The 72,089-nt window shown below is 33.7% G+C and overlaps 5 protein-coding genes across 5 annotated transcripts; 3 read left to right on the forward strand and 2 right to left on the reverse strand.

Moving 5' to 3' along the window:
- The first annotated feature begins 5,915 nt into the window (after window positions 1-5,915).
- On the forward strand, window positions 5,916-6,701 carry LOC114756153 (putative elongation of fatty acids protein DDB_G0272012). Its single transcript, XM_028945069.1, has one exon. It carries the CDS (start codon window positions 5,916-5,918, stop codon window positions 6,699-6,701), a length of 786 nt encoding a protein of 261 aa, XP_028800902.1.
- Window positions 6,702-11,719: 5,018 nt separating this feature from the next.
- Window positions 11,720-12,505, forward strand: LOC114756154 (putative elongation of fatty acids protein DDB_G0272012). Its single transcript, XM_028945070.1, has one exon. It carries the CDS (start codon window positions 11,720-11,722, stop codon window positions 12,503-12,505), a length of 786 nt encoding a protein of 261 aa, XP_028800903.1.
- Window positions 12,506-28,251: 15,746 nt separating this feature from the next.
- Window positions 28,252-29,043, forward strand: LOC114756155 (elongation of fatty acids protein A-like). Its single transcript, XM_028945071.1, has one exon. The coding sequence runs from the start codon at window positions 28,252-28,254 to the stop codon at window positions 29,041-29,043; it is 792 nt and encodes a 263-aa protein (XP_028800904.1).
- A 29,509-nt stretch (window positions 29,044-58,552) lies between these two features.
- LOC114756187 (pathogenesis-related protein 5-like) lies at window positions 58,553-60,825 on the reverse strand. Its single transcript, XM_028945103.1, has 3 exons — window positions 60,507-60,825; window positions 59,089-59,752; window positions 58,553-58,867 (listed from the first exon to the last, which is right to left on the reverse strand). The coding sequence occupies exons 1-3, from the start codon at window positions 60,565-60,567 to the stop codon at window positions 58,732-58,734; spliced, it is 861 nt and encodes a 286-aa protein (XP_028800936.1). The 5' UTR covers window positions 60,568-60,825; the 3' UTR covers window positions 58,553-58,731.
- Window positions 60,826-70,543: 9,718 nt separating this feature from the next.
- Window positions 70,544-71,977, reverse strand: LOC114756186 (elongation of fatty acids protein 3-like). Its single transcript, XM_028945102.1, has one exon. It carries the CDS (start codon window positions 71,831-71,833, stop codon window positions 70,964-70,966), a length of 870 nt encoding a protein of 289 aa, XP_028800935.1. The 5' UTR covers window positions 71,834-71,977; the 3' UTR covers window positions 70,544-70,963.
- Between the last annotated feature and the right edge of the window lie 112 nt (window positions 71,978-72,089).

The raw sequence follows: 72,089 nt of genomic DNA on the forward strand, positions 1-72,089 counted from the left end.
AACCAAACTAGAGTGCTGGTGCAAAAGGACATCCGAAGAAAGTGTGAAGCAGGGTTTCATCAGTGTAACAGCCAAAGATACATTATCAGGAAGATTTCTGCTAACTCCTCTTTATTTTGTCATGCATATACATGTCTTCATGGTCTTCCTCTGCAGGCTCTTTCATGCCAAAGAAATTTGATTTCTTCTTGAGCTGTTTACGACCAACCTTGTTTTCGGATATATGCAACTCTGGATTAGCTTCTAGTGAGCTAAGATCATTAAATATCTCAGTTGTAGGACGGAAGGTGTTGAATCCATTTCTCAAAATGCGTGCTATTTTACTTTCAGGTCATCCACAGGTACAATACTGTGAATAATGGAAAATTACTTATGTCGAGCAATTTCTTGGCCTCATGATATTGTTTGTTTTGCTGGCTGTCAAAATCCCGTCATTGATGTACATTCATTTTGACTCTTTTCAGGTGACTACGGAGGTAGCATTGCTATTGTTATCTTCCGCGTCTTTCTTATTTTGTCAGTTCACATTTGCATCATCATACTTTGCCAGTTTCTTACCTTTCCTGTTCAGATGAAAAAAGACGTGGGTTTCAACCTTCATGGGAAAAGTGAAAATATAATCACTTCATTCCGTAAGAGACTTGTCCTTCTTCACGCACGAAAACTGTACTGTTGGTATGTGGTGTATGGTATTTTAATTTGCAAGAAGATAAGTCCACTATCCGCACCATTCATTGATGAGTGCACGTACGTGCCAGTCAATACGGCAGACCAGATTGTTGTTTTTATATTGACAATAATGTGTCTTGTTTCATTAATTTGTTTATGTTTTTGGATTGTTTTGGAAACTTTACTACGCAGCCGTTTATTTAAAAGTAAGAATCTTGGGCAACTTACATATGTGAATATTGTAACTCAAAGTATCATCAAGTTATTTTGAAGCTGAAACTAATTTTAGTCAGGTCTGGGAGTATTAAAGCTAAATAATTTCCAACAAATATACTTTTTGAGATTCGAACTTGTTTTCTCTCTCCTCACAGAAATGAGATCGCTTAACATCTTAATTATGTACCCACAGCTTGTTGGTAATGCAGTTAAGTTTTAGATCGAAGTCAATCTACAATATTTTCTAGACTGCTGAATTTATTTAGACTCTTGGTTCGTATAAGGTCTCAGAGTTTATTTTTTTCATTAGTTTTGAAGTTATAAATTAATATTTTGACATATGTGTCACTACTTTATGTGACATAAAAGATCCAAAAAGAGTACATATGACTTCTTAAATTGGGTGCCGCCATAATGGGTCTCAAAACTCCACTACAAATGAACTGATGTATTTAAATGAACCAAATCATTCATAAGATAGTATTATATATATATATATATTATAGAGAGAGAGAGAGAGAGAGAGAGAGAGAACTCTTGACAAAAAGCGCAGGGTGCTGGTAAAAAAAAAAGACAAAAGGCGCAGGGTAATAGAGTGGTAGTAAATTAATAAAATTGGGCAGATAATCATCAAATGATTAACATTATTTTGATCAAATGGAATTTCTGTTAGGCAGCAAAACACTCTATATATATTAAAAAAAATCTATCGAACCCTAAGATAAATAATAAAAATCGTGCTGGATTGCACATGGACGTGGCTATGCCTGGAATCACGGTAACAACATGCTGTTGAAGTTATGTTTTTTTATTATTTCATGTGGCGGTGGAATCATCCCATCATATGTCTCGTCTGCGTGTGGTGTGCGAGTTGAATAAAAGAAGATTTTTGTAATGCTTTTGATAATCTCAAACTTTATTAAATCTCATTTAAAATTTAATAACTTTTTAGTTTTATCTCTATTTAATATACACGTAAACAAAATTAACATAATAATAAATGAGAAATAAAATTATACATCTATATAAAAAAAATTTCTTTCAGTACTTTATAAATAGGATAAAAAATATCTTTAGGATCAGAGAAATAGGCAATAGTGCCGGGATGATGGAATTGATGTTCTGGAAAGAGACACTTGCATGCTGAAAAGTTAATAATTGTGGCCTATCATTATTATTAGAAAAGGGCGGAACCAATTTATAGATAAAATAAATAACTTCCTTAAAAAAAAAACTTGCTCCTATGTTTAATATAAGAACAAGTCAATTAATTTGAATAAATTAAAAAATTAATTAAGTTGGTTTTTTATTAATTATAACTACTATTTGATGAAACTTTTAATATGTAAACTACTATAAAAATTATCTTAAAAAATAGATAAATATGATAAAGAAAACTGTACTGCCGATAAAAGAAATCCACTAAGTCAATATGGCGGCCCCGCCCGCTTAAGTGCTCAATCATGGTGGATACTGAATTATTGTTTATTGTGTTGACAATAATGTGTCTTGTTTCATTAATTTGTTTATGTTTTTGGATTGTTTTGGAAACTTTACAACAAAGCCATTTATTTAAAAGTAAGAATCTTGAGCAACTTGTGACGTACATGAAGATCGACAAGTAACATCACAAGCACGACCTTTTGAAAAGAAAAAAGAAAAATGGCAGAAGCTCAGGTGGCTTCTTTTTTTATTATTATTATTTTATATTTATACACATGTATACGACTTCGAGTATTATTAAATTATTTTAGATTTAAAACTAATCTTTCTCGAATACTGAGTATTAAGGTTAAAGCCTTTTCAATAAGTGTGTTTTCTAATATTTCTCCTTACAAGAATGAGAATGCTTACTATATTAATTACTAAGAGCTTGTTGGTAACTCAGCTAAGTTTTGGACTGAAGACAATCTACAACAATATTTTCTAGACTGAATTTAGATATAAAAAATGTCGTTTTTTAGACTTCTGGTTCATGCAAGGTCTAAAAGAGTTTGTTTTTTTCCCCACTAGTTTGAAGCTATAAATTAATATTTTCAGACATGTGTGACTTTATGCGACATATAAGATTCAAAAAGAGTATGTCTTCTTAAATTAGGTGCAGTCATAATGGGCCTCAAAATTTCACTAGAGAATGAACTAGCGTATTTAAATGAACCAAAACATTTATGGGATAGTATTATATTTTAATCATGAGATAGTATTATATTATCTTTAGTTCTAAATATAAAAGCTCATTTAACTTTTATTTTGGTTCTAAATAAAAGATCCCAATCCACTTTATTTCTCTTTTTTTTTTTTTAAGATAGTCCTTGTAATAATAGTGGTTCTAACCAATACACTTGATTAGTATAAATATTTTAAAAAAGATAATACCTATTTGTTACAAATAACTCACTTAGTTGGTTTTCTTAATCTACTTAAATTAGTCAACCAGTTCTTATATTAAGAACCAGGGATAATATATATACTAAGACAATAACACTCATATACTCCTCCGGTCCTTAATATAGGACCCAGTTGTTGAGTTAGTTTTAGTCCTAAATATAAGATCCATTTATCATATTTATCAATTTTCTCTCAATTACCCCTATGAATATTCCATCAACCATAATCAAATAGAAGAGGGAGAGGGGTATTAAGAAATATGGTTATGGTATTTTAGGAAAAACGTGTCATATTTCTTATAACTAACTAATTTACCTAACTTCCTTAATCTAATCAAATTAGTCAAATGGATCTTATATTAAGGACCGGAGGAGTACATACATATATATATATATATATATATATATTGTGGGACACGTTTGACAGCCCTTCCTTTTCTTAAGTATATATGGTAATTAATAAATAACCCCGATAACGCCATAAACACTCACCCTTGTCGTAATAATTCACCACTTGTAAATAACTTATGTGAGTAAAAACTACGCTATTGAAAAAATACTACGGTTCCATTGCCCCCTAACAAAAATCGCAGCCCTGCGGCCATGTGACGGCGGAATCATCCAATCTAAGTGGGGTCTGCGAGTTGACAAAAGAAGAGCTAGTTGATTAATTTCAGAAAATTAAAGAAATGAGTTGCGTTAATTATTTTTAATAAATAAGTGTTGTCTTTTCTAAAATATCCTTACCAATCAATTTTATTAGTTAGAACTACTATTATTAGAGGGATTATCTTAAAAAAATACATAAATATGAAAAAAAAATATTAAAATCTTGTAATTAAGATCAAAATAAAAAACAAACCATATCTTATATTAAAAATAGAAGATAATACTGATTAGTGGGGCACAATATCACAAGAGAGTACAGAGACAAAAGCTGAGATTTAATCAGAGAGAGATCTTTCCATGTGCAGGCGGGCATATGCCATATGTTACGTGGCACTCCTTCCAGAAGTCTCTCTGATAATGGAAGGGTGGCAGAGGGACAGCATAGAGATGCCTCACTCCGCAGCGTACAGCCTAAAGATGTGTTTGGCTCAACGGAAGGAAGGGGAAGGGAGGTATTCTAATGGAGGGGAGGGGAGGGGAAGGGATTTTAATGATAACTTATTTGGTTTGGAAGGAGAGGGAAGGGGAGCTAATCAAAATTTGACTATTTTAACCTTATAAAATTAAAATAAAATTTCTCAATTTTTTATTTTGTCAAGATATGTATAATAGGCTTTTTCGATGTTGACTTGTCATAATATAAATTATTTATGACTACTTATTATTTGAACAATAATTAAAAAATAACAAGAATTATAATATTTTTAATTGAACCAACCTTCTTAAAAAAAATAGATTGAACTTGTCTGCCAATTTATATTGCAATCAAAATAAGTATCCACATTTCCAAAATAAAAAGATCCATACAAAAAAAAGATTCACGAGCAAATATATCATCCACATTAAAAAAGAATTCAAATACTGATAACATGATATAAAATTACTTCTAATGAGAATATGAAGAAGATCCAAACACCATATCCATGACCACTGCTTTACGTGCTGGAGGTGGACATTGAACAACTGATCTCAATTTGCCAACATCACTCATAAGATAGTTATAAATCCAGGGCTTTTTGTTAGCATCAAATCCACATTCACTTATCAAATGCCAAACCTCTTCACCGGACATGGGAGGAATCTTGTGGATAAAACTCTCTTTTTATAACATTTGACTCATGTAATAAATCATTTCCCTGGTTCAAAACATCATGAATTAAATCATGACCTCGAGCTAATGCTTCATTGCCTTCTCTAATTGCTGTCATCATGTCAGATACAACGCTCTTCATTGTGTTAAGATCGGTCTCCTTATCTTGAGCATGTTCTTTCCTTCTCCTTTTACCATAATCACTAGTTTCTCCTTATGGCTGTTTAGAAGGTAAGGGATTTTCTTTACTCGTATCACCATCACTTAAAATCTCAACACTATCTAATGTGTACTCCTTTTGTGAGATAAGTTGATCTAGATTATTGATAGTTTCATAATCTGCTTCCATAGGAGATGAATGACGTCGTTTTCGCTTCTCCTTTGCTGTTAGAGACTCATCTCCACCAGCTCTATCAACTCCATATATGTGCCTGACATCACGGTAACAAACTAACATGCTTTTGAAGTCTTGTTTTATACTGCTCCACGTGGCGGTGAATTATCCAATCGTGTATCGTGTGAGTGTAGTAGACCCGGCATGATGAAGTGAATGTTTAAAAGAGAGAAGACAAGGGTAAGCAGACACATTCACGTTGACACTAATTATATTTAGTGTCAGATTAATTATATTCAGTGTCAGATATTTTTTGGGACAACAGATAGGACGAGAAGAAGGTCATCCCGTACAGCCGCTGCTTCCATCCCACCGCGAACTTTCTAGGCTTCCGGCCCACGGACTTCAGGGCCGACCCATTCACAGTTCGCCGAAAATGCCTATAAATCCCCCATTCTGGTGGCACCCTCCGCCCTCACACATCCACCCCCTCCACCTCCAAGCCTGAGCTTTATCCGTTCATCGATCTTCTTGTCTCTGCACAAACACCATGAAGTTTTCATCATCCTTGAGGTACTACCTGGTGAAGCAACCTGCCATTCAGAACTTCACATGGATTTGCAACTTAACCCCAGCTTCATCTTTTCAGTTTATCCTCATCACCGTTGCCTGTTACTTATGTATCATCTTCCTCCTCACTCGTGTCTTTCGCCTCAGGCTTCCTCCGCCCATCCTCAAACCCATCACCGCCCTTTATGACACTGCCATTCTCCTCCTCTCCTTCGTCATGGCCCTCGGTTGCACCCTGTCCACCATGTCTCATGCACCTGACCTCCGCTGGATCATCTGCTGCCCGCCCAACACCCCGCCCTCCGGCCCCGTCTTCTTCTGGGCCTACGTCTTCTACCTCTCCAAGATCCTAGAATTCTTCGACACTCTCCTGATCCTCTTGTCAGATTGCCACCAACGCCTCACGCTCCTCCACGTCTCCCACCACGCCGTCGTGATCCCCATGTGCTACCTTTGGCTCTGGACGTCTCAGTCGCTGTTCCCGGTGGTGCTCGTGACCAACGCCTCCGTGCACGTGCTGATGTACGCCTACTACTTATCGTGCGCGCTTGGGGTCCGTCCCAGGTGGAAGAAGTTGGTGACGGAGTGCCAGATAGCCCAGTTCCGCGCCAGCTTCGGCGCTTTGGCCCTCATGCTGGGGTACTACTTTTTCGGCCCGGGTTGCTCCGGAGTTTGGGGTTGGATCCTCAACGTCCTCTTCTTTGCTTGGCTTCTGTTCCACTTTGTAAACTTCCGTAAGCAGGCATACAAGCCAAAATCCGAGTAGAAAGCCAGCACCCATCTGTGGTGCACTAGTGGCTTCATGTTGTCGGTTTTCTGTATTTTCCTCTTTATTTTCTCTTTTACTCTTACGTTACATATATGGTATGTTTATGTGATGGCTTATATAATAATGTGTTGCATACATAGATACATATATATATTGTGGATTTTATTATATATATGTTTTGATACGTTGATTCCAGCATTTGAATTATATATATATGTCTTTTCAGGAATTGTGCGTATTGTTATTCCATATTTAAATCAGGATATATAGCCGAATTTATATTTTTTTAAGTTTTAGGATCAATTTCATTTAATGCCCCCATAAGCATGATTATATAATATCTAAAAAGCATGCGCCTTTTATGTGGGAACAGAACTGTCTTTTTTTGGGGCGATCTGAAGTGATAATTAAAATAAAACAAATTAAAATGTTTAAATTTTTTTTTTTTGGTTGTATACAACCGACAGGCACATAATAAAACAAATTAAAATGTTTGCTAATTTTATTTGACCTATCACAGCGACCATCATTGTCCCTCCCATAATAATAATATAATATATGATGTTAAGGTTGTAGGTCATGCCCTATCACATCAAGTCATTTTCAGGTCATCACTATCATTTGGAGGCGGGAGGTGCGAATCAAGAGATCGTATATGATAACCTAATGAGTACATGCAATGATCTTTGTTCCAAATTAAAGGCCAAAATTAATCTGCCCTTTTCCATCACAATAATCATCTTCTTGAAGTGCGACGCACATTGGAAATATTGTTGCATATGATTTTCTCACTAGATTAATTAACCAACCAGAGAAGCAAAATTTTTCATGAAAAAATCAATCAAATCAACTACAATGCAAAATAATATAATTTTGGGTTATTGATCATTTTTTAAGAAACAAAATTAAACGGTTCAGACGAGTTTTTCATCGGTTTTTCCCCGGTTTTAATTTTGAACTGGTCAGTCAGTTTAAGATGACACTAGTTTATTTTCTAGCTGAAGAATAAGCAGACACATTGGAGAGCTACTATAGCCTGTACACAGGAAATTAATTAATTAGTAAATTGTCTAGCCAAACACGGAAGCAGAATGCAAGTTGTTGATGTGAACCTAAGCCTTATCTTCAACTTCTATCAGATTTAGGGGCATCTAGACTGGCATTTTAATATGTGTGGTCGGCTCAGTTGTTGGGACCTGAACGTCCAATCTTCAACTGTTGGATTTAGCATTGTATATATATAAGATATAAGATAAAACAAATTAAATATTGGCCCAAAAAAAAGATTAAAAAATTAAATTATATACATATACATATACTGATACATAAGTGAAAAGGAAAGGGAAGATAAAGTATACAACTAGTTTTTGAGAAATATGATTATATCTTGTTTGAAATTATATATCTTAAATATTATGTTGGAAACTTTTTATAAGAAAAAATAATAACAGAAGATCTATTTTAAATATTTTATGGTGGGGAAGAATCGATGACTTGACCATATCCAAATGTGATAATCCACAACGAAGTGAATATTCCCTGGCCCAGCCTCTAATATTCAGCTATAACATCAGTTGTCCACGTGGACGTATCAGAGTACGAAAGATGTATGACTGACATGGTTACCGAGTTCAGATATTAAGAATGTGTTTAATTTTTTTTTTTTTGCCAACGTTGAGAATGTGTTTAATACTTCATATAAAAACTAATTATATTAGTACTTTCAATTCTAATTAAAATACCTCATTTGTAAATTGTAAACAAATCCTAATTATAAAAATTTATTTATAGATTATAAATAAAGTCTTATAATTAAGATCGGAGGTAGTATAAATTAATAGAATATGTTATCACTTATTTGGAGCCCATAATATATAGTATAATTGAGCCTATATATTATGGCCCTCTTATAAGATTATTTGGTATAGGAAAACTAAGGGTATGTTTGGCAAGTACCCCAAACCATGGTTTGGGAAAAATGTTAGCCAAACACCCTTAAAAAAATCAAAACCATGGTTTTGACTCCAAAACCATGGTTTTGAAAAAAGCAGAAATTTTTTATTTTTGGAGAAAAAAGGGAGAGTGTGAGAGTCTATAGGATATATATCTTGTTATTTTTTTTATAAACATATTTTTTATAAACATATTTAATCTTATATCTTATAAATATATACATATTAATTATTTATTAATTATATTATCTTATATATTATTAATATATGTTAATAAAAAATATATTATTAACAATTTTATTCCTTCAAATTAAAATATATCATAAAATATATTTTTTCTATAATTATCATATTAATTTATGCCAATTTGTATATATAAAAAGTACTTCTAATAACAACTATCCAAACACTCACACTTCTCAAAATCACTTTTTCACAAAATATATTCTTCCCAAAATCTATTTTTTTCAGAATCTATTCTCCAGAAGCTATTATCCAAACCATAGTTTGGTTTCATCCAAACACACCCTAAGACTGAGATCCTTATTAAAAAAAAAAAGTATGTGACACGCTTCCACTTGATTGAAAAACAATATGATTCCACCAATATTAAAATCACTAAATTTATTTATGAGAAAACATAATTTAGCTACGTTCCCTAAAAGTAAAATATTAAGCAAGCAAAATACGTATAAACTTCCTGAAGTTGATAATAATGAATATAATTTTAAAAAAATTATTATGTTAATGATAATTTAAGTAAAAATGTTAATTTTTCACTAAAACTATTTTTACAGGTGAAGGATGCTTTCGTTTAAAAGGCTAATTTTTATATTGCCCAATCTAATATATATCAAACATAAAAAGTATGATTTTAACTGATACAATATTTTATATCATGTCCTCAACTAAGCCTCTTTCAATCAAGCTCCAATTTGGACGTATTGATAATCATGAAATTGTGATCTAACAGTGTTGACATGACAGTTACAATTTTCTAAAAGGATAATAAATATATGTTAATATCACTATTGATTGTTAATATATTATCTTTAAATGAGACTTGACTAAGGTGCAGCAGATTCAAATTCAACATCTTTTAATACACACAATTATATATATTATATTTGTTACAATTGTTGCTCCTTTTTTATTTTATCTTTTATTTGTGATATTTTCTTCTCTCAATAATTTTATATCTTCTGCATTAAAAATAATAAAAGATTTGAATAGATTTTATGCAAATTCATCTTGTATCCTATAATTAATAAAAGAGAGGAAAATTTACAAAAGATAGTTAAATATATATAAGATATCCATAAATTTAACCAAATAAATCAAAATATACACCTATTTAATTATAAAATATAGACTTATCACATGTCATATTTCTAATAATTACCTAACTTACTTAACTTCTTTAATCTAATCAAATTAGTTAAATAGGTTTTATATTAATGACCGGAAGAGTATTAGTGTTTTTTTTATCTTTCTTTAATTCTGTCTGTTTTTCTAACACTGATTATGGTTCTTTGGTTTGTTTAGGTTCTGGTACACACATTTGCGAGTGAATTCTGTATCCCTGTATGTTATTGTACTCTGAACTGATGATTTTGGGAGCTGGAATGCTGACGATGAGGGGGCTTAAGGAGCAAGGCCGTCTTGGACGGTCTTTTGGTAAAGTCACGATACGTGATCCCGTAGGCTCTTGATTATTATCCACCACTTTAGGTGATATCAATCTCTCTCTCCCTCTCTAAACACAAACACACACATGAAAGAATTTTGTCTACATGTGATAAGAAAGCAATTTTGTTTTCAAATCAAATTAAATTTCAAACAAAATAAATGATTGGCCCGATTTGAGATTTCTAGGGCCCTAGTAAGCTCATTAAATTATTTGGTGGCGTCACAATGGACGAAAATGTTGAAAGGAGTACAAAGACATAAGCTGAGAATTAATCAGAGAAAGATCTTTCTATTTGCAGGCTGTTCTACCCCATCCTCTAATAACAATACTAAGCGAGCTGTGTGGTCCCGTGGGCTCTTGATTATTATCCACCACTTTAGGTGATGCTACTGATAGACACCCTTCTTCCCCATTATTTTTCTTCAAAATATTTAATTTACATTCATCTTATCCGATTTATTCTCCCTGTACCCAAAAATAAGACTTTTAGGAACAATAAACTCATATTATTATAATAGTTTTTATCTATTATTTCATATATATAATGTATAAAAAAGAATTATAATAAATATACTAAAATTTATCAAAAATAAATCTATATATAATTTGTTGGTGTGTGTGTGAGTTCTCCTCCCACTATCGGAGAGGATTGTCGATCCCTTTTGAGTTTTCATCTCACCGACTTCAGGCTGTTTCCATTCGTGACGATACGAATTGTCCCATTCAAAAAAGGGGAAAAATTTAAAAAAGAAAAGGCAACATGCATGATTTGTCTGCATTAGGACACACAAACCAACTTTTGTATATACCATTATTATTGTGGGAGGAAGAAGACAACACTCACTGTAGCCACATATCATATCATATTGATGATTGATGTACATAAATAAGGAAGAGATTGACATAATCAACATTAAGAACCAATTGCATAATTTGAAAAAAAAATTAAAAAAGTTATTAAATTATTTAATTATAGCATGTGTCACATAATATCTCTTAAATACTTATATGCCTTATTAGATTATATATTAATTTATAAATGAGACAAATTAGTTTAAAAAATAATAAATATAAATATTTTAAAATTCTTTATTACTTTTCTTAATCACTCTAAATTATTCAATTCTTAAGTATATGAGAAAAACGAACTCAGAAAATTTGCAGCTAAGGAATCAGAGATGGGTTGTTGGCTTTTTGCGCAGGTATCGTTCCTTTCAAAGAAGGCGGCCCCACACGGCACTTAGCGATACAAGATTGGCTTTACGGCCTTCATAGCAATTCCCATGGGATAAATGGCCCCTAATACCTCATGCATCCAACCCCCTTCAAGCCTAAGCTGTTTCCGTTCATTAATCTGTTTCTGCACAAACACCATGGAGCTTTCAGCATTCTTAATGTACTACCTAGTGAGCCAACCTGCCATTCGGAACTTCACATGGATTCCCAACTTAACCCCGGCTTCATCTTTTCAGTTTCCCCTCATCACCGTTGCCTGTTACTTATGTATCATCTTCCTCCTCACTCGTGTCTTTCGTCTCAGGCTTCCTCCGTCCATTCTCAAACCCATCACCGCCCTTTATGACACTGTCATTCTCTTCCTCTCCTTCATCATGGCCCTCGGCTGCACCTTGTCCACCATGTCCCATGCACCTGACCTTCACTGGATCATCTGCTTCCCTCCCAACACCCCACCCTCCGGCCCCGTCTTCTTCTGGGCCTACGTCTTCTACCTCTCCAAGATCCTAGAATTCTTCGACACTCTCCTGATCCTCTTGTCAGACTCCATCCACCGCTTCACGCTTCTCCACGTTTCCCACCACGCCATCGTGATCCCCATGTGCTATGTTTGGCTCTGGACTTCTCAGTCTCTGTTCCCGGTGGTGCTCGTGACCAACGCCTCCGTGCACGTGCTGATGTACGCATACTACTTACTGTGCGCACTCGGGGTCCACCCCAAGTGGAAGAGGTTCGTGACGAGCTGCCAGATCGCTCAGTTCCGCGCCAGCTTCGGAGCTTTGGCCCTCATGCTGGGCTACCACGTTTTCGGGCCGGGTTGCTCCGGAGTCTGGGGTTGGATCCTGAACTTGCTCTTCTATGCTTGGCTTCTCTTCCACTTCCTAAGCTTCCGTGAGCAGGCATACAAGTCAAAGTCCGAGTAGAAAGCCGGCACCTCTCCGTGGTGCAGTGGTGCCTTCATGTTGTCTGTTTTCTGTATTTTCCTTTTTATTTTCTCGCACCCCTCTGTGGTGCGGTGGTGGCTTCATGCTGTCTGTTTTCTGTATTTTCCTTTTTATTTTCTCTTTTATGTTGCATATATGGTATGTTTATGTAATGGCTTGTATAAAAAATGTTGTGGATTTTATGATATGTACGTTTTGATACGTTGATTCTAGAATTTGAATTATATATATCTTTTTTCAGGAACTGTGCGTATTGTTATTCCACATTCAAATCAGGATATATAGCTGAATTTATCTTCTTTCAATTGTTAGGACCCATTTCATTTAATGCCCCCATTTCAATCGGTGAAGTCTGTTAAACATATTTTCAGTATATTAGGTGCCTCACTTTGATATCTTACAACTTAAAACCTTTGATTATAAGCACAAATGACTGATATTTCAATTTGAGCTCATATCGTGTGTATTTATTTATTTATGGAGATTAGTGAAAAAAGAGAGAAGGCGCTGGCAGCAATTTTGACGCACTTGACTCAATCGGTGAAGTCTGCTTTTGTTTCCGGGGATTAAGGCCGTTGAGCTCTTTCGCCGGCATATCTTCGGGAGTAAGAAAACTTAATTTAAATTATGCTATATTCTAACTAGATTTAATAAGAATTTATCCGAAAAATTAACAAGAGAATAAACCTGAAAATAAAATACTCCTCCGGTCCTTAATATAAGACTCGTTTAACTAATTTTATTAGATTAAAAAAGTTACATAAGTTAGTTAATTATAAGAAATGTGACATGTTTTTCCTAAAACACTATAATCATCTTTCTTAATACCCTATCTCCATCTTCTACTTGATTATGATTGACAGAGTATTCATAGAGTAGTTTAGATAAAGTTGATAAATATAAAAAGTGATTCTTATATTTATGACTAAAACCAACTTAATAATTAGGTCTTATATTAAGAATCGAGAAGTATATCATAATATAATCTCTATTCGTCAATTTAATTTCTTCCCCCTCAGTGGGCCAATAGAACCAGTGGGTTGCCATGATAATAATTGTCTACAACTATGTACTCGCTTTATTTGCAAATTCTGTTTGACCCAACACATTACAGCTATCGTCACCAGAACACACCAATCGTCATTGTCACCCCCGTAATATCTATATTATATTAACGTTGATGAGCCTCTAATTTGCTTTGCTGATAGGAATCTTCACCTGATTAATCTTCAAGCCGCACTCCGATCATTCATTATGAATAATGACAATTGGAATGTTCAGGAACTACGACATTTCTTCCCACGTTGGATCGTTGGCTATAGCATTTAATTATATATATATATATGGGTGTGTGTGTGTGTATGAATGGGGCTAGTGAACATCGTTTGCCCACGTGGGAATATCTAAGTGGAGATTTTCCAGACTACGAAGAATGTTAGGAATGTCTTTAATATTAATTTTTTTTGCCAACGTTAAGAATGTGTTTAATAAAAAGGTATGTGATTTGCTTCCACTTGATTGTAAAAAAATATGATTACACCAATATTAAAATCACTAAATTTATTTATGAGAAAACATAATTTAGCTACGTTCCCCTAAAAGAAAAATGTTAAGCCACCGAAGTACGTATAAACTTTCTGAAGATGATATTAATGAAAATAATCTTTTAAAAATTATTATATTAACGGTAATATAAGTAAAAATGTTAATTTTTTACTAAAGCGTATTTTTATAGGTGAAGGATACTTACGTTAAAAAAGGTTAATTTTTATATTGCCCAATATTATATCAGACATGAAATACTATGATTTTAAATAGTACAATATTTTACATCATGGCCTCATCAGTTGAGCCTCTTTCAATCAAGCTCCGATTTCTTTTTTTTGGTCAAATCAAGCTCCGATTCTTTTTTTCGGTCAAATCAAGCTCCGATTTCTTCTTTTTTTTGGTCAAATCAAGCTCCGATTCTTTGTTTTGGTCAAATCAAGCTCCGATTTCTTTTTTTTGTCAAATCAAGCTCCGATTTGGATGCATTAATAATCATGAAATTGTGATCTAATAGTGTTGACAGGACGGCTACAACTTTCCAAAAGGAGAATAAATAAAGGTCCGTATTTTACTAACAATATATCATAATCTGATAGCTAATATTATCTTTATTAATTAAGGTACATCTCAGATTCAAATTCAACACCACCGACCCAACTGATGTGTACTGTACCTTTTTGTCGCTTGTTGATATCAACTTGCCTAATTTATCAAAAAGAAAAAACAAGAAATAAATTTGCCCAAATTCTTAAAAAGAAATTAGGGCGACGGACTTAAATAAAATAATATTTACCAGAGATGATTTAAATATTATAATTATTCAGAAGAACTAAGTTTCTAATGATCGCTAGGTTGAAAAATACATAATCTGTATTACAGATTAACACTCAGTGCGCAATAAAAACACTGTAAAGTCATAACCCAACACAATGTTATGCATGGAACTGTCTAGTTATACATGTAGCCATTGGGTTATTACTTCACACTGTTTTTATTGCGTATTGAGTGTTAAGCTGTAATACAGATTATATATCTTTCAACCTATAAACCAATCTTAATCGCAATTCTTTATTTGTAAACTATAAATAAAGTTTTATAATTAAGACTCAAGATAATATTTACACTGTTCTCTCCATCTTCAATATTTAAGTGGCGTTTGAAGATTTTGCTGTGATCTTCCGTTCTACTGTTTCAAATATTTGAAGCTTATGAGCATAAAAAGGTACTACCTCCAATCCTAAATATAAGAGCTAGTTGATTAATTTGAATAGATTAAGAAAATAAAAAAATTAGTATAATAAATAGAATTATAAAAGAGAGAGAATGTGGATGAATAGAGATGATGGTTTGGAAAATGAAATAATAAACATTGAATATTAAAATAACTAATTAATGGGGGCAAAATAGAAAATTTGTTACAAAAAATTTAAAACAACTAGCAAATGTTGCTTATATTTAGATACAAGAAGAGAATGGTAGTTGTTAGTTATAGGGGATAGAGGGACTATTATCTTTAAATGAGACTTAATTAACGTACAGCTCAGATTCAAGTTCAACGCCAACTACCATAAGCAAATTCATTTTTTTCCCCTTCTTGTGATATAAATATAGTTCGGTTCCTTATATCTGACTTAGACCTTATTTTTATCATACTATCCAGTGACCACAATCCAGTGGCGTGACCGTAATTAAATCCATATGCTCCAACTAAAGTTCAGACCCACTAATTCTTCTCTATCTCAGCTCTCAACCTAAAAATGGTTATCAACTAATCAAAAAATGCATATTATCTATCAATAATTTTTATAACCTAATGATGTGAAAGTTGTTTGGGAAGTTGCCTTTGTTTATAGCTTTAAGCTGTTAGTGTTTATTGCTCTAAATTAAAAGCGATGCGTACTTTCTAATGGTGAGTAATAATCAAAATTTTAAATACATAAATGAATAAGTTCAAAAATAGAAGATGTTCAATTAGTGGCCACGAATACCCTGGGAAAGATTCTGTGGATCAGCCCAGTACCAAACTGATGTATACTGCACTTTTTGGAGAAATTATTTTTTTTTGACCAGACACTTTTTGGAGAAATTAGGGCGAAGGACTTAAATAAAATAATATTTACCAGACATGAACTAAATACCAAAGTTTAAATGTAAAAATACTAATGATAGCTAACTAAATCTCATAAATTTTCTTACCAGATCTTGGGGAGAGAGTAACTCATCCAATCATTCACTACCTCTGGTTTTTAATATAAGACTCAGTTGACTAATTTGAAAAGATTAGAAAAATTACTAAATTACTTAATTATAGCATATGTTACCTGATCTATCTAAGACACTTATGTGTATAATTAGATTGTGTATCTTATAAGTAAGAAAAATTAGCTTGGAAAAAAATGATGGATATAAATAGTTTAAAGTAATTTAGTAACTTTCTTAATATCTTCAAATTAGTCAATTAGGTCTCATTAAATAATGAAGGTAGCATTTGGAAAGAATATATATGCTTAATCACATTCATTTTTTTTTTTCAAAAAACTCATTTTTGTTATACTACCTAGCTCCAGTCTTTAATATAAGAACTAGTTCGAAGTTAGATTTGATCCTAAATATAATATCTTAATCCATTTTTTTTATCATCTTTTTCAAAATATTCCTGTTAATTATAAGGACTTCTTCCCAAGGGATAATTCTAATCATCCAATGCATATGATTGAAGATGATAGTTTTGGGAAATCAACTTACATTTGTAACAAATAACTAATTTAACTAATTTTTTTAATATCTTTAAATTAGTTATATAGCTTTTATATTAAACACTGGAGGTAGTATTAATTATTAAATATGATCATTTCTCTAGTAATCAATTTCAATAAATAATTAAATTTACATTTCGATAAAAATTTTAATATCTATATTTGGCATAAAATTTGCCCCATAAGCAGTGCAAGGGAAGCAGCTCCGCTTATCTTATGTCACATAGAATATTATTTTTTGATTTTGAAAGGAACTCGGGTCATGATTTTTCCAGCCCCAAAGAGAGAAGTGCTGTTGAAAAGTATAAGCCGTAGTTTTCACTCAAATAGTAAGTTATCGACAAGTGGGGGGTTATTTATTAATTATTATATTTAAAATAATGTTAATAATTTGACTGATGCGTCATGCCATTTGCATATGGCCAACTTCAATTTAGAGCCGCTATTTTATAATTTTGCTAAAAAAACAAAGAGAAAAATTTACAAAAACATACTTTTAAAATTTCAAATCAGACTACAAAAATGTGTTGTCATTTATTTTTTAAATATTTTCAATTATTATCAAAGTGTTATAGATTTAAAATTTTAAAATTCAAAGATTTTTTTTTTGAGGATTCTCTCAAAAAAAAAATTACGTGATTTTTCTGTGTCCTCCTCTTCCCATTTACCACATTCCTTCCTCTTGTCCACTAACTGGCGTGTACGTGTATATATTGGCAGGACACATGAAACAAAATTCCAGACGCATTATAAACTTCAAACTCTTTTAGTTTTGGTCTAGGGCGTTTTTTCCTTCTTCTTCAAGAAAATTCTAGATCCATTGTAATAATGTTTTGAATTAAGTTCCATTCTGACTGGGACAGGCGCCATCAGTATCGAAATACCTTCTGATCCTGATTCTCAAGATGGTAATAGGACATGATTGTCCTAATCTTGTCCCAGCTCCTAAACATCCCAAATTTCAAGAGAATTTTGTAGTTTGACTTCTTGTGAGGACGCCAGGGTGATTTTCTTTCTTTCTTTCTTATTCTTTTGGTTTTTTTTTTTTTGCTGCTTTTTGTATACTGTCTTCGTGCATGAGAACCCAACACAATGTTATACATGGACCTGCCCAGTGCACTTTTGACCCCCAAAAAATTCCCGGTAAACGTGTGGCCATTGGGTTATGACTTTACATTGTTTTTATTGCATGCATGGTGAGTGTTAAGCTCTAATATGGATTATATATCTTTCAACCTATACAAAATATTATATTCGGTCTTAATTAAAAAATCTTATTTGTGGACTATAAATAAGATCTTATAATTAGAACCGGAGATAGTGTTTACACTCCATCTTCAAGATGTAAAAGGGGTCTGAAAATTTTGCTTTGATCTTTTTGTTCTACTGTTTCAAAGATTTGAAGCTTATGAGCGTAAAAAGGTATACTAAAAGAAATGTCTAGACACATTTTCATGTTAAAACATATTGGGAGATTCAGATTCAACCGTTATTTTCTCATCTAATCAGCTTCATCTATTGAATCCTCCATTCACTTGGGAGAGAAAGGAATAATCAAATTGGGCCTCCCGTGGGCGGAAAACTGGGAAGGTCTCAGCTTCCTTTTCTGCTTCCTCCGCACGTGGGTAGTGCTGCCCGTGGCTCAACAGTGAATGATATTACGCGGCGCAGCACGTGCATGACACGCATTGCACTTGACTTCATGTTAACTTCTCCCAAGAGTAAAGACTAATTGCTGCAGAAGTTATGACGATCTATAATGGATTCCAGCTCTGTAAGAGGTTAAAGCTTACAAAAGTCAAGCTTTTTACAGATTCTATAGAAGCTTTCCAGTTGGTGATGAAGGACTGTGGCGTGCCTCATCATCTGAGTAGGGAGATTATGGAATTTAGATCACTCATTTCTGAAACTGGGGATCTAGACATGCGAATCTTAACAGGACCCTGATTTTTGTCTGAATCAGCTCCAACTGGACTAGGAGAGCGCCATTCGAGAGGTTAATCTCACTAGGTAGATAGATACCGTTTGTACTTTTTATCAAGCCTAGCTTGCCTTTGTTTTTTTTTTTTTTTTTGGACTCAAGCCTAGCTTGCCTTGTTATGCCTAAAAAACAGAAGAAAAAATTAATCTTTTGATCCTTATAGTTTTGACTTGCTTGTAACTTGATTCTTGAAATTTGGCTTACTGCAACTCAATCCCTATAGTTTTATCCATTTTATAATTTAGTCTTTGTGTTTAACAAAAAAGGAATTATAGAGACTAAATTATAAAATGATCGAAAGCATAAAAACCGAGTAGTAATGAGTCAAATTGCAAGGATTGAGGTATAATCGAGTCAAAACTGTAAGGATTGAATTATAATTGAGTCAAAATTATAAGTACTGAGTTACATCAAGTCAAAGTATAAAAACTAAATTATAAACGAATTAAAATTATAAGGACCAAACGATTAACTATCCCAAAAACAAAAAAAGACTACCGTGGTTTTGAGTGGCTCTGAAGACCTGAATGGGCCTTTTGTTTAAGGGAGTCCACACGAATAAGCCCAATAAGGAATGGTCTGCCTTTGGGCTTACATTTTTGTTTGTCAAGAAATGGTCCGTCAAGTGGCCCAATAACATGGAGAGAAGTCTTGGTGCTGCCGGATAACCTTAGGAATACCATGAGTTTAAGAAAATTTTAAAGCGTCAAACTAAGGCGAACTAATAAAATAAGATTGTTTCCAGTAAAATATATATAAATATATATATATATTATGCTCAGGGGGAAAAAAACCACCTGAACATTTGAATGATACTCCATCGACATGAGTTTAAAAGCTTTTTATTAGATCGGGTGGACGGCCGAATGAGATCCTTGCTGGATGAGAATGACATGTTGGAGAAGATTTTCCTTTGCTACAATCTGCAGCAGAAAGGACTTGCCTTGGTGCATTACAAGACCTCGCTTGAACCAAATTATATTAAGAAGAATGATAATTCCTTTCAAAATGTCAGCATGATTTCCTTGATATAAACGCAGCAGAACAGTTTTGAGCCATCGAATGGAATGATTACATTGGCTGTCAAGGGCCTAACACAACCCTCTTTTTTTATCCAGGCTTGGGACCGGCTATACAATATAGGTGGAGTTTTTCATGCCAAAGAAATCAAGTGCAGAAATCTGATTTCTCCTTGAGCTGTTTACGAGCAACCTTGTGTTGGATATGCAACTCCGGATTAGCTTCCAGTGAGCTCAAATCATAAAATATCTCAGCTGTAGGGCGGAAGGTGTTGAATCCAGTCACACTTAAAACAAGCTCAACCAACACTATCTTGCATGATATTAGTGTTTTTTCTTCTTTCTTTAATTCTGTCTGTTTTCCTAACACTGAATATAGTTCTTTTGTTTGTTTAGGCTCTGGTGCACACATTTGTGAATGAATTCTTCATCCCTGTATGTTATTGTACTCTGAGCTGATGATCTTGGGAGCTAGAATGCTGACAATCAGGGGGCTTAAGGAGCAAGGCCGTCTTGGACGGTCTTTTGGTAAAGTCACAATACGTGATCAGCCTCCACCGAATACTACACAAAAGATCATCGCTGTAAAAGATGCCATGCGTGATGTTGAGAGTTATATGCAGCGACTGAATCTACACTTCTCAAAATGCGTGCTAGTTTACCCTCAGGTACAATAATATGGATAATGGGAAATTATTTATGTCGAACAATGTCTTGGCCTCATGATATATTGATATTGTTTGTTTTGGTGGCTGTTAAAATCCCGTCATTGATCTAAATGAATTTTGACCCTTTTCAGGTGACTACGGAGGTAGCATGGCTGCTGTTAGCTTCCGCATCTGTTCTCCTCATTGTCCCATTCAAATACATTCTTTCCTTTCTTATCTTGGATCTCTTTACTCGGGAGCTTGAGTTCAGGAGAGAAATGTTTAAAAGATTCGTTAGTATGGTGAGGGAGCGTTGGCATGCAGTCCCTGCTGCCCCTGTAGTAGTTTTACCATATGCAAAATGATGAGTCCAGATCAGCAAGTCCGCTAAAGGAAACTGAGGACCAAGAAAAACCACAAGGAAATCAGAACGTTGTTAAGTCCAGATAGATAGCTGCACCATGATCATGGTTGTTTATAGATTATATAGATGTAATTTTCTGTCAATTCTTTTGTAGAGCAGAGGACGTTTGCGTACTAGTTTGACTCTCCTTGATGAAATGGTTGATCTGATCAGTCTTTAACTCCAGTTCAGAAGAAGTTAGGTATATTTTTTAAGTGTTACTATCAAAATTTCCAACAAGACATGACATGATACATTCCAGTGGCATACAGATCTGTATTTCATGTTTTTGTTGGAGAAGTTTGTGGCGCACATATGAAGAAACTCTGAAGTTTTGTCTATAAGAAAGCAATTTTGTACGGGCAACATGAGCCTTGCTGGATTTTCTTCTCCATAAGATATGCTAATTCATCCGAGCGGAATCAAAATTGTATGCCAGTGGCCTGGTGCCACAGTGCCATCATTAACCTACCTGAAAAGGGGAGGTCGCTCATTCAACCCATAGGTGGGTTTATTGGTGTGTGTGTGAGTTCTCCTCCCACTATCGGAGAGGATTGTCTGTCCCTTTCAAAAAGGAAAAAAAATTAAAAAAAGCAACCAAAGAAAGAAATAGTCTTAGATATGTTTCTCACTTTCATTCAATGCCTTATGGAAGCCCTCACTAGGAGTGTGAGAAAAGAATAAAAAATGTGTGTACATGAGTTGCGGAAAGGCCGGAGGACATCTTCAATTTATAGTGGTTAGAAAAAGGGGGAAAAAAGAAAAAAGAACTAATGAAGGTGTTCATTGAAATGATCTTCAACATGCATGATTTGCCTGCCATTAATACACACATACCCATTATTGTATGCACCATTATTAGCATATGCACATAGCAGGAGGAAAGGACAACACTCACTTTAACCACATATGATATTATATTGATTATTGATGTACATAAATAAGGAAGAGGTTGGCAAGAAAATGAGGAAGAGGACAACGAAAACTCAAATTGAAGTTGGCCTAGAATCAAAAGAAAAAGAAGGGAGAAAGAGCAAACAGAGAAGATTAAAGAATGGAAAGCTGCAGGATACGGAGATAGAAGATGAGACACCTTCCAGCAGAGTGAAAATACTAGACCAGATAAACCTGAGAGGGGTTTGGTTTCCCCAAAAATGCTTTTTTAAAATATTTTTATGCAAGTCGAGATAAAACTTCTCTCACATACTTATCTCGTATGCAGTAAAATCATTTTTAAAATCATGATTTGGTTTCTATCTAAATATCTTTTAAGTTTAGGTTGCTAATACAAACTTTGGATTGATAAAATTTAAACTAACTTTTCTTCTCGTCATAGCTAATACAAGTTACAGACACACACACATAGCTATTTATAACTATTACGTCCTATTTAATTCCCTTATTTCCATTGTCTTGCTTTTATTTATTTTAAGCTGGGTGTTTAATTTTTGTGACTATATTCCAAACGGGAATGGGGGGTGTTCACATTTACATCATCATCCTTTGACTGTTTCTTACTTTTCCTGTTCAGAGGAAAGAAGACGTGGGTTTCAACTTTCATGGGAGAAGTGAAAATATAGTATGACTTAATTCCGTGAGAGACTTGTCCTTCTTCACGCACGAAAACTGTAATGTTGATATGTGGTGGATGGCGTTTTAATTTGCCAGAAAAGAAATCCACTATCCGCACCATTCATCAGTGTGGTGTGCCTACTTGCCATCCAGTATGGCGGACCGGCTTAGGTGCTCAATCATGGTGGATACTGAATTGTCGTTTATTATAATTGACAATAAAGTGTCTTGTTTCATTAATTTGTTTATGTTTTTGGATTGTTTTGGAAACTTTACTGCAAAGCCATTCATTTAAAAGAATCTCAGGCAACTTGTGACGTACGTGACTACGTGAGGATTGACAAATAACAACACAAGCACGACCTTCTGAAAAGAAAAAAGAAAAAGGGCAGAAGCTCAGCTAGTTTCTTTTTTATTATTATTATTATTATTATATATTAGAGTATGATTAAGTTATTTTGGATTTGAGACTAATCTTTGTCGATTCATGAGCATGAAGGTTAAAGTTCTTCCAATAAGTAGGCTTTTTGGGATTCAAATTTGTGTTTTTCTTTTTCAAAAGAGTGAGACCGCTTACCATATTAATTACTAAGAGCTTGTCAGTAACTCAACTAATTTTTGCACGGAAGCCAATCTACAAACAATATTTTTTAGACTGAATTTAGATCTAAGAAATGTGATTTTTTTAGAATTTTGGTTCATGTATGGTCTAAAAGAGTCTCTTTTTTCCCCATTAGTTTGAAGCTATAAATTAATATTTTCAGATATGTGCGACTACTTTATGTGACATATAAGATGCAAAAAGAGTATGACTTCTTTAGATGCAGCCATAATGGGTCTCAAAACTCCACTAGAGAATGAACTCATGTATTTAAATGAACCCAATCATTCATAAGATAGTATTATATGTATGTGTGTTTTGAGGCAACATTTGACAAAAGGCGCAGCGTAATAGAGTTGTAATAAATTAATAAAAGTGGGTAGATCTTAGTCATTGAATCATCAGTTGATTAGCATTATCTTAATCAAATGGAATTTCTGTTAGGAATCAAAACACTACATAAAAAAAGTAATATTCTATGGCACACTAAAATAAATGATACCACTTCTGTCCTTAATATATGATTTAATTAGAAAGTTTCAACTCAATATCTGTGATGCGAAACATAGGTAATAGTCCTGGGATGATAGAATTCATGTCCTTGAAAGAGACATTTGCTGAAAAGTTAATAATTGTCTAAAAAGGAACACAAAATTTTCAAGACTATCATTATTATTACAAAAAAAGGGGAAACCAACATATAGATAAAATAAATAACTTCCTGAGAAAAATACTTGTTCATATTTTCAATCTAAGAGCTGGTCAATTAATTTGAATAAATTTGGTCTAAAAAAATTAGTTAAGTTAATTATTTATAAGGGAAAACCATATCATAGGTACCTCTACTTTCTCTCAATTTTTAATTTGGTACCTATGTGTTTTTTCCTCTTGATTAAACATTTAATTTTATTTTTTTTAGCAACATTAGCTCTTATAACTTTGTTCTATTGGCATTTTTAGTCTCTATATAAGGATTAATGATGTTAATTGAGCAAAATTAAAGATTTAGTTAAGAACAAAAAACAAATAGGTACCAAATTGAAAATTTACAAAAAAATACAGGTACCTCCAATATGGTTTTCCCTTATTTATAATAAATATTATCTTTCGTTATTCTTGTTAATTATATGTATTCATTTTTTTATAAAAAAACAATTTTATTAAAAACTAAGTAAAATGATACATAGAAAAGACTTGGACCTCGAACTATTTTCTTAGGTGCGCTTAGTGTCCTAAACTATTTTTTTCTTCTTTTATCTTGGATCAAATCTTAATAATTCAAATTTAATATTAAAAAAACACTTCTTTCAGTCTAAAATATAAGATTTAGTTTATAGTTTAATTTGTACTTAAAAGTAAATCTTATATTTAAAACATATACTTTAACAGTTCAGATTTGTTATTTTACTTTTTAAATAAAATTATAAATTTTTTAAAAAAAGTAAATCTAAATTATTAAGATTTGATCCCATGATAATAAGAAAAATTCTTGGGGGAACTTAGAGTGCTACGTAAAATATGGTCAGGCCAATACAAAAATGAGTCCCCCCACTGTTCTCTTCCTTTCGTCCATGCATCCCTCTCTTTCTCCTCCTCAACTCTCGTCTTTCAGCTTTCTTCACTGCTCACATACCCTTCTTCCCCATTCTCTTCCTCTAAAATATTTAATTTACATTCTTCTAGTTCAATTTATTCTCTTTGTACCCAAAAATAAGACTTTTTTGAATAATAAACTCATATTATTATAATAGTTTTTATCTATTATTTCATATAGATAATGTATAAAAAATAATTATAATAAATATACTAAAATTTATCAAAAATAAATCTATATATAATACAACGGCATATGAATGGTACAAATTTTAAAAATTACATATTTAAATATTATTAAATTACATATATATAAATTACATATTTTAGGTAAAAAATATATAAGATATATGATTTTATTCTCTCTCATATAATTTCAAGATTATTATACATAATATATTATTTAACGGTAATTTTATTACTATGTTTTTTTCACATGTGAATTTTATTATTATGAGAAATATGTATTATGTATATAAAAGGAATAATTTTGCATACCCCACACAACGCCGACAATTAAAAAAGATAACTCTCATAGGAAAGCTGAAAAAAGAGAATGTGGTGTCAGAAGGAGAGAGCACTAGGGAGATGTAACTTGTCATTTTTATATTGGTCCGACTATATATTGCGTGGCACTCCTTCATCCAGAATTTCTGTGACAGTGATAGGGGTAGTGGCGGAGCATCGGAGGGAAGGGTGGCAGAGAGAAACCAAACAGCTCAGCGTACAGCCTAAGTTTCCATCTCACCTCCTTCAGGCCAGGCCCATCCGTAACGATATGATGAATCTGTCCGTAAATGCAGCCTCCACGGACGCTAAGACAAACTTTGGATTGATAAAATTAAAACTTTTTCTTCTCTTGCCATAGCTAATACAAGTTACACACACACACAGACACATAACTACTTATAACTACTAGCTACTTCCTATTTAATTCCCTCATTAAGTTAACTTTTCTTCTCTATAAGATATGCTAATTCATCCGATCGAGGGGAATCAAAGTTGTTTGCCAGTGGCCTAGTGCCACAAGGGGAATCAAAATTGTTTGCCAGTGGCCTCGTGCCACAATGGCATACCTGAAAGGGGAGATTGCTCATTCAACCCATAGGTGGGTTTGTTTTGGGGGGGGGGTGTGCGTGAGTTCTCCTCCCACTATCGGAGAGGATTGTCGATCCCTTTCAAAAAGGAAAAAAATTAAAAAAAGCAACCAAAGAAAGAAATAGTCTTAGATATGTTTCTCACTTTCATTCAATGCCTCGTGGAAGCACTCACTAATGAAGGTGTTCGTTGAAAAGATGTTCAACATGAATGATTTGCCTGCCATTAATACACACACCCACTCTTGTATGTTTCTTACTTTTCCTTTTCAGAGGAAAAAGAGATTGTGGTTTCCACTTTGATGGTATTTTAATTTGCTAGAAAAGAAATCCACTATCCGCACCATTTGGTGTCCTTACGTGCCAGTCAATATGGCGGACCCGCTTAAGTGCTCAATCATGGTTGATACTGAATTATTGCTTATTATATTGACAATAATGCGTATTGTTTCATTAATTTGTTTATGTTTTTGGATTGCTTTGGAAACTTTACAACAAAGCCACTTATTTAAAAGTAAGAATCCTGGGCAACTTGTGACGTACGTGAGGATTGACAAGTAATATTAAAAGCACGACCTTTTGGAAAGAAAAAAGAAAAAGGGCAGAAGCTCAGCTAGTTTCTTTTATATATATAAAACTCAGAGTATCATTAAATTATTCTGGACTTGAGATAAATCTCTGCCGCGTTAAGATTAAAACCCTTTCAACAAGTGTACTTTCTGAGATTCAAACCTGTGTTTTCTCTCCTCATAAGGGTGAGACCGCTTATCATATCAATTTCTAACAGCTTGTCGGTAACTCAATTAAGTTTTAGACTAAAGCCAATCTACAACAATATTAGCTAGACTGAATTTAGATCTAAGAAATATAATTTTTTTTAGACTTTTGGTTCATGTAAGCTCATTAAGTTATTTGGTGGGGAACGATATCACAATGGACGAAAAGGTTAAAAAGAGTACAGAGACAAAAAAGTTGTTTGGATGGAACCAAATTATAATTTGGAGAATAGCTTCTGGAGAATTGATTCTTGGAAGAATAAATTTTGTAAAAAAGTGATTCTGAGAAGTGAGAGTGTTTGGATAATTGTTATCAGAAGCACTTTTTATATGTACAAATTACTAAAAAGAGCATAAGTTAATATGATAATTACATAAAAATAAATTTTATGATATATTTTAATTTGAAGGAATAAAATTATTAATAATATATTTTTTACCAACATAATTAATAATACATAAGATAATATAATTAATAAATAATTAATATGTGTATATATTTATAAAATATAAAATTAAATATGTTTATAAAAAAATAACTGAGGGATGTTAGAGTCATATTATTGTTGAGATCTACTCTGACAGATACAATCATACTCTCTAATTTAAGCCAGAAACAGAATAGATTCACTTTTTCTGAAACCATGGTTTTGGCCTGAAACCGCGGTTTGTTAATTTTCCTCCTTGTTTGGCAAATTTGAAACCCAAACCATGGTTTGGTCTCAAAACCATGGTTTTATTGTATTGCCAAACACCCCCAAAAGCTGAGATTTATTCAGAGATCGATCTTTCTATTTGCAGGCTGTCCCACACCATTCAGGTAGATGCGGCCATGCGGGGCGTCTCACCAATATCATTTCCCTCCCCTGTCCCATTTCGGTGAACAGGAATGGGATGGGATTTTCGTCCCGTGTTTAATTTCATCCCATCCTAGGGGACCAGTTTCAATTTTTTTTTGTACAAACCAATATAATTTTTTATTAGGTTTCTGAAGATAAAAACAGTACAAAAAATATTATGTAAAAAGCCCAATTATATAATATAAAAAAAGTGTAAAAATAATATTATAAAAAAAGAACTACCATAAAAGAAATACTATATAATGCCTTTATGAATTATTTTATTGAGAAAAAAAATTTTATTGAGATAATATTACAACTTAAGAGCTAAAAATAACTGTAAAAATAATTATTCTTAAAAAAAAGAATTTAATAATTTAATAAAAATCATTAATAAATAATTTTTTAAACCATCCTGGTCACTATTTTGTCTTGTCATGTAGTCGTACTGTTCTGAATTTTTTTTTTGTCCCATCTTGTCTCCTCTAGAATTGACGAGACGACTAGGATGAGACAAGTTGAGCACTCTTATTATAAATTAGATCTTATATTCAACACCTATATTTTAAAAGTTCAGATTTATTTGTGTATATTTTAAATAAAATTATAATTTTTTTTAAGACATTAAATCTAGACGGTAGCAAGGAAGGGAGTACGGGGGGAGCGGTAGCAAAGAGAAGCCAAACTCCTCGGCGTGCAGCCTAAGCTTCCACCCCACTATGAACTTTCTGGCCTTCGGGCTCACCATCTCCAGGCCCGGCCCATTCATAACAGTTCACTGAATCTGCCCATAAATATGACCTCCACTGGCATCCTCCGCCCTCACTCCCCCTCCAAGCCTGAGCTTTTTCCGTTCATCGATCTTCTTGTTTCTGCGTTTTCCCACAAACACCATGAAGCTTTCAGCATTCTTAATGTACTGCCTAGTCAACCAACCTGCCATTCAGAACTTCACATGGATTCGCAACGTAACGCCAGCTTCATCTTTTCAATTTCCCCTCATCACCGAAGCCTGTTACTTATGTATCATCTTCTTCCTCAGTCGTGTCTTTCGCCTTAGGGTTCCTCCGGCCGTCCTCAAACCCATCGCCGCCCTCTATAACACTGTCATTCTCTTCCTCTCCTTCATCATGGCCCTCGGTTGCACCTTATCCACCATCTCCCATGCACCTGACGTCCACTGGATGATCTGCTTGCCCCCCAACACCCCACCCTCCGGCCCCGTCTTCTTCTGGGCCTACATCTTCTACCTCTCCAAGATCCTAGAATTCGTCGACACTCTCTTGATCCTCTTGTCGGGCTCCATCCAACGGCTCACGCTCCTCCACGTGTCGCACCACGTCGTCGTGATCAACATGTGCTACGTTTGGCTCTGGACGTCTCAGTCGCTGTTCCCGGTGGTGCTCGTGACCAACGCCTCCGTGCACGTGCTAATGTACGCCTACTATTTATTGTGCGCACTCGGGGTCCGCCCCAAGTGGAAGAGGTTGGTGACGACCTGCCAGATCGCTCAGTTCCGCGCCAGCTTCGGCGCTTTGGCCCTCATGCTGGGCTACCATGTTTCCGGGCCGGGTTGCTCCGGAGTCTGGGGTTGGATCCTCAATTTCCTCTTCTATGCTTGGCTTCTGTTTCACTTTCTAAGCTTCCGTGAGCAGGCATACAAGTCAAAGTTCGAGCAGAAATAAAAGCACGTGGTTTCAGTATTTCCCTTTTTATTTTCTCTTTTATGTAGCATATATGGTGTGTTTATGTAATGGCTTGTATAAATGATGTGATACATATATACTTTGTGGATTTTATTATATGTATGTTTTGATACGTTGATTCTAACATTTGAATTATATACATCTTTTTTCAGGGAGTGTGCGTATTTTTATTCCATACTTGAAACAGGATATGTAGCTGAATTTATATTATTTCAAATGTTAGGACCCATTTCAGTTAATGCCCCCAGTGCTTGTTTTATATATATAATAAGTTGCTCATGATGATATCTGTGATTGTACAAAGTCAGACCAGAATCATCAAAGCATGATTTAAAGCGTGATTACTGATCATATAATCCGTCTTTCCTCGGGTTAGGATGGATAGTAATGAAAGAAGTTAATCCCTGTCTGTTATAGTCTTGAACTTTTTTTTTCTTCTCTCTCTTCCTGAGTTAGAATGGTATTCAGTTTCCACTAAAAATAAAAAGGGTTGTTTGTGGATTAAAATAAAAGCATGATTTTATAATATGTAAAAAGGTATGATTTCTGCAAGTTGGATGCACCCATAATCATCACTATATAGACCTTTTTCGTGTCTCTCTCTTCAGAACAATCTCCTCCATCGATTTAATTAGCGTACTTGTCGACATGTATCTTCGCATGGAAGCAAACTTACTTTAAATTCTGGTATTTCAATTTGAACTCATATTGTGTGTGTGTGTGTGTTTATTTATTTATGGGGATTGGTGAAAAAAGAGAGAAGGTGCAGGCAGCAATATAATGATGGAGAACTTACGAAGGGAAGTATCGGCTTTTGCTTCCAGAGATACAAGGCCACTGAGCAAATTTGCCTACATATCTTCGCGAGTAAGAGAACTTAATTTAAATTATGCTATATTCTAACTAGATTTAATTAGAATTTATCCCAAAAATTTAGAAGAGAATAAACCTGAAAATAAAATACGATATAACCTCTGTTCGTCAATTTAATTTTTTTTTAAACCTTAGTGAGCCTTTTATGTGGGAATATAACTGTCTTTTAATTTTTGGCGTGATCAACATGGGAATAATCAACTTTTGGGGGGAATCGGGCTCCAAAAACTTGATTGGCTTACAGTTAAGCAATAGCAGCAATAATATAATACCAATTGTGGCATAGTCAATCTGAAGTTATGGCCAGAGACACGGTAAGCATATATACAACCCACACGTACATAATAAAACAAATTAAAAGTGAATAAAGAAACAGGGCCGCAATACAAGCAAAATATCGATAGTGTGAGTTGCCAAAATAATAATTATTCATAACTAGAGTACTCCTTTATTTGCAAATTTTATTTGATCAAAGAGACCTAATGTCATTGCCCCTCCCATAATATAATATACATATATAATATTAACGTTGTTGTCCCCTCTCACGTCCACGCAATCATGTTCAGATGTTCGCTCACACATATATTTAGTGGCACCACAATCATTTTGAGGTGGGTGGGTGGGAATCAAGAGATCATATATGGTAACCTAATTAGTGCATGCAATGCAAGGATCTTTGGTCCCATCCGGTACGAAATATTAAAAATGAGGAGTAGAAATTAAAATTAGAATGGAGAAAATCTATTAAAAGAATGATAAACATGAAAAATTACTTGTTATGTGGAATTAAACAAATTCATGTATATAGGATTGGGAAATACCATAGGAGGAAGTGATATTTCTCAATCCCATTTTTATGAATTTGTCTAATTCCATGTGACAAACAATTACTCATGTTAAATACTTTTTAATAATTTTTTTCAATTACAATTTTAGTCTTTATTCCTTATTTTTTAATGCTTCGTACCAAACATGACCTTTGTTCCCAAAGACCTGTCAGTCCGTTTCAAACGACACTTGTTTATTTCTAATTGAAGAAATTAAAAAGTAACACAATCGAAATCTGGCATATAGTCTGCACATTGGAAATTAATTAATAATATGTGGTTGGCTAAGTTGTTTGAGCCTAAATTTCATTTCCTGTTTTTCCTATCGTCATAAATGGGAAATACTAGCCATAAATAGTTATGTGTGTGTATAGATATATAAGATATAGGATAAAACAAATTAAATTGCGTATACATATACATATATAAGTGAAAAGGAAAGGGAGGATAAAGTGTAAAACTAGTCATTTGAGAAATATGATTATGTCTTAGAACATTTCAAATTGTCTTAAATATTATTTTGGAAACTGTTTTATCAAAAAATAATAATGAAAGAAGATCTATTTCAAATCTTGGAATATTTCATAATTTATTCCTCGGAGAGAGACGAGAAAAAGAGCCCAATGAAGGCGTGGGGAAACGATCGATGATTTGACCACGGCCCCATGCATATAATATTATTGCCATATCCGAATACGACATAAGAAGTGAATATTCCCCGAACCAGGCTATAATATTTAATTCTTTGTACTACCTCCGTCTTTTATTATTTATTTTATAATTAATACCAGAAGTAATACGCTGTGTGTGTGCATGGGGAGCAAGGGAACATCATTTGCCCACATTAAGGGTGTTTAAGACCGGCCTGTCTCGGTCAGCCTATTCTAATCCTGATTTTATGGGAATAAGACGGGCTCATCCTGAAATTTTTTAGAACAGAATGGGACAAAAAAAGGATTGGGACGAGACAGGATAGTCCCATCCTGGTCCTTTTTATTTTTTATCATATTTATATAATATTATTTTTTTATTTTTTAATATTTGAGACTATTATATGAAATTATGGATCTATTTATTTAGAGCTTTTATATTTGTTGATGATTTAAGACTATTGATGGTTAGAATTTCCAACAAGCTTCTATTATATTCAAAGTTTTTATTTAGAGTTTTTAATGACTATTATATGTAATACTTTAGGCTTTTGTTTAAAGGTGCCCAAAGAAATAAAAAAGAAAACAAAAAGATGTTTTTACAAAGGCTAAGCCTAAAAAACTATAATTAGAAAAAAAAAATCAGATATTATTACAACAGACCTAACAACTTAAAAAATAAAAAAAAAATTATATCAGAACGTCCTGGTCTCGTCCTGTCCCAACCGGGACCTTGACAATATCAGGACGGGACAGGACATGGGACAATTTTATTGCCCTGTTACTGCTTATTGGGACGAAATCAGGACGGACCTGTTCCAGTCCCGATCCGTCCTGTGAACAGCCCTAGCCCACATGGGAGTTTTTAAGTGGAGGCTTTTGAGACTACGAAGAATATAATACTGACTTGGTTACAAAGTTCAGATATTAAGAATGTTTTTTTTTTTTGACCAGAAAGATATTAAGAATGTTTTAATATATATTTTTGCCAACGTTAAGAATGTGTTTAATACTTCATATAAAAACTAATTATAAGTTAATAGAATATGCTATGGAATTATCACTTATTTGGAGCCCATATTATACACTATAATTGAGCCTATACATTATGGCCCTATTATAAGATTGTTTGGTATAGGAAAACTAAGAAAGAGCTCCTTATGAAAAAGTGTGGGATTTGCTTCCCCCTGATTGAAAAACGATGTGATTTGCTTCTCTAATGATGTGAAAGTTTTGTAGGGAGTTGCCTATTCTATCTTCTCTATAAATAAATAAGTTAAAAAATAGAAAATGTTTAATTAGTGGCCACAATATCTTGTGAAAGATTCCGCCCAGTGCCAAATAAGTTATTTAGTGAATATTTATGACGTTACCAATTACGTGAATTTCCATTGTCCTCTTTCTCATTTATAAACATCACTATTCAACATAATATCAGATGCGGAGTGGTTGGAGGAGTTTTGGTGCCCCTAAAATCAATTAATTAAACAAAAATAGCTTTTAGTTTTACGAGAATCAAAGCAACACCTTTCTTTACACTTATAATAGGATTACTTTTAAAAAGTTAATTCTTTTTCTTTCCTCACGGATTCTCTCCTTTACCCTTCTCTATTATCCCTTCCGTACCCTCATTTTTTTATCATAACCATTAGATCTTTTAGTCCAATAGTTCAAAACTTCAAATTTAGATGGTGTTTAGAAATCCTAATAATCACTTTTTAAAAAGTGTTTTTACCCAAATCGAGATAAAACTTCTCTCACATATTTATTCTGTATACCGCAAAATTATTTTTAAAATTATGGTTTCATTTCCACTCAAACCCCCTTAATATCTTATAAAAATCAGTATTATTGCAATTTTATTTAAAAAATACATGTATAAATTTAAAACTGTTAAAATTGAACACCATGCGAGTTTGACAGATTCTCAACTACTTCTATATATGAATTCAGTTATAGAATAACAATATTTTTAATATGTAAGTTAATTGACTGATAGCATATATACTGGTCAAAATCTGAATTCTGAATATGCTGAGAAAGTTCGACTTTTTAGAATACTCATTTAATATTAGAAGTTATACATTACAGGAAGACACCGTTTTTCTTTCTTTCCTTCCCCCCCCCGGGGGAAAAAGGGAATTTTCTTCTTTGACTCTCAATTCTTTTCTGGTCGGATGATTAAATTTTCATTCATATATATATATATATATATATATCTGTGTGTATCAAAGCTCTAAGTAGACATAATAATTATATATATTTTCAAATATCTTAAAATAAAACTAATTAAAACTTTTGGGTAACATAATTAGATGCTGAAAGACAGGCTTGGAAGAGAAATTCCAAAATTTGTTGGGCTTTACAGTTTATGTTCATGCTCCCATCTGTTTGTTATTCTCTATAAATCCAGCTTCAATATTGAGAATAAACCAAGGGTTAACTTTTTGAAGGCCCTAGCACTCAACTACAAGTTTCTGATACGTGACTGCCTACGATTCTAAATATAAAAATTAGTTAACTAATTTGAGTGGTTTAAAAAAATAAATTTAGTTAGTTATTTATATTAAATAGTTGTCTTTCTTAAAATATTTTTACTAATAAAGTGTATTGACTAGAACTATCATTATTAGAAGGATTATTTAAAAAAAAAAGAATAAAAATTAAGCGAGACTTTATATTAAGAACTGGGGTAGTATGTTATACCTAGAATTACATCAATTTCCTGAAAAACAAAACCAAAATTATAATAATATTTATTTTTATAAGAGAGTACCTCCGGTCCTAAATATAAAAGCTAATTGACTAATTTGAATAAATTAAGAAAGTAAGTTAAGTTATTTATTTGTAATAAATAGGCATTATCTTTCCTAAAATATCTTTCCTAATGAAGTTTATTAGCTAAAACTACCATTATGAGAAAAACTATTTTGAAAAAAATAGATAAATATAAAAAATAAAGTAGATTAGGATCTTATATTTAAGACTAAAATAAAAATCAAATAAACTCTTATATTAAAGACCGGAGGTAGTATTAAATCTGAAATGATAATGAATGAAGAAAGGGTAAAAGAGGCCTATAAAAAAAAAGAAAAAGAAAGGGTAAAAGAGGGGTAGAGGAGATTCTCTTCCGTGCATACGCGACATCTTTTTCACATTCCTTTCCACTTTGTCCACTAACTAACGCGTGTGCAATGAATGGCAGGACACATGGAACAAAATTGAAAATTCCAGACGCATTACCAACTCCTTCAGTTTTGTCTCGGGCGTTTTTTTTTCTTTTCCCCTCCAACAGATCGCAAAAACAAGACCATAAAAATTGTGAAATAGGTATTTTGTTGAAATGTGTTGTTATTTGCCATCCAATTGTTATCAACGCCTATAAAAGTGTTGTAACAGATCCAATTTGCGATTTGCATTTTTCTCTTTTTTTTCTTCTTCTTCTTCTTCAAAAAAAATCTAGGTCCATTGTAATGCTATCTATCAGTTGTTACTTTGTTTATATTCTTTACAAGTTTGTTTTATATGAATTATATGAATTTTTTGTTATACATTTTAAGTTTATTTTTTTCAGTCTTTCAGGGCTACAGAAACTTTTTTCTCTTTGCCAATTTTCAGTTGCTGACAATTGCTTTGGCCAATTTTATATATTTTCTTATAAAATTTTATCATAAGTTCTTATGCTCTTTATGCAATTGGTTGGACAACCCTATCTCATTCTAATACTATTCCGATTGGGAGGGAATGCCATCAGGATGGAAAGGCCTCGTTTGGATTATTGAGACGGTAGCATGATAGGATTATCCCAATCCTGTCCTGTCTCATAAACACCTCTTAATTTCAAGGGAATTTGGTTGTTTGATTTAATGTGGGGAAGCTGAGGGTAATTTTGTTTCTGCTTACAATTCAAGCACGCCACGCTGTCTTCATATATGAGAACCCAGAACAATGTTGTACATGAAACTGCTCAATGTAATTTTGACCCAAAAAATTGAAAATGCCCAGTATACATAGAGCCATTCTCTTCAATGGGCCCCCATTTTCTCAGAAAACATCCTGGCTTATGACCTTACACTGTTTTTATTGCGTATTGAGTGTTAAGCTGTGATACAGACTATGTATCTTTCAACTGGTGAACAATATTTACACTATTCTCTCCACCTTCAAGATGCAATGGGGCTCTGAAAATTTTGCTTTGATCTTTTGTTCTACTGTTTCAAAGATTTGAAGCTTATGAGCGTAAAAAGGAATGCTAGAAGAAATGTCTAGACACATTTTCATGTTCAAACGTATTAGGAGATTCAGATTCAACCATTATTTTCTCATATCTAATCAGCATCATCTGTTGAATCCTCCATTAAGCTGGGATAGAAAAGGAATGATCAAATTGGGCCTCCCATGGCCGCAAAACTGGGGAGGTCTCAGCTTCCTTTGCGTCTTCATCCGCAAGTGGGTCGCAGCACGTGCATGACCCGCATTGCACGTGACTCTTTGTTAGCTTCTCCTCCAAACGTATCCTTGATTTATTTTTGTTAGGTTTGAGAAGCTGTGAAGACCTAAATGGGCCTTGTGTTTAAGGGAGCCCACACGAATAAGCCCAATAAGGAATGGTCTGCCTTTGGGCTTGCATTGTTGTTTGTCAAGGGAATGGTCCGGCAAGTGCCCCAATGACATGGATGGAAGAATCGGTGCTGCCGGATAACCTTAGGAATAGCATGAGTTTCAGAAAATTTTAAAGTGTCAAACTAAGTAGAACTAATAAATAAGATTGTCTCAAATAAAAGAATATTATGCCTAGGGAAAAAAAAAAAACCACCTGCACATTTAAATGATACTCCATTGACATGAATTTATTTTTTGGTCAAACCATTGACATGAATTTAAAAGCTCTTTATTGGATCGGGTGGACGGCTGAATGAGATCCTGTGGAGAAGATTTTCCTTTGCTGCAATCTGCGGCGGAAAGGACTTGCCTTGGTGCATTACAAGATCTCGCTTGAACCAAATTGTATTACGAAGAATGATAATTCCTTTCAAAATGTCAGCATGATTTCCATGATATAAAAGCAACAGAACAGTTTTGAGCCAGCGAATGGAATGGTCTTCATTAAAATGAGGTGGTCGAAGATCAAAACAACCAAACCAGAGTGCTGGTGCAAAAGGACATCCGAAGAAAGTGTGAAGCAGGTTTTCATCAGTGTCAGAGCCAAAGAGACATTATGAGGAACAATTTTTGCTGACTCCTCTTTATTTTGTCATGCATAGATATGTCTTCATGGTCTTCCTCTGCCAGCTCTTTCATGCCAAAGAAATCAAGTGCAGATATCTGATTTCTTCTTGAGCTGTTTACGAGCAACCTTGCTTTGGATATGCAACTCTGCATTAGCTTCTAGTGAGCTCAGATCATTAAACATCTCAGTTTTAGGACGGAAGGTGTTGAATCCAGTCACGCTTGAAACAAGCTCAACCAACACTATCTTGCATGATATTAGTGTTCCTTTTATCTTTCTTTAATTCTGTCTGTTCTTCTAACACTGATTATAGTTCTTTTGTTTGTCTAGGCTCTGGTACACACATTTGTGAATGAATTCTTTATCCTTGTTCGTTATTGTACTCTGAACTGACGATTTTGGGAGCTGGAATAATCACAATGGGGGGGGGCTTAAGGAGCAAGGCCGTCTTGGACGGTCTTTTGGTAAAGTCACAATACGTGATCAGCCTCCATCAAATACCATACAAAAGAGAATTGCTGTAAAAGATGCCATGCGTGATGTTGAGAATTATATGCAGCAAGTGAATGTTTCACTTCTCAAAATGCGTGCTATTTTACTCTCAGGTCATCCGCAGGTACAATAATATGGATAATGGAAAACTATTTATATCAAACAATATCTTGGCCTCATGATATTTTTTGTTTTGGCGGGTTTTAAAATGCCGTCATTGATTGATGCACATTCATTTTGACCCTTTTCAGGTGACTACGGAGGTAGCATTGCTACTGTTATCGTCCGCATCTGTTCTCCTCATTGTCCCATTCAAGCACATTCTTTCCTTTCTTATCTTGGATCTCTTTACACGAGAGCTTGAGTTCCGGAGAGAGATGGTAAAGTAAGTTCATTAGTATGCTGAGGGAGCGTTGGCCTGCAGTCCCTGCTGCCCTGTAGTAGTTTTACCACATGAAAATGATGAATCCAGATCAGCAAGTCCGCTAAAGGAAACTGAGGACCAAGAAAAACCACAAGGAAATCAGAGTGTTGTTAAGTCCAGATAGATAGCTGCACTATGATCATGGTTGTTTATAGAATATATGGACGTAATTTTCTGTCAATTCTTCTGTAAAGCAGAGGACATTTGGTCTGGTTTGACTCTCTTTGATGAAATGCTTGATCTGATCAGTCTTAACTCCAGTTCTGAGAGAGTTCGGTATAGTTTTTAAGTGTTGCTATCAAAATTTCCAGCAAGACATGAGATGATACATCCCAATAGCACACAGCTCCGTATTTTATGCTTTTGTTGGAGAAGTTTATGGCACACATATAAAGAAACTTTAAAGTTTGTCTACATGTGATAAGAAAGCAATTTTGTATGGGCAACATCAGCCTTGTTGGATTTTCTTCTCTATACGATGTTATGTTAATTCATCCAAGGGGAATCAAAATTCTATGAAATGAATTATGCTGTGAGAGTGGAAATTGCTTTTCAAGGAGATAAAGGATTTCTGGAGCTAACAGATGAGGTATTTCTCTACTCACTTTATTGTTCCACCCCATTTCTTTTCCCAGCACAATCTCATGGATGAAAGTCCCAGCCTGCAGAAATTGTTCCATTTGATTCAGTGTGTTACATTTTCTTTTAATGCTGCTTTTAGGGGATAGGCATCTTCTACATGTTTAACTAAATGATACTCCCTCCTATCCTAAATATAAGACCTATTTTATAATATAAATTACACTATAAAATAAGTTTTATATTTAGGATCGGAGAAGTAATATTTTATGCAAATAGCTTCCCAGATGATGGGTGTAGAATGTTGGTGCCTAGTCTCCACTGGGCAAGCTATTATGACTACTAATTGTTAGATTGCTTCGTCTTCAAATATGTCCGCCATATTTTCCACTGCTACTTGCCATAGATAACAAGCTGAAATCAAAAATTTGAAAGTACCTCTGCAGTTGATTGAAATAATATTAGATTGCCAGTGGCCTAGTGCCACAATGGCATCATTAACCTACCTGAAAAGGGTTTGTTGCTTGCGTATGTACCATTATTAGCATCTACACATAGGAGGAGGAAAGGACAACACCAACTATAACCACATATGGTATTAAATTGATTATTGATGTACATAAATAAGGAAGAGGTTGTCATAAAAAAAGAAAAAAGAGGAAAAGGACAAAGAAAACTCAAATTGAAATTGGCCTAGAATCAAATGAAAAGGACGAAGGGAGAAAGAGAAAACAGAGAAGATTAAAGAAGGGACAGCTGCAGAATAATAAAGATAGAAGATAAGGTCATCTGGCAGCAAAGTAAAAATACTGGACCAGTTAGAAGTTCAAGACCAGGTTTAGATTGCTAATACAAACTTTGGATTGATAAAATTTAAACTAACTTTTTTCCTCTTATCATAGCGAATGCAAGTTACACACACACACGCAGCTATTTATAACTACTACTTCCTATTTAATTCCCTTATTTCCTATGTCTTACTTTTAGTTATTTTAAGCTGAGTGTTTAATTTTTGTCACTATATTCCAGACGGGAATGGGGCGTGTTGACATTTGCATCATCAGTTTTAGACTGTTTCTTACTTTTCCTGTTCAGATGAAAAAAGACATGGGTTTCAACTGTCATGGGAAAAGTGAAAATATAGTGACTTCATTCCGTAAGAAACAGTCAAAAACTGTACTGTTGGTATGTGGTAAATGGTATTTTAATTTGCGAGAAGATAAATCCACTATCCGCACCATTCATGGACGTGGTGCACGTACGTTCCAGTCAGCATGGCAGACCAGATTATTGTTTTTTATATTGACAATAATTTGTCTTGTTTCATTAATTTGTTTGTTTTTGGATTGTTTTGGAAACTTTACAATACAGCCGTTTATTTAAAAGTAAGAATCTTGGGCAACTTACACACGTGTTCATCAAATTATTTTGAAATTGAAACTAATTTTTATCAAGTCTATAAGTATTAAGGTTAAATCGCTTCAAATAAGTAGGTTTTTTGAGATTCGAGCTTGCTTTCTCTCTTCTCACAAAAATGAGATCACTTAACATCTCAATTATATATCCACAACTTGTTGGTAATTCAGATAAGTTTTAGACCGAAGCCAATCTATAACAATATTTTCTAGACTAAATTTATTTAGACTCTTGGTTCATATAAGGTCTAAAAGAGTTTATTTTTTTCATTAGTTTGAAGTTATAAATTAATATATTTAAGAGAATTACAATGAGGTCCCAAGTAAGGAAAGTAATTGAAAAACAAGTCCCAGAGGTTATCATTTCCACGATAAAACTTGTCATTATAAACTGCTCAAATTGTTATTAGGATCTTTTAGTAATTATTTCTCTTCTATGGAACTTGATTATAATTCTCCCTTAATATTTTGATATATGTGGCACTACTTTATGTGACATATAAGATCCAAGAAGAGTATATACGACTTCTTAAATTCGGTGCCGCCATAATGGGTCTCAAAACTCCACTATAAATGAACTGATGTATTTAAATGAACCAAATCATTCATAAGATAGTATATTATATATATATATATATATATATATATAGACAACTCTTGACAAAAAGCGCAGGGTGCTGGTCAAAAAAAAAAAAAAGGACAAAAGGCGCAGGGTAACAGAGTGGTAGTAAATTAATAAAATTGGGCAGATAATCATCAAATTATTAACATTATTTTGATCAAATGGAATTTCTGTTAGGCAGCAAAACACTCTATATATATATATATATATATATATAAAATCTATCGCACACTAAGATAAATAATAAAAATCGTGCTGGATCAGTGGATTGCACACGGATGTGGATGTGGATGTGACTGTGCTTGGAATTAGGGGTGTTCATGGGACGGGACGGGACGGGACGGGACCGGGACAGGGACGGGACAGGGATTTTGTCCCGTGTCCCGTCCCGTCTCGGTCTTGTCCCGGTCCCGTCGGTACCGGGACGGAACCGGGACGGGACCGGGACGTCCCGCTTCTCCCTTTTTTTTAAAAAAAAAAAATACCATAATTTTTTATATGAATTTTTTTATGTTATAATACTTATTTTTTATTGGGCTTTTAAAGATAAAAACATTATAAAAAAATATTATATAGAAAGCTTAATTATATAGCATAAAAAAGGTGTAAAAATAATAGTGTAAAAAAAATACCGTAAAAAAAACACTATATAATGACTTTATGAATTATTTTATTGAGAAAGGAGATTTGTTGAGATAATACTATAACTTAAGAGCTACAAATCACCATAAAGATAAGAGTTATTATTAATAAGTAAATTGAATAATCTAATAATAATTATTAATAAATAATTTTTAAAAGAAAAAAAATTCCAAGTCCTAATCCCGCGTCCCGTCCCGTCCCGTCCTGAAATTTTTTTTGTCCCGTCCCGTCCCGAACTCACTGAGATCGGGACGGGACAAATTAAATACCCCTACCAGGAATCACGGTAACAACATGCTTTTGAAGTTATGGTTTTTTATTATTTCATGTGGCGGTGGGATCATCCAATCATACGTCTCGTCTGCGTGTGGTGTGCGAGTTGAATAAAAGAAGACTTTTTTTTTTGGGTAGAAAACGAGGGCCCACACCCATTAAAACAACATCTCACTATCCACCATCAGCACTTCCCTCTGCAACACTTTCATCAAGCCGAACTCTTCCACCTCGCAACCTGTCCGTCTCCCAAGTTTCAAAGGCTTGCAGAGGAACTTCTCTCCAGATCTGCACTTCCTCATTGATTCCAAAGCTTAACTTAGCCAAGACATCTGCACAAGTGTTCGCAGATCGCCTTATCCAGTAAACTTTAACTTCCCATCTTCTGTTCATCAACTCATAAATTTGAGCCCATAACTGGTTTATAAAGATTCCTTCTTTCATCTTTCCTTTCAGTTTTCTTACCACTTCATACGCATCTGTTTCGATCTGGATCTTTCTCAACCCGAGATTCCAAGCCAACTCCAGACCTCTTCGAATTCTCCAACTTTTCGCCTCTTCTGCCGTACAACTTCCAATTCGAGCAGAGAAACCAGCAATACACCTTCCTTCGGAGTCTCTCAACACTCCTCCACAACCAGCAATTCCTTGCTCCCCTCTACATGCTCCATCAGTGTTTAGCTTGGTCCAGCCTTCATCTGGTACCTCCCATCTTTGCTCCTCACCACTATCATCTTCCTCTTCCACCTCAATGTTCGTCCCCAACCCCTTGGCAGAGGCAATTTGCCCACAAAAATTCAGGATTAACCACACCTGCCTGTCAGCAAGATCACGAATTCCTTGGGGATTGAAGATCTTCATGTTTCTCATCTTCCATAAGGACCAACACGTTACTCCAAAGAGTATATTCCAAGGTAAACCTTTGATCTCTTTGCTTTTATTTAAATTCTCTAGTAACCATACTTTGATGTTCTGGCTGTTTCTTTGCATTTGATTATCTCCAACTTCCTTCCAAATCTTCTTAGCTACTTGGCAGTCCCTCAGTACATGTAGAGAACTCTCCCATTGCCCACAAAACTGACAATTCCCTTCTGCTCCCCATCGGCGATTTCTTAGAGCATTGGTCGGCAACTTATCATTTCCCGCAAGCCATAGAAAATTTCTAATGCGTTCAGGGCCCTTCCACTTCCAAACCAACTCCCAAATTCTCTCCTTTTCTCCCCAATTTCCCTCACACAGCCACTTATATGCACTCTTTACTGTAAATTCACCATTCTTGCTTCCTTTCCATAATTCTATATCATTTTCACCATCTCTGTATGGTGGAACCTTGGCTCTAATACGTAACAGAGCACTGTTATTTAGAAACCTTCCCAACACATCCCACTTCCAACCTCCATCCTATTGCACTAAGTCTGATACTTTCCAATCCTCTCCCTCTCTATTATCGTTTCTTCGAAAATTATCAAGAATGCATCCATCATCAACCCAAGCATCCTTCCAAAAGCTAGTATCTCTGCCATTTCTCACTCCTTTCCAAACATTCCGCTTCATCAATTCCCATACCTTTCCCAGATCCTTCCATAATGGGGAGGCTGTTTGCTGTACCTTTAGGATTGAAGGGAGTTCTCTACCAGCATTATACTTATGAATCAACACGTTCCTCCATAGACTTTTTTTCTGTGAATTTAGCCTCCACACTAGCTTCATTAGGCAAGCTTTATTCATAGCTTGCAAGTTTAGTATTCCCAAACCTCCAAACTTTTTGGGCCTTTGTAGTTGCTGCCAATTAACTAAGTGAGTTTTCCTTTCCCCTGTATCATGCCCCCATATAAAGCTTCTTTGTATCCGTTCTATGTCATCTGTCATTGTCTTTGGTAGCTCTGTGACCATCATTGGGTATATAGGGATTGACCCAATAACAGATTTTGCAAGAGTGACCCTTCCTGCCATACTAAGGCACCTCGTCTTCCACCCAGAAAGTCTGCGCTTGACTTTGTCAAGAATAAAGTTGAATTTCCTATACTTCGATTTACCATAAGCTAAAGGAATTCCCAAGTACATTCCCAAATCCTCAACTACTTTCAAGCCTGCTCTTTCTGCCATCCTTTTCCCATCCTCCTCTTTCACGTTTCTTGAAAACATAATTGCAGATTTAGAGAAATTTACTTTCTACCCAGAAATCAGGCAAAACCGGCCTAAGCAATCTAAGACACAATTCATCTGCTCATTAGATGCTTCTCCAAAAATAACCAAGTCATCTGCAAACATTAAATGAGTAACCTCCGGTCCTCCTCTTCCTACTTTGAAAGCCTTCCACCGTCCTTCTCTCTTAGCATCCTGAATAATGTGAGAGAGTTTTTCCATTCCTAGCACAAAAATATAGGGGGACAAAGGGTCCCCTTGTCTTACTCCCCTTTCCGACTTGAATTTATCTGACTTCTCCCCGTTCCACAACACTCGCATCGTCACATAGTCAATACATCTCACAATAAGGTTTTTAAATTCCTCATCCAATCCCAGCTCCTCTAGCACCATTTTCACAAAAGGCCAACTCAATCTGTCATAAGCCTTTTCAAGGTCTATTTTAATAGCAAAATAGCTTTTTTGTCCTCGCAAATTTTTCATAGAGTGCACAACCTCTTGAGCCACTACTACGTTGTCCTGGATATGCCTTCCCGGTACAAAACTCACCTGGTTAGGTGCTATCACTTTACCAAGAACATTCTTCATTCTATTCACTATCATCTTTGGAATACATTTGTAAATAATGTTACATAAGGAGATCGGCCTCATTTGCTTTAAAGTTTCAGGCCTGTCCACTTTTGGTATAAGGACCAAAAGAGTTTCATTGACCTCCTTCATATCTCTTTTCCCTTTCCACAGCTCCTCAACACACCTCCACACTTCCTGTCCTACTATACTCCAATTCTTCTGAAAGAATACAGCTGGAAAACCATCTATACCTGGAGCTTTAAAAGCTCCAATGCTAAAAATTGCCTCCTTGACTTCTTCTAAAGAAACTGGAGTTCGCATATTCCTTATATCTTCTTCTTCTAGGGCTGGGAAAGTACTTACAGTATGGTAGCCATCAATTTGAAAAGTAGTACCGTCCACCCCTGATTCAAACATTTTTCTATAAAAGTCAACTGCCATATTTTTCAACATGTTTTGATCTTCAATCCAGTCTCTATTCTCCCCCATCAACATCACCACCTTATTTCTCCTTCTTCGGTTGATGGTTCTTAGATGGTAGAATCTTGTATTTCTATCTCCATCATTTATCCATTCTCCACGAGACTTTTGGTACCAAAGAACCTCTTCTTGCTTCAAAACATCATCTAACTCTCTCTGTAAATCTTTTTCAACTTTAGAAAGATACAACTGCTCTCTCATGGTGAGAAAAACTTTTCTTTGAATTCCATCCAGCCTCAATAATAGTCTTTTTTTCTTTTTCAGAATATTTAAAAAAGTGTTTCTATTCCATTCTGTCAGCTTCCCTTTTAATTCCACCAAGTTACTTACAGCTTCCCCTCCTTTCCTCCAATTCTCTCTAAGCATCGGAGTAAAATTGTTGTGCATCATCCAAGCTGCTTCAAATCTGAAAGGCCTTTCTCCCCTAGTCCTCCTTTCTTCCTTCAGGTATAACAACAACGGATTGTGATCTGAACACCCTAGCCGTGGTAAGACCTTAATACCTGCCTCCTGAAATAATTGCCTCCATTCAATACTACAAAGGCCTCTATCTAGTTTCTCAAAAATTCGATCAAACCCTGGAATCAACGGTCCCTTCCACGTGAAATTGTTTCCATAAGACTGTATTTCCATCAATCCACACTTATCAATTCTTTCCACAAACTTACTACATTTAGCTTGGTTAATCGGCGCACCTCCTCTTTTCTCATCTTCTCCCTTTATATCATTTAAATCACCAATAATCATCCAAGGTCCACTGTCCTCAGCAGCAACTTTCTCTATCTCCTCCCAAAAATCATGTTTATCTTTTTCCCTTGGGCACACATATGCAAAGACAATCCTCCAGGCCTCCTTATTATCAAACTTAATCTGAAACATTCCAAACTGTTTATTCAGTCTCTGTTCAGTAAGAGTGACACACCAATCATGCCAAGCTATCCAAATCCCTCCTGAAAATCCTTCTCCTGGAATAGCAATGACATCTGGAACCCCACCCTACGAAAAATCTCCTTTGCCCTTTGACTACCAACTCTAGTCTCAAGAAGTGCAATGACATCAGGACGTTTATCTTCAATCAACATTCTCAGACCCCTCTCCAACTCCTTTCCTCCTGCTCCCCTACAATTCCATACTAATATTTTTTGATTCATAATCAACAATATAGAAATAGATGATTCCCAAGAAACATTAGTCTAGAGCCATAATAGCTCCATCCTCACCCTGTAAAGACTCCTGTTGCTCCACCACTTCCTCTTCCTCATCAATTCTGTCCGGTGGTCGGCTACTAGTTCCTCCTCTTAATAAGAAGGTTTGCTCACCACCCATGTCTCCATACATAATATTAGGGTCTAAATCTTCAATGCATTCTCTTCCCTTCACCACCCAGACATCCTCCTTTGGCTCCCCCCTATTAGTCTCATCTTCAGCCTCCTTCCCTTCCCTATCCCTCTTCCATGAAATCCTCCTCCTCTCCTGTTTAAGAACTAATTCTTTGCTTATTTGGCTCCCATTCCCCTGCATATTATCCAAACCCATCTCCCCACTTTCCTCCTTTCTAGTCTTTTTCTTGAACCTTTTCATAACCACCATCTCTCCACTTTGTATCTTCTATTCAAAAATTGGAATTATTTTCTTGCCATCTTTATCAGGATTATTTTCAGAAGATAATGCACTAAACCTTGAGCCTGAATATTTTCTATCCTCCCCATTACCCCATGCTCCTCCTCTGCGAGCTCTCCTGTCTTTGCGCACTGTCATCCATGCTCCGTATAACCTCCCTTTCTGCTCAGGCTGCTTCAATTCCTCAGTATTTATCCTTTCTTCTTCCCTCATAGCCTCTTGCTCTTCCATTCTTTCAGCACACATCCTTTCTAAATGCCCATACTTCCCACATCTATAGCACAAGAGGTGTAAGCCTTCATATTCAACTATGTATTCCTTCCCTTCATAAATTATCCTTGGTAGAAGGGCCTCTTTCAGATTAACCTGTACTGCAAGTCTTGCATAACTACCCCTTGCAAGCAAAGAAGTTGATAAATCCACTTTTGCTGTTTTCCCAATTCGATTACCAATAGCAGATAAAATCACCTCGTCATAGGCCTCCAAAGGAAAATCTGTCAATCTTACCCAAACTATCACTTCCTCAATAGGTTCTGCAATCGGATCAAAGTTTCTTTTCCATTTTCTCACTGTTAGGTAATGGTCTTGGATCATCCAAGGGCCACCAGTAAGGACCCGATCATAATCAGCCTTATTCGAGAAAGTCACAACAAAGAAATCATTTCTAAGGTCAACTACAGAAACCACCCCTTCCTTGGCCCACATTCTCTGTAATCTCTCCTCCATCTTCCCTAATCCCAGCGACCAACCCAGCAACTTCACTATTAGACTTAGAGCAAAGAGTTTGCAAATGTGCTCTACTACTTTCGATGACAAAATAAACTCAGGTACCGTAATTTTACCTCTTGGGTGCTCAATAATCGATATTCCTCCCTTCAATTCCTCCATCACAGTTTCTGGATCAATTCCTTCCTCCATCATCAAATCCACCCCCTTCAATGTATCTTTGAAAGAGCGTACTGTATCCTCTACTCCAGCTTCCTTTTCTCTATCTTCAGTACCCCTAACTTTCTTTTTATTTCTGTGCAGAAGATCTGCCTCCTCTGCCGTCTTCCGACTGCGATCATGCAACCTTGGGAATTCTGCAAGGGAGAGCAAAGGGCGACTCATTTTTCACCCCAATTAAGATAGCCCCAGTTTTGAATAAAAGAAGACTTTTGTAATGCTTTTGATGGTCAACTCGGTGCCTCATGCGACACATACTCCTATAGTCCTATTTATAAGGTATTTTCAGCTTGTTTTATACAAACAAACAAAATCTTAAACTTCATTAAATCTTATTTCAAATTTAATAACTTTTTAATTCCATCCCTATTTAATATACAATATATCTTATGTAAATAAAATCAATATTGTACATCCATATAAAATTTTTTTTCAGTACCTTATAAATAAGATCAAAAAATATCTTCTTTCTGACCTATAAATTGGACCAGAGAAATAGGTCATGGGCCCGGGATGATGGAATTGATATTCTCGAAAGAGACACTTGCATGCTGAAAAGTTAATAACTGTCTAAAAAGGAACACAATTTTCACGTCTATCATTATTATTAGAAAAGGGGGAACCAATTTATAGATAAAATAAATAACTTCCTTAAAAAAAATACTTGTTAAGTTGGTTTTTTTATGTAAACTACTATAAAAATCATCTTAAAAAATAGATAAATATAATAGATAAAATAAATTAAAATCTTATATTTATAATGAAATTGAATATCAAGCTAACTTTTATATTAACACAAAAAGTAGTATAAAAATAATTGATACAACAACTAGCCCTCCCTCCATTCTTTTCTTATAAGAGCTTGGTAATTAAATTAGATGATTTAAAAAATCAATTAAAAGTAATAAATACGTGGAGATGAATTTTTTTTCTCAAGTACACCCTTATTTATGGGGATAAGTAAGAGAGGGAAATAATGTAATGATAAGAAAAAATATAAAAAAATAAGATAATATGTTAAGCTGCCAAACTTTTAATTAATGCAATGCATAAAATTAATTAGAAATCAAATAATAAAAATAAATTAAATATTTAGAGGACTCTAAATAAGCTCTTATAAAAAAATCAAGATAATTTAAATTTCATACAAGAAAAGCCACATCACCTGCTTATTAGACATGCTAGGTCAGATTATTTTGATCAAACTTGTGCTGACTCATCAATTTTACAGTCAAAGTAACAGATCTGTTAGCATAGGATACCGGTGCACCATTTTAATTACTTTGAGGGCAAAATTGCACCATAAATTACTTTAGACTACTGAGTGCACCTGGAAAAATACTTGGGGGTGCTGAATGCACTTTAACCCCGAAAAAATTCCACATCACCTGCTTATTAGACATGCCACGTCAAATTATTTTGGTCAAACTTGTGCTGACTCATCAATTTAACGGTCAAAGTAACAGATCTGTTAGCATGGGATACCGGTGCACCATTTTAATTACTTTGAGGGCAAAATTGCACCATAAATTACTTTAGGCCACTGGGTGCACCTGACAAAATACTTGAGGGTACTAGATACACCTTAACCCTTTATTTAAAAGTGAGAATCTTGGGCAACTCGTGACGTACGTAAAGATTGATAAATAACATCACAAGTACGACCCTTTGAAAAGAAAAAAAAAAAAAAGGCAGAAGCTTAGCTAATTTCTTTCTTTTTTTAATAACTTAAAATATTTTAAAGTCATTTTTTATTTAAAATTAATCTCTATCAAGGCAAGAGCGTTAAAATTAAGGTCTTACCAATAAGTATGCCTTTTGATATTTGAATTTGTGTTTTTCCTCCTCATAGAAATGAGACCGCTTACCATTTCAATTACTAACAATTTGTTGGTATCTCAAGCTAAGTTTCACACCGAATCCAATTTAGAACAATATTTTCTAGACTGAATTTAGGCCCGAGAAATGTGATTTTTTAGACTTCTGTTCATATAAGGTCTAAAAAAGTTTTTTTCTCATTAGTTTGAAGCTATAAATTAATATTTTCATGTATGTGTGACCCCTTTATATAGCATACAGATCCAAAAAGAGGACGACTTCACAGATTAGGTGCAGCCATAATGGGTCTCAAAACTCCACTGGAGAATAAACTGATGTATTTAAATGAACCCAATCGTTCATAAGATAGTATTTTATATTTATACACACACACACCACATATATACTACTCCGGTTCTGATTATAAGAGATAGTTCACTAATTTGAAGAGATTAAAAAAATAAGTTAAGTTGGTTATTTGTAATAAATAGATGTTGTCTTTTCTAAAATATCCCTGCTAATCAAGTTTATTGGCCAGAACTACCATTATTAGAGGGACTACCTTGGAAAAAAAATGAATAAATATGAAAGACAAAGTGGATTGGGGTCTTATAGTTAGAACCAAAATAAAAATTAAATGAGATCTTATATTAAGGATCAGAGATAGTATATTGATACAACACTTGAACAAAGGCGCGGCGTAAAAGAGTTGTAATAAATTAATAAAATCGGGTAGATCTTGGTCATTGAATTATCAATCGATTAACATTATTTTAATCAAATGGAATTTCTGTTAGGAAGCGAAACACTCTATATTTAAATAATACTACTTCGGTTCTTAACATATAACCTAAATAGAAAGTTGATGTCAGTCATATTTATAAGACCTATTTGATATGTTTTTTTTTTTAAATCAACACCATTAATATTCTAAATAATAATTAAGTAGGAGAGGAAGGGAAGAAATTACAAAAGATGTTTAGAGTATTTTTTTTAAAGAAAAAGTCAAATTAATTAATTTAACTCACACTTTTAACCTACACAAATTAATTAATTAGATTTTGTATTAATAACAAGCAAACTAAAAATCATGTTGTATTGCACGTGGCTGGTGCTGTGCCTGGAATCAGGCCAACAATATGCTTCTGAATTGATGTCTTATGGTATTTCACGTGACGGTGGGGTCCCACCCAATCATGTGTTGTCTGAGTGCTCTCTGCCAGTTGAATAAAATAAAACTTTAATTAAAGTATATATCTGGTAATTTAATTTGGGGAAATCACAAATAAAGACCCTTGAATTAGCAAAATCACTCTATGGTCACCTGAATATGCTAAATTACTATGAGGGACCCGGTCTCAAATTGTAATTATGAAATTATTGCCAAATTACCAAAATACCCCTCTTTCATTTTTTTTTTTTAAAAGAAAGTCACTGCCTCACCGGAATCCGGCCACCGGCGCCGGAGCTCCGGCGGCGCTTCCGGCCACTGTCGGCGGCCGGACGCTGGGGTCCGGCCGCCGGAGCTCCGGCGCCGGCGGCCGCTTCCGGCGGTCTTCCTTTGTTTTTTTTTTTGAAACTTTTTTTTTTTAAATTGGGGGGAAGTGAGGTTGGGGGGATTTGATCCCCCAACCTAATGCTTCCCAAAATAAGGAATGACCATTGAGCCAACAAATTTTTGTTAACATTATGATGCAAAAAAAAAATAAGTTAACTCATTTACTCTTGTTCCAGGTGATAACAACAATACATTTGGAAATAACAAGTTCTGATTGTAAAATAACACGTCTGGAATAAAAATTTAACAATATGTTTTTTTTATAACAATAAATTTTGTTGCAGGCAATAACAACAATACATTTAAAAATAACAAGTTCTGATTATAAAATAACAAGTTTGGGATTAAAATTTAACAACACGTTTTTTTTATAACAACACACTTTATTTCAAGTGATAACAATAATACATTTAAAAATAACAAGTTCTGATTATAAGATAATAAGTTTGGGATTAAAATTTAACAACATGTTTTTTTTATAACAACACACTTTGTTTCAAGTGATAACAACAATACATTTGGAAATAACAAGTTCTGATTATAAAATAACAAGTCTGGAATTAAAATTCAACAGCACCTTTTTTTTATAACAATTAATTAGTTTATACTTTTGGAAAATAAATTATTTATAACTTATAAAAGTACTTGTAATCTATTTAATTTGCTAAAAAAATAATTTTTATCTCCAATTTATAATCAGAACTTGAAGTATAATTTTTTATAGATTAAAAATACTTTTTTATTGTTCAAATTTATAAATAAAATTTAGGGAAAATGGCAACACACTTTTTTATTTTTTTTTTAAAAATTTTTAATCTATATATCTATACAACTTATTATAAATCAAACTACTTCTTATAAATTATAAATAGTACAATTTATTATGGATTAAAAGTACTTTTTGACTGCTTAAATTTATAAATGAAATTTATCTCTAATTTATAATTAAAAATACTATTTTATTCTTTAAATATAAAAACTATTTTTAATATTTAAAGAATGAAATAATATAAAATTTATACTATGATTAATAAATCAAAAATGCCTTATTATAAATACTTTATAATTTATAAGAAGTAGTTTGATTTATAATGAGTTGTATAGATATACAGATTAAAAAGTATTTTTTAAGAGAAATAAATATATTAAAAATATTTTTTATAAGTTATAAATAATTTATTTTTTAAAAGTATAAAATAATTAATTGTTATAAAAAAACGTGTTGTTAAATTTTAATCCTAGACTTATTATCTTATAATCAGAACTTGTTATTTTTAAATGTATTGTTGTTATCACTTGAAACAAAGTGTATTGTTATAAAAAAAACGTGTTATTAAATTTTAATCCCAAACTTGTTATTTTATAATCAGAACTTGTTATTTTTAAATGTATTATTGTTATTACCTGTAACAAAATTTATTGTTATAAAAAAAACATATTGTTAAATTTTTATTCCAGACGTGTTATTTTACAATCAGAACTTGTTATTTCCAAATGTATTGTTGTTATCACCTGGAACAAGAGTAAATGAGTTAACTTATTTTTTTTTTTGCATCATAATGTTAACAAAAATTTGTTGGCTCAATGGTCATTCCTTATTTTGGGAAGTATTAGATTGGGGGATCAAATCCCCCCAACCTCACTTTCCCCAATTTAAAAAAAAAAATAGTTTCAAAAAAAAAAAACAAAGGAAGACCGCCGGAAGCGGCCGCCGGTGCCGGAGCTCCGGCGGCCGAACCTCGGCGTCCGGCCGCCGACAGTGGTCGGAAGCGGCCGCCGGAGCTCCGGCGCCGGTGGCCGGATTCCGATGAGGCAGTGGCTTTCTTTTAAAAAAAAAAAATGAAAGAGGGGTATTTTGGTAATTTGGCTATGATTTCATAATTACAATTTGAGACCGGGTCCCTCATAGTAATTTAGCATATTCAAGTGACCATAGAGTGATTTTGCTAATTCAAGGGTCTTTATTTGTGATTTCCCCATTTAATTTTATGTAAGGTTTTAATCACTTAATTTTAAAAAGTATATTTTTAATTTTTAAATTTTTAAATTATTAGTCTTAAATGATAATTTTTTATAATAATCATAACTGTTTTGAATATTAAACTTAATATGTTAGTATTTAGTAATATTTTATCAGCATTCAAGAATTCAATATCATTATTTTTTGTTAACACTTTTAGTATTAGAGGACTAAAAATTTATTTTTTTAAATTAAAAAATCAAAATAAAATTTTATACTATAAATTAAAGTGTTTTGATGGTCAGCTCAGCGTCTGTTATGCGAGTACAGACACAAAATGGGTGAGAACTAATCAGAGAAGGGTCTTTCCATCTGCAGGGTGTCCTGCGCCATCCAGGCACAGCCTCCGCGTAGGGGCACGCTTTTTCGCCTCTACCGTCCCCCCCCCCCCCCCTCCCTTCCTTTATTCCTTTCATCCCGAATCTTAATAGTTTAATTTCATGTTGAAAAAAAAACACTAACTCTAATTTTAAATATAAAATCTAGTTTGGAGTTTAATTTGTATTAAAAACTAGATTTTATGTTTAAAACCTATACTTTAACAGTTCAGATGTATTAAAGAGAGAAGGTGCAGGCGGCAATGTAATGATGGACAACTTACGAAGGTAAGTCGGCTTTTACTTCTGGAGATACAAGTCCACTCAGCAAATTTGCCTACATATCTTGGCGAGTAAGAGAACTTAATTTAAATTATGCTATATTCTAACTAGATTTAATTAGAATTTATCCAAAAAATTAAGAAGAGAATAAAGCTGAAAATATAATATAATATAATCTCTGTTCGTCAATTTAATTTTTTTTTAAACCTTAGTGAGCCTTTTAGGTGGGAATAGAACTGTTGGGAATGGAACTGTCTTTTTTTGGGTAGATCAACACAGGAGTAATCAACTTTTGCGGTGAATATAGCAGTAATATAATACCACTTGTAGCATGGTCAATCTGAAGTGATAGCCAGAGACAAGGCAAGCATATACAACTCACACGCCCATAATAAAACAAATTAAAAGTGAATATAAAAACAGTGTCACAATTGAAACAAATAATTATTTATAACTAAAGTAAGCCTTTGTTTGCTAATTTTATTTCACCCAACACACCGACCATCATTGTCCCTCCCATAATATAATATACATATACTCCTCCGGTCCTAAATATAAGACCCTTTTGTAGTGTAAATTACACTGCAAAAAGAATATTATATTTAGAACCAGAGGAGTATGGTATTAACGTTGTTGTGCCCTGTCACATACACATCATGTTTAGATGTCCACCCATACATATGTATATTTAGTGGCAACACAATCATTTTGAGGTGGGTGGTTGGGAATCAAGAGATCATATATGGTAACCTGATGAGTGCATGCAAAATAATGCAATGATCTTTGTTCCAAAGGCCAAAATTAATCTGCCCTTTTCCACCACAATAATCATCTTCTTGGAGTGCGACGCATATAGGGAGTATTGTTGCATATGATTTTCTCACTAGATTAATTAACCAACCAGAGAGGCAAAAGTTTCCATGAAAAAATCAATCAAACCAACGCAACGACAATGCAAAATAATATAATTTTGGGTTATTGATCATTTTTTAAGAAACAAAATTAAACGGTTCAGACTAGTTTTTCATCGGTTTTCCCCGGTTTTAATTTTGAACTGGTCAGTCAGTTTAGGATGACACTGGTTTATTTTCTAACTGAAGAAAAAGTAGACACATTGGAGAGCTGGTATAGCCTGTACTCTGGAAATTAATTACTCCCTCCGTTTCTTTTTATAAGATACAATTAACTAAATCACATTATTCAAAAAATTAGTTAAAATTAGTTAGGTGCAATAGATATGTAAAGAGTGTAACATTTTTGCCAACAATACCCTCATTTATGTGAAAGAGAGATAATGGGTGGGAGAGAACGAATGGGAATTAAATACAATTATATGAGTAATATGAGTAATTAAATAGGGATAAAATAGGAAATCAACACACAAAATTTGAGACAACCTATAAATGTCTCTTATAATAAGAACATGATATACTTTGCAATTGTCTCTTATAATAAGGAATAGAGGGAGTAATTAATAAGGTGATATAAATATAGTTCGGTTCCTTATATCTAACTTAGACCTTATTTTATCATACTATCCAGTCACCATAATCCAGTGGCATGAACAATCCTTTTATAAGTGAGAGATTGCAGGTTAATTTGTAACATCAAGAAGTTAGTATCTGTCTGCTTTTTAAATAAAAATAATATTGTTTTAGTATCATCAATATAGTCCTTGATATCTCAATAAGGCTTTTATTGAGAGCAGGGGATGCATGTATCTGAAATTTTGAATTCTTAAAGACAAAGTGCATTATGGAGGCATTGGACTATTTGACATGACATGTTCCTTTTTTTTTCTACTGGTCTTAAACATAAGGCGACACATTAGTAGGCCACAGTACCCTGTGAAGGATTCTGTGGATAGCCCGCTACCTAACTGACGTCAAAATACGCTGGACAGCACTCTTTGGAGGAATTAGGGCGAAGGACTTAAATAAAATAATATTTACCAGACATGAACTAAATACCAAAGTTTAAATGTCAAAACACTAATGATTTGGTCTTGGGGGGTTTTTTTCTTCTTCTCATCCCGATTGTCAAAACGGTAATAGGAGATAATTGTCCTAATCTTTTCCCATTCCCTAAACATCTCTAATTTCAAGAGAATTTTGTAGTTTGACTTCTTGTGAGGGCGCGAGGCCGCGAGGGTGATTTTCTTTCATTTTTTTTGTTTGGGAAACTGTCTTCGCATACGAGAACCCAACACAATGTTATACATGGAAATGGCCAGTGTGCTTTTGATCCCAAAAAAAAAAACCCAGCATACATATAGCCATTGGGTTATGACTTTACGCTGTTTTTATTGCGCAGTGAGTGTTAAGCTGTAATACAGATTATACACCTTTCAACTTATAAACAATATTTACACTGTTCTCTCCACCTTCAAGATGTAATAGGGGTCTGAGAATTTTGCTTTGATATTTTGTTCTACTGTTTCAAAGATTTGAAGTTTATGAGCGTAAAAAGGCATGCTAGAAGAAATGTCTAGATGTTCAAACATATTAGGAGATTCAGATTCAAACATTATTTTCTCATGCAATGAGCATCATCTGTTGAATCCTCAATTAAGTTGGGTTAGAAAGGAATAATCAAATTGGGCCTAACATGGCCGGAAAACTGGGGAGTGGGGACGTCTCAGCTTCCTCCGCACGTGGGTTAGTGCTTGCCGTATCTCAACAGTAAATAATATTACGCGGCGCAGCACGTGCATGACTCGCATTGCACGTGACTCTCTGTCAGCTTTCTCCTCCAAAGGTAACTATTGGAAGCAATCCTATTCGAGACACTATCAGGTACTAAATGTAGGTACCTCTCTCAACAGGGATTTGAACTTTGGTTCATCACATTATGAGGGACTAGTCCTTTCTATTAGACCCAACCCCCGTTGGTACCTTTGATTTATTTTTATTAGGTTTGAGCAGCTCTGAAGACCTAAATGGGCCTCGAGTTTAAGGGAGTCCACATGAACAACCCCAATAAGGAATGGTCTGCCTTTGGGCTTACCTTTTGTTTGTCAAGAGAATGGTCCGTCAAGTGACCCAATAACGTGGATAGAAGAATTGGTGCTGCCGGATAGCCTTAGGAATAGCATGAGTTTAAGAAAATTCTAAAGTGTCAAACTAAGGAGAACTAATAAAATAAGATTGTCTCCAATTAAAAAAATATCATGCTTGGGGGGGGGGGGGAACACCTGAACATTTAAATGATACTCCATTGACATGAGTTTAAAAGCTCCTCATTAGATGGGTTGGACTGCCGAATGAGATCCTTGCTGGATGAGAATGCCGCGTTGGAGAAGATTAAGGATCCCGGTCTGCGGCAGAAAGGACTTGCCTTGGTGCATTACAAGATCTCGCTTGAACCAAATTGTAATAAGAGGAATGATAATTCCTTTTTTCAACCAAAAAAAACAAAAGAATGATAATTCCTTTCAAAATGTCAGCATGATTTCCTTGATATAAACGCAGCAGAACCGTTTTGAGCAAGCGAATGGAATGGTCTTCATTAATATGAGGTGATCGAAGATCAAAACAACCAAACCAGAGTGCTGGTGCAAAAGGACATCTGAAGAAAGTGTGAAACTGGGTTTCATCAGTGTCACAGCCAAAGAGACATTATCAGGAAGATTTCTGCTAACTCCTCTTTATTTTGTCATGCACACACACACATGTCTCCATGGTCTTCCTCTGCAGGCTCTTTCATGCCAAAGAAATCGAGTGCAGAAATCTGATTTCTTCTCGAGCTGTTTACGAACAACCTCGTTTTGGATATGCAACTCTGGCTTAGCTTCTAGTGAGCTCAGATCATGAAATATCTCAGTTGTAGGGCGGAAGGTGTTGAATCCAGTCACACTAATAACAAGCTCAACCAACACTATCTTGCATGATATTAGTGTTTTTTAATCTTTCTTTAATTCTGTCTGTTCTTCTAACACTGGTTATAGTTCTTTTGCTTGTTTAGGCTCTGGTACACACATTTGTGAATGAATTCTTTATCCTTGTATGTTATTGTACTCTGAACTGATGATTTTGGGAGCCGTAATGCGGACAATCAGGGGGCTCAAGGAGCAAGGCCGTCTTGGACGGTCTTTTGGTAAAGTCACAATACGTGATCAGCCTCCATCGAATACCATACGAAAGATTATTGCTGTAAAAGATGCCATGCGTGATGTTGGAGTTACATGCAGCAAGTGAATGGTGCACTTCTCAAAATGCGTGCTATTTTACTTTCAGGTCATCCACAGGTACCATAACAGGGATAATGGAAAACTATTTATATCAAACAATATCTTGGCGTCATGATATTGTTCGTTTTGGTGGCTTTTAAAATCCCATCGCCGATGCACATTAATTTTGACCCTTTTCAGGTGACTACGGAGGTAGCATTGCTATTGTTATCTTCCGCGACTTTTCTTCTCATTGTCCCATTCAAGTACATTCTTTCCTTTCTTATCTTGGGCATCTTTACACGAGAGCTTGAGTTCAGGAGAGAAATACTAAAGAGGTTCATTAGTATGGTGAGGGAGCGTTGGCATGCCGTCCCTGCTGCCCCTGTAGTAGTTTTACCGTATGAAAATGATGAGTCCAGATCAGTAAGTCCGCTAAAGGAAACTGAGGACCAAGAAAATCCACAAGGAAATCAGAAAGTTGTTTAAGTCCAGATAGATAGCTGCACCATGATCATGGTTGTTTATAGAATATATGGATGTAATTTTCTGTCAATTCTTTTGTAAAGAAGAGGACGTTTGTGTACTAGTTTGACTCTCTTTGATGAAATGCTTGATCTGATCAGTTTTAGCAAGAAGTTAGGTATAATTTGAAGTTTTACTATCAAAAAGTCCAACAAAGCAAGGCATGATACGTCCCAGTAGCATACAGCTCTGTATATTATGTTTTTATTGGAGAAGTTTATGGCGCACATATAAAAAATTTTACAGTTTTGTCTGCCTGTGGTAAGAAAGCAATTTTGTAGGGGCAACATGAGCCTTGTTGGATTTTCTTCTCTATATGATATGTTATGTTAATTCATCCAAGGGGAATCAAAATTCTTTGAAGATGAATTATGCTGAGAGAGGAAATTGTTTTCCCAGGAGATAAAGGATTTCCGGAGCTAACAGATGAGGTATTTCTCTACTCGCTTTATTGCTCCACCCCATTTCTTTTCCCAGCACAATCTCATGGATGAAAGTCTCAGCCTGCAGAAATTGTTCCATTTGATTCAGTATGTTGCATTTTCTTTTAATGTTGCTTTTAGGGTACACGTATTCTTCTATATGTTCAACTGACTGATAATTGTTTATGCAAATAGCTTGCCATATGAGGTGTGTAGAATGTTGGGACCGAGTCTCCATCTGGCAAGTTATTATGGTTACCAATTGTTAGATTGCTTCTTTTTCAAATATGTCCACCATCTTTTCCACAGCTTGAAATAATCTTAGACTTCCAGTGGCCTAGTGCCACAATGGCATCGTTCACCTACTTGAAAAGGGGAGGTTACTGATTCAACTCATAGGTGGGTTTGTGGGTGTGTGTGAGTCCCCACCCCCCCCCCCAAAAAAAAAAAAAAAAGGAGAGGGTTGTAATGGGCGGGTCGGTGTAATTGTACCTTTCAAAAAAGGGTAAAAGGAAAAAAGGAAAAAACAAAGAAAGAAATAATCTTAATATATTTCTCGTTTCCATTCAATGCCTTATCGGAGCCCGCACAAGGAGAGAAAGAAAAGAAGTGATTATAACTTAGGAAAATGTATGTACATGACATGTGAAAAGGCTGGAGGACATCTTCAATTTAGTTTGTGGGAAAATCAAGGGAGGCAACAAGGAAATTCCAAGTGAAATGAACTAGTGAAGGTGTTCATTGAAAAGGTCTTCAACATGCGTGATTTGCTAAGATGCGATCCATGAATTGAACATGAAAGCCAATGGCAGCATCAGGACCCACAAACTCTGAGGTATGGCTTTATGAGCATTTGATGCATTACATGGATGCTGATTGTCATGGGAAGTTGGCAACGTTTGATTCCTGCATTTAACGAGAACGTCAGGAATTATGATAGATGTGCCAGTAAATAATAAGAATTTGTTTGTACAAATCTATATTGAACTCCATCATCAATGTGTTCCTAGTGCTTGGAACATGTTATTTCATGAAAACTATTAGAGATATTAATAATGAAAACTTTTTTGAAACATTGATATGGTATTATTGTCTCGGTGATGGAGGGGTTAGAGTATGATATTCACCTGGATCCACAGAATGTCACGACAAAATCTGCTCCAGAACATGTTAAAACACTTGTTGGATCGTCATATGCATAACTATATGCTACAGGACACACGGATTTGAAACTCTTCGAGTAGTTGGAAGGCAGGCATGTTCCTGGATTTCCATGCTGCCCTCTGCAACAATACTCATCAGTTTTGAAGACATCACAGGCGCTCCGGCAAGCAATAACTTTGCCATCTTCCTTCATGGCTAGCTGTGACGGGCAGTTCTGCCTCAGATCTCCATCACATCCTGCACTGCTGCAGTTCCCTGTGCCATTAACAGTCTGCACGGCTATGGGCAAGTTGAACCCATCCACAAGACTAACATCATAGTAATCAAGTTCACCAAGAGCAAATTCAGCTAGTGTTGATGGTGGGCTTCCGGGGGCGCTACAATTCATCTCAGTTCCACAACCTCCTGTTCGGCACTTGCCAGCGCCATTTTTGTCGAAGTTGCAGCCTGTTCTGGCCCATATCCGGCCATTCCATCCAGCAGGAGCAGTGAATGCTTGGGATTGGCATGGTTTCAATGTGAAGCTGCCACTAGTGAAGTTGTCATTGTGAGTTATCCCAGGCCATATTGTTTCCTTGCAGTAATTTACAAAAGTGAAAGTTTGCTTGCTTCCACAGAGTTCTGGACCTGCCATCCAATAACTAAATTCATCAAGCAATAAACAAAATGCCAACTAAACAAGTTCCAAGGCTTTTGGTCCCTTGGCATGTCAATCCCGAGCTGTGTGTTATTATGACTTAAGATGTTATGTTACCCTGTCATAGTGTGAAATAGTGGCGATGCCAATGTCAATTTTTAAGAATTTGATGTCAAGGTTCCGTTTTTACCTCTACCAGTTATCTCCTACCAATAGCTCTGGGAAAATGTATGCATACGACCCCAGACTTTAAAAATTTTACCTTTAAGGCTATGACAGTAATTTTTCTCAAGATTTAATATAAAATTTCCAAAACTGATAATATTACAGTCAAAACTGATTATATCTTCAAGATATTTTAGCTTAAAATAACTACCTCAGGTAATATTTCCACTGTCTTTTATGGGATATATTCCCGGATAGAATCTCATATACAACTTTGTATATGCAGAACAAGTACTAGAACATGTCATTAGTCAGATGTTAAGTAGGAACAGTTCAAGATTTTTTGAGGCTACGTACATGAATTTTGAGAACCAAAACGAAAGCAACTGAATTTGGTTCAGATCTCTCAAGAACAATACCTTAATCCAATTTAATGACCAATGATCCCCAAATGGTATATGGATATTTAAAGTATGAGATATGTCACATCCGACTAAACGAAATCAGCATGACACTATCAGACTTCTATCAACAAAGCAAGACGTAAGAGAAAAAGATGTTGTGGAATGAGAAAGGTACCTGAGACAGTGACAATGAAGATGAAAGTGAGTTTAAGAAATGCAGAGTAAGGATGAGCCATAATAGTCTACTCAGCTTCTAATTATGGGACAAGTCGAATGTTAATGGTGAAGTTATTTATGGCATTGGCTGAGACAGAAAGTATTGAAGAATGCGTGAAGAAGAGAGTGAATCTTTATGGATTCCAGATTCCACAGACAACCCCAAAAAGGCTTCCTTGCTTTGCCTAACATCAAAGATGATACCTTACCCTCCAATCCCATTCTCATTTCTTTATTGTGTCCCCTGTATGCTTTGCACTGATGCTTCATTCTTGTTAAATTTGCAGCAAATGTACCTTAACAAATTAGGCAGACTAATCAATTTTTGACGGCACTAGTAAAGTGAGGTGAAACAATATATAGTTCTGATTGGCTAGGGGGACTAAGTGTGTTGGTCTGTTTATTTCTATAAAACATTAATTGAAAAATAAAAATAAGAAGTAAAACCACATCATCAGTCAATAGTCAATATTTCAACATTTGATATTTCAATATCTTGAATAATTCAATGTTTTTTCACAGGCTTAATATCAAACAAAAATAGAGGTAGGCAAAATTAAGACATAACTATTTACCTTTGGGGAGAATGATAGTTGGATCCTGAAAAATGGATATAATGATAGCTAAGTCTCCAGCAATTTTTCTGAAAAATAAATTACAAATATCGATTCAGACAATTACAATTTTTTTGGTTTTAATTGTAAACAAGACATCTATATTTTAAATGTAGCTTTTCATTTGCAACTGAAATTTCCCGTCGCAATTGTCTGAATTAATATCCGTAATTCATTTTTCAATAACTGGGGATCTGAATTGGCTTCTCTTGGGACTTAAATGGCTTTCTCCCCGAGTGCTATTTTAATAATACATAATTATTTAATTAATTTGGACATATGAAGAAAACTAAATAAATCATTTAATTCTAAAAAATATGACATGATTTTCTTAAAATATCTATATATAACGTTAGATTATATACTCCATCAACTATAATTAAGTAGTAGAAGGAGGGAGGCTAGGAGGATATTAAATACTCTTCTGGTCCTTAACATAAGACCTATTTAACTAATTTGATTAGATTAAGAAAGTTAGGTAAGTTAGTTAATTATAAAAAATGTGAAACGCTTTTTCTAAAACACCATAATCATCTTTCTTAATACTCCATCTTCCTCTTCTACTTCTGGTAAAAAAAAAAAAAATCTTCCTCTTCTACTTGATTATGGTTGAGGGAATATCCATGGGAGTAATTTAGAGAAAATTGATAAATATGAGAAATAGGTCTTATATTTAGGACCAAAACCAACTCAACAATTGGGTCTTATATTAAGGACCAGAGGAGTAACATGAATGTGGTGTTTTAGAAAAAAACATATCATATTTCTTATAATTAACTATTAACTAATTTATTTAATTTTCTTAATATAATCAAATTAGTTAAATAGATTTTATATTAAGGACCAAAGGTCAATTTATAAGTTAGATAAATTAATTTGAAAAAAAATGATAACCATGAAAGATAACATGAGTTTAGGTCTTATATTTAGGATCAAAATTAACTCTAGCTCTTGTATTTAGATTTGGAGGAATATTATTTTTTATCATGTCATTATGAACGAGTATGATACACACATGCGATAATTGAAAATGAATTATGATTGAGCGAAATGAAAATTTTTTTTTATGAAAATTTTTCTTTAATAGAAGTTTTTTTTTTGTCCATAGATGAAATTGATTTGTTTTATTTTAAAATTTTTTTTGTTGAATTTCTTTTTCTGCTACTCGAGCACGAGCTCCAAAATGTATGGCAAGATGTTTATTGGGTTGAGGTCCAACCCAACCCATGAAGGCATGAACAACTCTTCCGAGTAGAGAAAACCGATGGTTTTTAAACAGTTAGAGTGGTTGGGGCGATAATGCTCTTTTTTTTTTCCAAAAAAAAAGGCTAAAAATATACTTTTATTTTTAAATACTCTTTTCCGTCTTTGATATAAGATCTTATTTGATTTTTATTTTGATTCTAAATATAAAACCTCAATATATTTTGTCTATCATATTTATCTATTTTTTTCTCAAAATAGTCCTTCTAATAACAATAGTCATAACTAATAAATTTGATTAGCAAAGATATTTTAGGAGAAACAACATCTATTTATTATAACTAACTAAATTTATTTTCTTAATCTACTCAAATTAATCAACTAACTTTTATATTTAGAATCAGAAGTAGTATGTCTTTAGAGAAAAAAAATATAAACAAGTGCATGAGGAAACATAATAAGAGAAAGATAATTAAGAGTAATATAAAAAAATGTATTCATATTTAGACAAATTCAAATCGAAGTTTATAAAATGGACCACACCACTTCTTAAATTTGAAGTTTATAAATACGATGAGAAGAGTATTTGACGACAAAATTGAAACAATAAGAAAACCTTCAAATACAATAGCTCTTTTGTGAATAATTAAAAAATTTAAAATTCTAACAAATCGCTTTCTTACATTATAATTAAGTCATCATTATTCAAACCTAGTGCAATACAAATGATCCCCATATTAACTGTGGATAAGGTTGTGACTTCATATACTCCTCCGGTCCTTAATATAGGACCCAATTCTTGAATTGGTTTTGGTCCTAAATATAAGACCCATTTCTTATATTTATCAATTTTCTCTAAATTACCCCTATAGATACTCTCTCAACTATAATTAAGTAGAAGTATTAAGAAAGATGATTATGGTGTTTTAGGAAAAATGTCACTTTTGTTATAATTAACCAACTTACCTAACTTCCTTAATCTAATCAAATTTGTTAAATGGGTCTATATTAAGGAGTATATATTAATCAACGAAGGAAACATCTTCGTCAAGAGCTTTTAATGAGCTACACCTATAATTTTCCTAAGCAATGGATATTATTAAAGAGTCGTTCACCTAAAAAGAATATACAGGTATTCATGTTAGGACTATTCTTGGCCTAAAAAAGTATTTAGAATATTCATGAGTCAGGCGTAATTAATCCTATGGCCCAACCTTAAAGTCAGCCAATGCTTTTTATGTGGCCAGGTTGGATAAGTACCAAGCTAGTTTGTTTGGCTTGTAATTAAAAAAAAAAAACTATTTCGTAGTTAACGATAATAATAAAAAATAATTTCATCTATGAATAAAAGAATTAGTTATTCTCATGTAAAATATATTTCCTTGAAAAAATAATGTTAGAATAAAAACTAGCTTCATTTAGATATAATATTTATACATAATATATTAAGTGAAGAGATTTATTTAAAACTTCAAATAAAATTAAAATATTGGAATAAAAAGTTTTCAAAATAAGCATAAAAAAGGATTTTCTAAATTTTTTAACATGTTGACTCATCTACTAAAATCATCCAATGCTATTGTACTCTATTAATAATTAAATTTTTAAATAGATTGTTAATCAAAAGGTTTTAGTCAATAATTTTATTGAGTATTTTTCTCAATTTTCTTTTTTTTCCTCCGGAGAACTCCATACTAATTGACTTATACTTCACGTCGGTGCATTCAATGGTTTTCTTCGACTGTGTCAGAATCACCTCAAACAATTTTTTATCAATTTTTATTTAATAGATGCCACGTCAATTTTGTCATAAATATGTTCATTGTGAATCTTATATTTTTTTTTGGATAACTAATTTTCTGAATTCTATCCATTTACTAAAAAATAAAAGACACACACATATATATCGATATATCTTAACCTAATTACTCCTCCGGTCCTTAATATAGGACACAATTGTTGAGTTGGTTTTGGTCTTAAATATAAGACCCATTTTTTATATTTATCAGTTTTTTCTAAATTACCCCTATGGATACTCCCTCAATTATAATCAAGTAGAAGAGAGAGATGAGGTATTAAGAAAAATGATTATCTTGTTTTAGGAAAAATGTGTCACATTTTTTATAATTAACTAACTTACCTAACTTTCTTAATTTAATCAAATTAGTTAGATGGGTCTTATCTTAAGTACCAGAGGAGTATTTATTATCTTGATCTAACTCAAACCATCCGAACATGATCAAGTTTATAAAGCTAGCCAACCTAGCACATATACATTTAAATAAGGTGACTCCTAATTATTTTTGAAACTCCATACAAAACACGACATCTTTACACATTGCATGTTATTTGTCTCTATCTTTAATTAATTTGCCATCTCACAAAACATATGAAATAAAGACTAAGACAAATAGACAACGCCCAAATGGGACATACTGAGGCAATGTTTGGTGAATGATATAAATTTCATAGCATACAAATGGATCAATCATGTTAAGTCTCAATCAAAGTAAAACTATATGACATACATATATATAACTACTATTTTAACTGAATAAAATTTGCCGACAGTGTTTTTATTAGCTTATAATATTATATGCACAAGTTATTTATTATATGATCTGCAAATTTAATTTATTCTGCAATGTTACAATCCTTTGTACTCTGAGTTTCTAATTTCTATTATGTTCCAACGATCGAATTACAATCTAGTAATAGATTGTCAATTAATTGTCGGAAGACAGAAAATTATAGATAAGGCTCCATATAATCACAAACAAATTCCCAAAATAATTTCTGTAGTTTCATATGGGGTTAAAAAATAATATCAGTCCAACCGCATTTATTTATAATAACAATGATAATAAGTTTTATCCCATTAGATGGGAAAAACTCTATCAACAATCAAATCTTTATAAATTATTATCCAAACAGTCTCGATCAACAATTTCATTGAGCATTCTCCATCATGTTCCTATACTTGTTTTTCCACAGTACTCCATACTACTTGATCTTTCCTTCTTACCAATAATGCATTCAATGACTTTCTTTGAACGCATATGAATCATTTCAAACGACTTTCTATCATTTTTTCTTCCGCACGAAGATGTTATGCAAACTCTTCTAGGAATATATATGTTTATTAGGAATTCTTTTTTTTATATGACCAGACATCTATCTCAACATTATCATCTCGATTATTCCTACTTTATGCTCATATTATTCCTTTAAAACCCAATATTCTATCATAAAAAATTTTCTGTCTTATGGCAATGCATTAAAATTTTTCTTTTATTTTATTAGATATTTTTTTAATCACAAATAACTCTGTTAATTTTTTTCTATTTAAATGACCCACCTCGAATTTTATGATTGACTTCTTCATTAACATTACCATTTGTGGTATAATTGATCCCAAATATATGAACTATTTAAGAAAAAACTATTTTAGTGGTATCTATACTTTTTTTTAATTTTTAATTTTGGTACCTATGTGTTTTTTTCTCTTTATTGAATCTTTAATTTTGCTCTATTAATATTGTTAACCTTTATATAAAGACTACCAATGTTAATAGAACAAAGTCACAAGAGTTAATATTGCTAAAATAGTAAAATTAAATAATTTAATTAAGAGAAAAAATATACAAGTATCAAGTTAAAAAAAAAAAAGTATAGGTACATCTAATATGGTTTTCTCACCATTTAACTTGGCCTATATTTTATGGCTAGTCCCAAATCCAGATGAAAGAGAAGAGTTATGTTAGGCCCAACTATATAAATCTTAATGACATTTATCTTTAATCGCGGGAACTTAATTAATATTAATTTTTTTAGACTTATTTGTCATTTTTTATAGCCTTACATGAAACTTTACTTTCTGGCAGTAACTTTGCAGCCGTCAAATTGACGATATTTTAATAAAAGAATAATATCGCATCACCATTAACTCTTTGAGTAATAAATGCATCATTTAACCTTCCCGCAAAAAAAAAAAAAAGCATCATTTGACCACAGTAATTGATGCTAGCAGAGAAAATTATGTGCAGCGTATGAAAAAGAAAAAGTCTAATTAATTTTTTTACATTTTTTTTGCCATTCATTAATTTTTTTTACCACCAACATCTAATTAATGAAAAACGATAAAAATTCAAATGAGGGGAAAAAATCGGAAGAGAATAAACCTTAAAAAAATCTAATATAATCTTTGTTTGTTAATTTTTGTTAATAAATGTTAAAGGAAGCAAAGGCTGTGGGCTGTCTATAATTACAAAGAGATACATTTCAATTATAACCAAAGAGGACGATCATCAAATAAGCCGTACTTCCGAGGAAGAACCTCCCGGAATCTTTCTGCATAGTTGCAGCTCCTTTTGCTGTTTTCTTTGCCCATTCACTGCAAAATCAGTCAAATAGGAACATAGTGGAAGTGAAAATGGAATCATTCAAAAGAAAAGTGCATCTTTCTAAAATATTATATTTCATTTTTTTTTGGGGCCAAAGTATAATATTATATTCCAAGGTTACTTTTTTTTTAACAATAAAAGTTCTTTTGAAGCGTAATTATCAGTAATTAAGTAAGCAGTACCATTTTGGTTTTTAATATAAGTGACATCTAACACATTCTCGCATGCAATAATTTTACTCTATTTAAATTCTTCTTTCTCTACATTCTATAAATCAGTATCATCTCCTTTCTTTTTCTCTCTTTTCAATAAAAATTAAATATAGGTAAAATTAAAAAAAAGCATTAAACATAGGGTTAAATTGTAAATTTATCTTAAAAGTTTTCAATCAAGAATACTTGCAAGCTTGTTTGGGTGGAAATTTGCCTTGAAAATTTAAAATTATAACAATATCACTCCTTACCATTAAAAACTATGGTTGATTGTTAAAATATAATGATGTTAATAATAAACATTTTTCACGGTGGGACAATAAAGCAATTATTGTTATGATTTTAAACTTTCAGAAAAAATTTACAACAAAAAAAAGCTTCAGAGTGTTCAGTGTTTGTGTATGAAAACTTTTTAGATAAATTTATTCTTTAACTCTTAAATATACTGCAAATTTACATTTAAGACTAAATTTTTCTTGACGAGTGATTTACATTCAGGATGGAATGGGAGTGGTATTATTCTACAACGTAGTTGTCATTGGTAGCCAATAATGCAAAAGTGAATGGTGCATTAATGAAGTGAACGGTGGGTAGTTATGAGTCTGATGAAGCTATTAATGAAAATTCAAGAGCAACCCGTCTTTGCCACTCTCTTTATTACACTTCCTATGGGGACACTACGCAGGGACGCAAATTCTCCAGATTTTTGTTTTGATATTTCAATGCCCATGCATGAACATAGTTCTTTTTTGGAGCTTTTTTCAAATTACATATTTATACTCCCTGTAGTCCTTATTTCTGAAAGAATGGTTTGATTCGAAATATAAGTCACATGAAGATTTAATGTGCTAACTATCATTTTCTATCCCGATGAATTAATTAAAATCACATATGTGGATTAGGGTATATTATTCATATGAGATATTAATTAAATTAATTTTATATATACACATGCTTTTTTTTAATATTACCGTTCGATATCCGACATTTTAACTCAAACTTGAGATTAAAAAAGATTAGTAGGACTTTATTCTGTTAGACCAACTCTATATTGGTGTGTATATATACACTCAACATATATGTGTGTGTGTGTGTGTAACGTTTATTACACGATTTAGAAATAAAAACGCAACGTACTGTTCATATCAAAGTGTCTCTCTAAAGTCTAAACGAAATATAAAATAAAATACCTCAACAACTTCAAAGAATATTATGCCCTACATAATTAATAGCCGTACCTTGAACCTAAGCTTACGGCTGGTTTCATATTTGTAACTACATGTCTTTTTGCATTGCTTTGACTCCTTCCCATTTGCTCCTTCCAATTGAATGCATAAGCTTGATTTTTAGAGACAGTCTGATTCAAAATATAAACTTTATTTTTAAGTTCATTTGAGTATTTATTACTTTTTTTTATTTTACTTTTAGTTGATTGTATTTAGTACTCTCTCTCATATTAATATTATTCTCATATATTTTCTTTTATCATTTTTTTCATTTATTGCCTCTCATTTTCTCTCTTAACAAATAAAGAAAATTTTTTAAAAAAATATTTTTGGCCTATTTATTATTTTTAACAATTTTTAACTACTAGTTCATTAAACATAATTCGATTATTTAAAACTTATATATGGGACTAGAGGGCCTAGTACTCATCTCATTTGATTCATGAGGACCTTGAAGATATGAAAAATCTTAAACCTTGTTAATTTCATATCAAAAAGTAATGACTCTTAAAATTTATTTATGTTTAATATATTATTTTCTGAGAAAATAATAGTTTATAAAATAATAAATTAGGAGTAAAATTGTATATTCATATAATAAATTTAATATGATATTATGACATATTAATGACAAAAAAAATCTCTCTACTTTTCAAATAGGACTAGCGAAGAAATACTCCTATGATCTTATTGATAAGACAGAGAAAAATGTTTCATTCGTCCTATTTATAAGTTATATTATTAAATTTTTTTCATATAAATGTGTAATTTTACCATTTATTTATTATGGTATAAACTTTGTTTCATGAGGTAAAGTGTGTATTAATAGAGGTGAAATGACAAAGTTATTAAATTTTACTCCCTGTTCCTTATTATAAGAGACAAATAACCGATTTACGTTGATAAAAAAACAGTTAAAATTAGTTAAGAACAATCAATGTGTAAAAAATATAATTTTTTTTCCAAAACTGCCCTCATTAATAAGGAGAGAGAGCATGAGAGAGAACAATTAAATTATTAAAAGAAAGAGAAGTGGGAGGAAGAGAGAGTGTGAATTGGAGACAATAAATATGGGTAAAATAGGAAATCAACACAAAAAATTAGAGACAATTTTTAAGTGTCTCTTATATATAGGAACATGACATAAGCATCAAATGTCTCTTATAATAAGGAACGGAGGGAGTAAGATATAGCTAATAACTTTTTAAATTTCAATAAAACATGCTGAAAGCGATTTATAATAGAGAATAAACTCATAGCTTTGGTAAAAGGTTAACATTTACACGGACTCTGTGTGAAGGTTGTTTATGACATCACGAAACTATGACACAAGCCACCTTGTTTTTAATACTGTGTTTGAAGTATGATGCGAGATTGGGAAATTTTTGTCAAATTTGCTCACAATATATAGCATCGAAACAATATAGTCTAAAGCGTTTTTCCCAAAATTATTGTACAAGCTTAATTACTTGTGTTGGTCTTTCTCACAGCTAACGCCTTTCCCTCCACAAAGAAATGGGGTACACATTTTAGTTATTAATTAAGTATACTATATATCAAATTTTAATTAATAGCACTTTAGTATTAAAAATGCATTAATTAAAGCAGATGTTAGCTGAGGTGGTACTAAAACGTCTCTTCTAGTAAACTCTTGTTCAACTATTTAAAATTTTTAATTACCAATGTATATAATAATATTCCTAATCTGGTCAAAAAATAATAATAATATTCCTAAGATCTATTTCTTGGATGGTATAGGATCAATATAAAACAATCATCTTTATTAATTAATATTAATAACCATGTAAATCCCATCAATTATTGCCGTTAATCTACAGTTTTCTCTGAACAATATTTTAGTTTTTCATTTTTGGTTGATATGAAGATTGGGTTCAGTTTTCCATTGGGACCCATCTCTTCATTTTTAGTTTTCATTTTTTCTTTCCTCTGGTTGGGGGGGGGGGGAAAAAAAGAAAAGCATATATTCTTTCCTGGTACTGGAAAGTTGTACATGTTCTTCTTTCTTGTTCAAAATTAATAGAAATCAATTACTACCGGGAAAAAAAAAAAAAGAAATCAACTAACCTGATTAGAACAATTAATAAAATATTACTCGTTGGATTAAGTTTTCCTACCATATCAAAACTAAAATATTAACTTTAAGCAATAATAATGCGCTCCCAATTCCTAAAAAAGATATAATTCAAATTCTAGAATCAAAATATATATATATATATATTGAGTTTGAGTCTGAAAAAAGACACTTTTGTAGAAAGCAGAAGCTATGGCCCCTAATCAGATTAACCGGATGATAATATATTAAAAAACACATATAAAATCCATAAAAATTCAAATTATAATTAATTAACAATTCAGCTTATCATAGATCATCCCATGCAAAACACACAAAAGAGCTACATTTAATTAATTAAAACAAAATTATATGGTTTCTTCAAACTACTCCTTTCACCATGTGAATGCATGCATGTAATATATAAGTTGAAATTGGCCAAATAACAATATTCCACAAAAGAGGAAATAAAAAAGAAAAAGGAAAAGGAAAGAAAAGACAGATCACAGACGAATTATAAGAAACAACATGAAACTTAACTTGACCCAATACCCATCATCACTGTCCCTTTCATACTTACCATCAAGAAATAAGAAAAACTGGTTTATCTCATAATATATTCTTTCTTTTTTTTCCTCCACAGATTGAGTCTTTTCTTTTTTAAAATTAATTTTGTGATGATGATTTCTACTTGGGAATACTATAAATCAAAGGCTTCCAAGTTTTAACGTTGTAATTGTCGTCATCCTCGTCACAGGCCATCATCATCTTCTTCGAGTTCGACCCGTAATTCTTCTTATGGAAGTCAACAAACAGAAACAAAAGCGAGGCATAGAAAACGACATTGAAGCTCCAGCCCCAAACTCCGGAGCAACCCGACCCGGAATAGTGGTAGAACAGCATAAGGCTCAAAACGACGAAGCTGGAGTAGAACTGAACGATCTGGCAATCTGTCACGAGCTTCTTCCACTTGGGACGAACCCCAAGTGCGCACGATAAGTAATAGGCGTACATTAGCACGTGCACGGAGGAGTTGGTCACGAGCACCAACGGGAACAGCGACTGAGACGTCTGGAGCCAAATGTAGCACATGACGACGACGGCGGAGTGGTGGTACACGTGGAGGAACGTGAGGCGTTGGATGGAGTTTGACAAGATGATCAGGAGAGTGTCGATGAATTCTAGAATCTTCGAGAGGTAGAAGACGTAGGCCCAGAAGAAAACGGGGCCGGAGGGAGGGGTGTTCGGCGGGAAGCAGATTATCCACTGGAAGTGAGGTGCATGGGATATGGTGGACAGGATGCAACCGAGGGCCATGACGAAGGAGAGGAGGAGAAGGACGGTGCTATGGATGGCGGTGATGGGTTTGAGGATGACCTGAGGAACAGGAGGGAGAGAGAGACGAGAGAGGAAGAAGGTGAAAGAGAGGTAACAGAAGACGGTGAAGACGAGAAATTGAGGAGATGAAGCTAGGGTTTTGTTGGGAATCCACGTGAAGTTCTCAATGGAAGGTTGCTTCACCAGGTAGTACTCAATGGCTGAGAAAATCTGACTCATTTTTTATGAAATAATAAGGCGGCACCACCACCGTCTGCGGCGGAGAGAGAGAAAGAAAAAGGGATTTTTTGAGAGATTAAAGCGGCACTTGTCTAGAGAGAAGGGAGCGGCATCTGGTAGAAAGCTAGTTAGGGGTTTCTCCAATAGTGGTGGGATTATATTAATAAGTAGGTCGAGAGAGTGTTATTATAGAGTGTGTGTTGTGAAGGTGTTGTGCATGCATCTCTTTCAAGAATGGTCCCATTACTATTCACAT

This window comes from Neltuma alba, unplaced genomic scaffold, assembly GCF_004799145.2.
Source record: "Neltuma alba isolate B1F8T4 unplaced genomic scaffold, ASM479914v2 tig00010374_pilon, whole genome shotgun sequence".
Lineage (NCBI taxonomy): Eukaryota > Viridiplantae > Streptophyta > Magnoliopsida > Fabales > Fabaceae > Neltuma > Neltuma alba.

What these genes read in the sequence shown, in the direction of transcription:
- LOC114756153 (XM_028945069.1), top strand. Translation starts at nt 5,916, where the DNA reads ATGAAGTTTTCATCATCCTTGAGGTACTACCTGGTGAAGCAACCTGCC.
- LOC114756154 (XM_028945070.1), top strand. Translation starts at nt 11,720, where the DNA reads ATGGAGCTTTCAGCATTCTTAATGTACTACCTAGTGAGCCAACCTGCC.
- LOC114756155 (XM_028945071.1), top strand. Translation starts at nt 28,252, where the DNA reads ATGAAGCTTTCAGCATTCTTAATGTACTGCCTAGTCAACCAACCTGCC.
- LOC114756187 (XM_028945103.1), bottom strand. Translation starts at nt 60,567, where the DNA reads ATGGCTCATCCTTACTCTGCATTTCTTAAACTCACTTTCATCTTCATT. An exon ending in CTTCATTGTCACTGTCTCAG is followed by an intron (nt 59,753 to 60,506) that starts GTACCTTTCTCA and finishes ATTGGATGGCAG; the next exon opens with GTCCAGAACTCTGTGGAAGC. An exon ending in GTGACATTCTGTGGATCCAG is followed by an intron (nt 58,868 to 59,088) that starts GTGAATATCATA and finishes CGTTAAATGCAG; the next exon opens with GAATCAAACGTTGCCAACTT.
- LOC114756186 (XM_028945102.1), bottom strand. Translation starts at nt 71,833, where the DNA reads ATGAGTCAGATTTTCTCAGCCATTGAGTACTACCTGGTGAAGCAACCT.